General features: G+C 41.6%; 3 protein-coding genes across 5 annotated transcripts in view; 1 reads left to right on the top strand and 2 right to left on the bottom strand.

Annotated features, from left to right (window-relative positions):
- Positions 1-11280, bottom strand: part of LOC311138015 (E3 ubiquitin-protein ligase NRDP1-like) — a 34761-nt gene extending 23481 nt beyond the window's left edge. Inside the window, exons 1-3 of one of the 3 annotated variants that reach the window (XM_084172661.1) lie at positions 11153-11253; positions 8965-9105; positions 8084-8220 (exon numbers count right to left, since the gene is read on the bottom strand). The gene's annotated coding sequence lies outside the window, so the exon portion shown is untranslated. Of the gene's footprint in view, positions 1-8083; positions 8221-8964; positions 9106-11152 lie in introns of all 3 variants that reach the window. The other 2 variants (XM_084172660.1, XM_084172662.1) reach the window with 2 other exon arrangements.
- A 206-nt stretch (positions 11281-11486) lies between these two features.
- Positions 11487-23386, top strand: LOC311138467 (SOSS complex subunit B1-like). Its single transcript, XM_084173153.1, has 7 exons — positions 11487-11603; positions 19388-19523; positions 21126-21264; positions 21522-21593; positions 21739-21823; positions 21999-22062; positions 22480-23386. Exons 2-7 carry the CDS (start codon positions 19427-19429, stop codon positions 22650-22652), a joined length of 630 nt encoding a protein of 209 aa, XP_084029279.1. The 5' UTR covers positions 11487-11603; positions 19388-19426; the 3' UTR covers positions 22653-23386.
- A 20022-nt stretch (positions 23387-43408) lies between these two features.
- LOC311138219 (serine/threonine-protein phosphatase 6 regulatory ankyrin repeat subunit C-like) lies at positions 43409-71665 on the bottom strand. Its single transcript, XM_084172895.1, has 28 exons — positions 71537-71665; positions 69294-69377; positions 63439-63517; positions 62984-63054; positions 62534-62734; positions 60622-60709; positions 59914-60056; positions 59510-59722; positions 57942-58020; positions 57556-57670; positions 51176-51258; positions 50759-50876; positions 50602-50670; positions 50316-50456; positions 50172-50231; positions 48597-48708; positions 48022-48093; positions 47482-47683; positions 47185-47272; positions 46897-47014; positions 46012-46231; positions 45760-45847; positions 45458-45541; positions 45183-45328; positions 44814-44896; positions 44245-44327; positions 43921-44012; positions 43409-43701 (listed from the first exon to the last, which is right to left on the bottom strand). The coding sequence occupies exons 1-28, from the start codon at positions 71561-71563 to the stop codon at positions 43457-43459; spliced, it is 3204 nt and encodes a 1067-aa protein (XP_084029021.1). The 5' UTR covers positions 71564-71665; the 3' UTR covers positions 43409-43456.
- Positions 71666-72089: the final 424 nt, after the last annotated feature.

The following is a 72089-nucleotide window of genomic DNA, read 5'->3' as shown; positions in this document are numbered from 1 at the left end:
TCATTCACAATTTGACAAGCACTTGATAATGCCTCGAATTTCACGGCGGCATTCCCTTTGTGGCCGTAATGCACCCTAAAAAAATCCATGCCTTTTGCGGTAAGTGGCCGTTGTGCCCTTCTCCCATCACGTGATTGGGTCTCTCTCACAGGCTACAAGTGACGACAGACACATCGGGGACGCAACTGCGCATGTCCTTATCCAATTTGAGGTGCATATTGAAGATATTGGAAGAACTGTCCACATTTACTTTGTCAGCCAACAAGATGAGCAGGCCTAACGAACAGCAAAAGCACTAGCCTATGTCAATCAACTATCCCCCATAGTACAAAGGTCAACCTATTCTATTCAATAAATAAATATTCCAAACATAGTCTGGGACAGTTGTGGGATGCAATAGATCCCAAATTAATACAACCACTAGCATCAAAAACAAACTTTTTAACGCAATGTGGCTGATGCAACAGATCAGAACATTTAGGCTATTTCTTCACATTATAAGCGCAGCAATGCACACATGGCAGTAGGCTATAAGCATGAATGTTCCATTAGCTGGAAAACACCATTATCAAAAGTGACAGTAAATGCGATTATGCATGTAATGCTTTTATTATACAGGTGCATTTTCATGGTGAAAATTATCTTCCCCAAACTTGAAACTCACACGCTGCTTATGTATGCCAGTTAGGCTCTAAACCCCTTGTAAAGCGGCTTAAATGTGCTTAATTTTAAGAAGTTATTTGGCCACTTTAGTTGTGATACAACCTTATCAAAACATATAGGCCTATGGGCTAGGCTACATGAGGTGTGCGACTATGATTCAAAAGAGTCACACAAAAAAAAGGCAGTTTCTTATGCTGGGCAACATTCACAAGTGATAATATAAAATTCACAAGTGATAGGCTAATATTGTCACCCATTAGACTATTCTTGATTTAATCTTGTCTTTACATATACTAAATAATACAGTTGAAGTCGGAAGTTTACATACACCTTCGCCAAAAACATTTAAACTCAGTTTTTCACAATTCCTGACATTTAATCCTAGTAAAGATTTCCTGTCTTAGGTCAGTTAGGATCACCACTTTATTTTAAGAATGAAATGTCAAAATAATAGTAGAGAGAATGATTTATTTCAGCTTTTATTTATTTCATCACATTCCCAGTTGGTCAGAAGATTACATACACTCAATTAGAATTTGGTAGCATTGCCTTTAAATTGTTTAACTTGGGTCAAACGCGTCGGGTAGCCTTCCACAAGCTTCCCACAATAAGTTGGGTGAATTTTGGCCCATTCCTCCTGACAGAGCTGGTGTAACTGAGTCAGGTTTGTAGGCCTCCTTGCTCGCACACGCTTTTTCAGTTCTGCCCACAAATTTTCTAAAGGATTGAGGTCAGGGCTTTGTGATGGCCACTCCAATACCTTGACTTTGTTGTCCTTACGCCATTTTGCCACAACTTTGGAAGTATGCTTGGGGTCATTGTCCATTTGGAAGACCCATTTGCGACCAAGCTTTAACTTCCTGACTGATGTCTTGAGATGTTGCTTCAATATATCCACATAATTTTCCTTCCTCGTGATGCCATCTATTTTGTGAAGTGCACCAGTCCCTCCTGCAGCAAAGCACCCCCACAGCATGATGCTGCCACCCCCGTGCTTCACGGTTGGGATGGTGTTCTTCGGCTTGCAAGCGACCCCCTTTTTCCTACAAACATAACGATGGTCATTATATTATATTTTTGTTTCATCAGACCAGAGGACATTTCTCCTAAAAGTACGATCTTTGTCCCCATGTGCAGTTGCAAACCGTAGTCTGGCTTTTCTATGGCGGTTTTGGAGCAGTGACTTCTTCCTTGCTGAGCGGCCTTTCAGGTTATGACGATATAGGACTCGTTTTACTGTGGATATAGATACTTTTGTACCTGTTTCCTCCAGCATCTTCACAAGGTCCTTTGCTGTTGTTCTGGGATTGATTTGCACTTTTCACACCAAGGTACGTTCATCTCTAGGAGACAGAACGCGTCTCCTTCCTGAGTGGTATGATGGCTGTGTGGTCCCATGGTGTTTATACTTGCGTACTATTGTTTGTACAGATGAACGCGGTACCTTCAGGCGTTTGGAAATTGCTCCCAAGGATGAACCAGACTTGTGGAGGTCTACAATTTTGTTTCTGAGGTCTTGGCTGATTTCTTTTGATTTTCCCATGATGTCAAGCAAAGAGGCACTGAGTTTGAAGGTAGGCCTTGAAATACATCCACAGGTACACCTCCAATTGACTCAAATTATGTCAATTAGCCTATCAGAAGCTTCTAAAGCCATGACATTTTCTGGAATTTTCCAAGCTGTTTAAAAGGCACAGTCAACTTAGTATGTGTAAACTTCTGACCCACTGGAATTGTGATACAGTGAATTATAAGTGAAATAATCTGTCTGTAAACAATTGTTGGAAAATGACTTGTGTCATGCACAAAGAAGATGTCCTAACCGACTTGCCAAAACTTTAGTTTGTTAACAAGAAATTTGTGGAGTGGTTGAAAAACAAGTTTTAATGACTCCAACCTAAGTGTATGTAAACTTCCGACTGCAACTGTATATGTGTGAAATTTGTTTTGATTTAGAATGGACCATTATCATGCACCTGTCTCGAAACAGGGGCAGCGGGAAAAAATACGTCATCTATGCACTTAAATAGCGAATGGAGGACACTTTTCCCGTGGTTGATTTTCATGCCAGCCAGGTAGGCTATAATCCAGTTGTAAATATAAACAATGTGCTTAATATTAGGAAAGTTGAGAAATAAATATAGTAGCCCTAGCCTATAGAAAGCCAATGGGATCCTCGTCTTTTTAGTAGAGGCCATCACTCTGTTTTCTCACGCAATTGCATAGCCTATAGAAATGTTACACAACATGAGCTCATGGGCTCTAATGAAGTGTTTGATTAGATTTTCGAACACAATTGCATTGACGTCAGAGTGATTAGAGGGACAATAGAGTGCGGAGTACCAGGCAGTTAGCAATTTTGGTAGGCTACTAATGACCATCAGCAGCATCAGAGCTTGGAGAAGCTTTATTACCGTGACTAAATGACTCATGACTGCCGGTGTGGCGGTAATACGGTCACCGCAACAGCCCTAGTGATGACTTCAATATAAAAATCAGCCCACTTAGATGAGACATCTTTCAGAAATACAAGCAAAGAGCTTGTCATAAATTAACACAATCTACAGCACACCCTCTCTCTGAGGTGATTTCATTTTGAGATAGCCATCTTGTTTATCAAGTGTCAAGACTAGTTATACAAGACACTTACCCACTACAGTGCAAGTGGGTTTTCTTTTTGTCCAAGACTAGTGGTAGTATGAACATTTATGGTGTGGATACTTCTTGGGTATCAGTGCACTTTGAAATAACTACCTGGCTCGGTCAAATGGTACATTGAGTTGGAGGATGGATTGCATTTGCCAGAAGATACAGAAGATGGCCCCGACAGACATGGCAGCTCTGCTTCTAGCTCCTAAGCAACTTTGCAGTATTTTGTTTTTTTGTGTGTTATTTCTTACATTATTAGCTCAGAACGTTTTTTTGTGTTATTACATACAGCCGGAAATAACTTTTGGATATCAGAGCGGTGGTAACTGACAAGCATTACGACCAGGAATACGACTTTCCCGAATTGGATCCTTTGTTCGTACCCCCCAGGACAATTGAGTCTCTGGACAATAAAGTAGACGAGCTCAGGGTGAGGATTTCCTTCCAGAGTGACATCAGGGATGTAACAGTTTCACGGAATCATGGCTCTCTCCGGATATACTATCCACATCCATACAGCCAGCTGGGTTCTCAGTACATAGTGCAGACACGAATAAAGAACTCTACGGGAAGAAGAAAGGCGGTGGTGTATGTTTCATGATTAACTACTCATGGTGTGATTTTGATAACGTACATAAACTCAAGTCCTTTTGTTCATCCGACCTAGAATACCTCAATCAAATGCCGACCGTATTACCTCCCAAGAGAATTCTCTTCGATTATAGTCACTGCCGTGTATATTCCCCCTCAAGCCGATACCACGACGGCCCTCAAGGAACTACACTGGACTTTGTGCAAACTAGAAACCACATATCCTGAGGCCGCATTTATTGTAGCTGGGGATTATAACAAAGCAGATATGAGGAAAACGCCCCCGAAGTTCTAGAAACACATTGACTGTAGTACTCGCGCTGCTAAAATGTTCAACCACTGTTACTCCCCCTTCCGGGATGCCTACAAGGCCATCCCTTCAGCAAATCAGATCAAGACTCCATTTTGCTGCTCCCTTCCTATTGGCAGAAACTCAAAACAGGTAGTACCTGTGCTAAGGTCTATTCAACGCTGGTCTGACCAATCTGAATCCATGCTTCAAGATTGTTTTGATCACGCGGACTGGGATATGTTCCGGGTTGCCTCTGAGAATAACATTGACGTATACACGGACACAGAGTTCATCAGGAAGTATATAGGGGATGTTGTTCCCACTGTGACTATTAAAACCTACTCAAACCAGAAAACATGGATAGATGGCAGAATTCGCACAAAATTGAAAGTGCGAACCACCGCATTTAACCATGGCAAGGTGACTGGGAATATGGTTGAATACAAATATGGAATGCCTTCCCTCCGTAAGGCAATCAAACAGGCAAAACGTCAGTACAGAGACAAAGTGGATTGGCAATTCAACGGCTCAGACACGAGACGTATGTGGCAGGGTCTACAGACAATCACGGATTACAAAGGGAAAACCAGCCACGTCGCGGACACCGATGTCTTGCTCCCGGACAAGGTAAACACCTTCTTCGCCTGCTTTGAGGATAACACAGTGCCACTGAAGCGACCCGCTCCCAAGGACTGTAGGCTCTCCTTCTCCGTGGCCGACGTGAGTAAGACATTATTTATATACTGTATTCTATTCTACTGTATTTTAGTCAATGCCACTCCGACATTGCTCGTCCTAATATTTATATATTTCTTAATTCCATTATTTTACGTGTGTATTGCTGTGAATTGTTAGATACTACTGCACTGTTGGAGCTAGGAACACAAGCATTTCGCTACACCCGCAATAACATCTGCTAAATATGTGTATGTGACCAATACAATTTGATTTGAAGATACTGACCCTAACGTTACGCTCGTTTACACTGAGATGCACTGCGGTCGGAACCCAATCATGGTTACATTAAGACACCGTGGTGCCCACGCGAGACATGGGTCGGAAAATGTACCTCAGTGCAGGGATGGGATATGCCACTGTACTCCAAATGTTACCTTTATCCACACTGCTTCATCGAGAAGATTGAAATACTGCTAGTTTAAGGGAAACTGCCCTTTTTGTCCTCATGCTAGTTAGCAGTGGGCAACGCAGCCATTTTGCAATGGCAGTGTCAGCTAATGGGCCTTGCCATCTGGAATCCTTGGGACGTCCCTACATCATTGAAGTTGAAATTTAAAATGGTCAGGGTAGTGGTTAAGGTTTAGGGTAGGGACGTCCCAAGGATCCCAGATAGCACTAACCATTCCATAATGGCTGAGGTGGCTACTTGCTAGCTAGCATGACGACGAAAAGGGCATTTTTCCGGGAAAACAAGCAGTATTTCAATCTTCTCGATGGAGCAGTGTGGCTAAAGATACAATTTGGAGTACAGTGGCATACAGTGCCTTCAGAAAGAATTCCCACCCCTTGACTTTTCACACATTTTGTTGTGTTACAGCCTGAATTCAAAAAGTATTAAAGTTAGATCTTTTTGTCACTGGTCTACAAACAATACCCCATAATGTCAAAGGTGAATAGTTTTTTCGAATTTTTTACAAATTAATAACATAATGAAACACTGAAATGTATGTATTGAACCCCTTTGATATGGCAAGCTTAACTAAGTTCAGGAGTAAAAATGTGCTTAACAAGTCACATAAGTTGCATGGACTCACTGTGTGGAATAATAGTGTATTTTTGAAGGACTACCTCATCTCATCACACATACAATTATCTGTAAGGTCCCTCAGTCAAGCAGTGAATTTCAAACACAGATTCAACCAAAGACCAGGGAGGTTTTCCAATGCCTCGGAAAGAAGGGCACCTATTTGAAGATGGGTAAAAAATAAAAATAAATAAAGCAGCAGACCTTGAATATCCTTTTGAGCCTGGTGAAGTTATTAATTACACTTTGGATGGTGTATCAATACAGCCAGTCACTACAAAGATACAGTCGTCCTTCCTAACTCAGTTGCCGGAGAGGAAGGAAACAGCTCAGGGATTTCACAATGAGGCCAGTGGTGACTTTAAAGCAGTTACAGAGTTGAATGGCTGTGATACGAAAAAATGGAGGATGGCTCAACAACGTAGTTGCTCCAAAATACTAACCAAATTGACAAAGCGAAATGGAAGCCTATACAGAATAGAAAATATTCCAAGACATGCATCCTGTTTGCAACACTAAAGTAATACTGCAAAAAAAAGTGCACTTCTTGTCCCGAATACAAAGTGTTATGTTTGAGGCAAATCCAACACGTCACATTATTGAGTACCACTCAGAGAATAATATAGACAGTATTTCCAAGCATAGTGGTGGCTGCTTCATGTTATGGGTATGCTTGTAATCGTTAAGGCCTGGGGAGTTTTTCAGGATAATAAAATTAACGGAATGGAGCTAAGCACAGGCAAAATCCTAGAGGAAAACCTGGTTCAGTCTGCTTTTTACCAGACACTGGGAGATGAATTCACCTTTCAGCAGGAAAATAACCTAAAACACAAGGCCAAATCTACACAGTGAATGTTTCTGAGTGGCCGAGTTACAGCTCTGACATAAATCTACTTGAAAATCTATGGCAAGACCTAAAAACGATTGTCTAGCAATGATCAACAACCAATTTGACAGAGCTTAAAATAATTTTGAAAAGAATAAATGGGCAAATGTTGCACAATCCAGGTGTGGGAAGTGCTTAGAGACTCACGCAGAAATACTCACAGCTGTAATCGCTGCCAAAGGTACTCCTACAAAGTATTGACTCAGGGGTGTGAATACTTATGTAAATTAGATATTTCTATATTTCATTTTTAATAAATTTGCAAACATGTTTTCACTTTGTCATTATGGGGTATTGTGTGTGAATGGGTGACAGAAAAAAGTATATTTAATCCATTTTGAATTCGGGCTGTAACAACAAAATGTGGAATAAGTCAAGGGGTATGAATACTTTCTGAAGGCACTGTATCCCATCCTTGCATTCAGGTACGTCGTCTTACCCATACCTTGCGCCGGCTCCACGGTGTCTTAATGTAACCATGGTTGCGTTCCGACCCCAGCGCAGCTGTGTAAACAAGCGTAACGGTAGGGTCGGTATCTTCTGGCAAGGATTGCATAGGCAAGTATAAAGCCCAACATCCTCAATGAATATGGATGTTATACATGAACTGAAACACTGGCTTTCTAGTAATCAATGATATGAAATAGTATCAGATCTGTGTCTCTCCATGTGTGCATGCCTGTCCTCTTGCTACAGTTTATACACCAGATAATGTGATATAACCAAAGATTTTTGGTGTCCATTACTGGATGTTACATAGATTCTTCAACTAACCTGGCATAGGCAGTGCCTCCATAAGGCTAAGGGAACCTAAGCTTTCCCTAAAGTAAATGTAATTAAATTGCAAAACTTATATAGCCTAATTAGCTTACTCCTGTCTATACAGAAATAAATCATATCATTCAAAATAAGCTACTACACCAGAACATATGATTTGGCCACAGAGGATCATTAGCTTCTACTTAAAGTAGTGGATTGTTTTAAACCGCATAGCCTACAGTCGGAAGGGCCCGTAATTTGGGCAGCGAACGCGCAGCAAATAGATGATTGTTGAGTTGCAACTTTCAGTGAAAAGCAGAGAGACCCAGCCAGGCATAATCGCAATATCTAAAAATACAAATCACAGAAAAACAGATTGGAAAGCAAATTGCTATTGCTGTAAAGAGAAGGCAATGAAAAGACTCCAATCTGTCTTTTAGTTATCAAAATTCTCAACTTAATTGAGCGAACAGTAGCCTACCTCATTGGCACCAGTGGAGCTGCATATTCACTGTCTTTATCATTAGGTCAGTATCACTTTTGTTTGTTTTTGGACAATAATTTCCTCCTTCAGGTTAGATGGTCATCATATTGTATTTGTCTCCCCTTTTCGTAGGCCTATTGGATAAGACAACGTTGTTTTTATTGATCTGTTTGTCAGTGTCAGCAGAGTAGGCTACCCTATAATTTTTGTCATATTAAAAAAGATTCTGCTAATGTCTCCAGTCATATAAAGTGTAGTAAAATTGCATGAAATGTGTTTATAAAAGACCAACATTTTCCTGTGCAAAGAAAGGAGAAGAAATGCATCTGATGTAGCCTATAGCCTAAGTCTACTCTACGCCACTACGCGCTGCATTGAACAGTATTTTTTGCAAACAGTGATTGAGTTAATATTATTATTATTTGCTTATAAAATGTAATCATCACACATTACATAAGTCTGCAAATACGAGGATAATTGGAATGCTTTATTATAAAAGGTGTATTTTTATGGTGAAAAATAGCTTACCCAAACTTGAAACCCACATGTTGCCTATGTAACCTGGTATTGGTGATACTCTCTTGAGTCTCGATTCGGGAAAACAGTTATCTTATAAATTTGGAGATTTAATACTTTCCGAGTCGTCTCTGGTGTTTGTAGAACCACCTGCAACTGTACACACACATTTATAAGATAACTGTTTTCCAGAATCAAGAACGAAGAGAGTATCACCAATACCAGGTTAGTTGAAGAATCAATGGCGTAGGCTTGAATAGGGCTTTCCTCTAATGTCCAGTAATGGACCCCAAAAATCTTTGGTTATATAGCCTAACATTATCCGGTGTACAAACAGCAATTTGACCTCAATGTCCACTCACCGGTGTCTTTCCTTCCTTGGGCCAGAATCCTCAGCCCTCCTCTTCATTGAAAATATGGACCACAGACCGCAGGGGCAGAGTTTTGGGAAGGAGAGAGAAGCAACCTGGGGCCAGGGTAATGATGTCCTCGGGAAAATGCATCTGGGGAAAACAGTAACGTTATGCAATGTTGTTACTTTTTCTTTAATTTACTTAGACAGTTTACGATATGATTAGCAATCAGTGGAGGCTCCTCAGAGGAGGAAGGTGAGGACCATCCTCCTCAGTGAATTTCATAAAAATAAAAACAGTAAAACATTAAAAGAGGTATCATTTTTAGATAAAACTATACTAAATATATTCACGTCACCAAATAATTGATTAAAACAATGTTTGCAATGAAGGTCTACAGTAGCCTCAACAGCACTCTGTAGGGTAGCACCATGGTGTAGCCAGAGGACAGCTAGTTTCTTTCCTCCTCTGGGCACATTGACTTCAATACAAAACCTAGGAGGCTCATGGTTCTCACCCCCTTCCAATGACTTACAGTAATTATGACAACTTCCGGAGGACGTCCTACAACCTATCAGAGCTCTTGCAGCATGAACTGACATTTTGTCAAAGGATCAGAGAATGAATCTAGTACTGAAAGCATAAGCTAGCTAGCACTGCAGTGCATAAAATGTGGTGAGCAGTTGACTCAAAGAGATAGAATTACACATTTCTTAAAAAAGGAAGGAGAAGCAAGAGGGAGAGAGCTAGCTATATTTCATAGTATTTTCTTTACTTTCACTTACTTAGCTAGCTAGTTTAGCCTACTCAAACACCCAGCTCAAACTGAGAGGGATGCTATGTTAGCTAGCTGGCTATCCAGCACTGGAACTCTTCAAAGTCAAGGTAAGCTTTTGGTTTTATTAATTTATTGCCACCGGGGCCTGCAGATGTAACTGCTAAACTGCTTGCTGACTGTACACTGTCCTGCATGATTGTAGCGGGTTTACTAATGTGTTAGTTCTAGTAGCTATGTTGACTATGACATCAGATAATATGGTAACAACGATGTAGGCGGTGTGTAGCGGTTGTGATATGAAGGTTTGGCTTGGAAATATTTTTTGCCTGGTCACAGACAGCTGATGTGTTGTGCACTGAAGTCCACAAATGACGGGAAAAGGTGAGAGGAGGAGAACGCGTAGATGCGAGAAGGAATTGCAAAGTGACCATGCTGTTTGTATGTGGCTGCTATGAAAGTGAACTGAGTTTGCCTGTTCTCAGTGGTGTATTCATTCAGCCAATTCTGTTGAAAAACGTTTCTTAAAAACGGAAGCAAACGAACATACCTGAATTTGTCCAATAGAAACTTGTTTGCTACTTTTGGCCTAATTACACCCTAGATCAGCTAGATGCACACAACAGTGTGCAAGGCGGTATTGAATGTGTCACTGTCACCTTGATTACTAAAAATTATCTCGACTTAAGTTGTAAACTTTCATTCATAGGCTAGGGTGTAGCAACCTCATGATTGGTATAGGGAAAATTCGAGTATAATAATAATAATATGCCATTCAGCAGACACTTTTATCCTAAGCGACTTAGTCATGCGTGCATACATTTTTTTTTTTTGTGTATGGGTAGTCCCGGGGATCGAACCCACTACCTTGGCGTTAGAAGCGCCGTGCTCTACCAGCTGAGCTACAGAGGACCACGATCATGTAGTAGCCCAAACCTATCGACGTTACATTGAGCTGGGTGAATGGAATATGAATGGCAGTCATCCAATATGCTGTAATAGATATAAGGCCATGCTCATAAAAACAAGTATCGTCCTCCCTCATCATAAACGGCACCGACCGCCACTGTGTACTGTAGCAATGCTAACGTTAGTTAGCTACGGAAACACGGAAATCATCATTGCCGTTTCAAAATGGAATCCCGGCCGTAGGTATGTGGCTGGCTAGCTAACTATCAAACAGTAGTCAGCTGCAAACAGAGGAAAGATTAATGATGGATACCGATCAAAAAATCTGACAGACAGCTTGCTAATGTACAAGCAAGCTAGCCACAGCTAACTACGCAAGTGACGTGAGCTAACATTCGCCTACAGTAACGTTAGCTAGCTACTATAGCTAGCTGGCACAAGCTGGAATCACACAGGAAAACCAGCAGATAGAGAGCAACGTTAGTGATATGTCGTCGAACTGGGTAACGATACCTGTTGATATGACAATCAATGGTTACATTGTCTTTTAAATTACGTTTGGGTTAGCATGCCAGCACGATATCCATTTTTTCTTCATTCCTGATTCCACGTCCAGCCCTAGCCACTGCCGCTATGCAACCAAATTGTAAAATCGTTGATAGACAGTTGACTCAACCTATCTTCGGTACGAGTAGTGTCACTTCTCAGATAAAGGACCTATCACATGATTCTCTCTAAAGCGCATCCCATATAGTCCATTGTCATTGGACACAATTTTGATTGACACTACATTTGACCAACAGAATGCCCGCCACTACAGGACTGACCCTCACAAAACAAATAAACAGTAGCTAGCTCTTTTACAAACAGGAAAACAATACTTATTTTTTAACTGACTTGTTCCATGGCTTAAAATCTATTATACCGGACAAATCAGCTGTGGACGACAATACACACTGTTGAGGTAATGAAATGTGTACCTAACGACCTTGCACCCAGTTAGCTATAGCTAACATTGTAACGTTACTGCAACTTGCTAAGTTATAGTACAGCAGGGGCATATTCATTGCGCAGATTCTGTTGCAAAACGTTTCTTAAACGAAAGCGAACGGAACAAAATGGTGAGGGACCTACCAATGACTGTATAAATGACCTACCTGAATTTGACCAATAGAAACTCGTTTTAGTTGCAAACCGTTCCGTTTTATAACTGTTTGGACAAATGATTACCAGCAGTTACTTGACTGGTCTTGCTAGCTACTTTATAAGTCATTAGTCAACCTGGGTTGTATACTTGCATTGATCTGATCTTGTATTGCTGTTTACATTATTATGTATCATCAAGGCCATGTATTGCTGTAAGTTTGCTCAGTCTCACACCAAGGTCAAATTACACTGAACAAAAATATAAACACAACATGTAAAGTGTTGGTCCCATGTTTCATGAACTGAAATAAAATATCCCAGAAATGTTCCATACACACAAAAAGCTTATTTCTCGAAATTTTTTTGTACAAATTTGTTTATATCCCTTTTAGTGGGCATTTCTCCTTTGCTAAGATAATCCGAATATCAAGAAGCTGATTAAACAGCATGATCATTATGCAGGTGCACCTTCTGCTGGGGACAATAAAAGGCCACTCTAAAATGTGCAGTTGTGGCACACAACACAATGCCACAGATGTCTCAAGTTTTGAGGGAGTACACATGCTGACAGCAGGAATGTCCACCAGAACTGTTGCCAAATAATTGAATGTTCATTTCTCTACCATAAGCTGCCTCCAACATCGTTTTAGAGAATTTGGCGGTATGTCCAACTGGCCTCACAACTGCAGACTACGTGTAACCACGCCAGCCCAGGACCTCCACATCCGGCTTCTTCACCTGCGGGATCGTCTGAGACCAGCCAACATGACAGCTGGTGAAACTGGGTTTGCACAACCGAAGAATTTCTGCTCAAACTGTCGAAAACCGTCTCAGGGAAGCTAATCTGCGTGGTCGTCGTCCTCACCAAGGTCTTGACCTGACTGCAGTTCAGCGTTGTAACCGACTTCAGTGGGCAAATGCTCACCTTCAATGGCCACTGGCACGCTGGAGAAGTGTGCTCTTCACAGATGAATCCCGGTATCAACTGTACCGGGCAGATGGCAGACAATATGGAAGACAGTATGGCGTCGTGTGGGCGAGAGGTTTGTTGATGTCAACATTGTGAACAGAGTGCCCCATGGTGGCAGTGGGGTTATGGTATGGGCAGGCATAAGCTATGGACAGCGAACACAATTGCATTTTATCGATGGCAATTTTAATGCACAGAGATACCGTGACGAGATCCTGAGGCCCATTGTCGTGCCATTCATCCTCCGCCATCACCTCAAGTTTCAGCATGATAATGCACAGCCCCATGTCGCAAGGATCTGTACACAATTCCTGGAAGCTGAAAATGTCCCAGTTCTTCCATGGCCTGCATATTTACCAGACATGTCACCCATTGAGCATGTTTGGGATGCTCTGGATCGAAGTGTACGACAGCGTGTTCCAGGTCCCGCCAATGTCCAGCAACATCGCACAACCATTGAAGAGGAGTGGGACAACATTCCACAGGCCACAATCAACAGCCTGATCAACTCTATGCGAAGGAGATGTGTCACACCAGATACTCACTGGTTTTCTGATCCACGAAATTGTTGCATGTTTATATTTTTGTTCAGTGTAGTTTTATATTGGATATTCGATGGATATTTTGTTTTCTTTAGTCAATAGCTATTGAACCAAACATGCCACAACTATGATATTTATATATTCTGAATCGGGAGGATGGAGGAAAAATCCATGCCTTTTTTGTGTTTATTTTTTAAATACTTTTTGAGGGGATTTTAATCTTCAATACCTCTTAAACAAAGTGTACAATGACTCTGAAAAGTATATAATCTGAATCAGGGGAGGATGGAGAAAAATCCACGCCATTTTTATTTGATTTTTTTTTATTACATTATTTTGTGTGTGGTGGGGGGGGGGTTTCAAACTTCAATATCTTTGATATATGATACAGTTGAAGTCGGAAGTTTACATACACCTTAGCCAAATACATTTAAACTCAGTTTTTCACAATTCCTGACATTTAATCCTAGTAAAAATTCCCTGTTTTAGGTCAGTTAGGATCACCACTTTATTTTAAGAATGTGAAATGTCAGAATAATAGTAGAGAGAATGATTTATTTCAGTTTTTATTTATTTCATCACATTCCCAGTGGGTCAGAAGTTTACATACACTCAATTAGTATTTGGTAGCATTGCCTTTAAATTGTTTAACTTGGGTCAAACGCTTCGGGTAGCCTTCCACAAGCTTCCCACAATAATTTGGGTGAATTCTGGCCCATTCCTCCTGACAGAGCTGGTGTAACTGAGTCAGGTTTGTAGGCCTCCTTACTCGCACACGCTTTTTCAGTTCTGCCCACACATTTTCTGTAGGATTGAGGTCAGGGCTTTGTGATGGCCACTCCAATACCTTGACTTTATTGTCCTGAAGCCATTTTGCCACAACTTTGGAAGTATGCTTGGGGTCATTGTCTATTTGGAAGACCCATTTGCGACCAAGCTTTAACTTCCTGACTGATATCATGAAATGTTGCTTCAATATATCCACATAATTTTCCTTCCTCATGATGCCATTTATTTTGTGAAGTGCACCAGTCTCTCCTGCAGCAAAGCACCCCCACAGCATGATGCTGCCACCCCCGTGCTTCACGGTTGGGATGGTGTTCTTTTGCTTGCAAGACCCCCCTTTTTCCTCCAATCATAACGATGGTCATTATGACCAAACAGTTCTATTTTTGTTTAATCAGACCAGAGGACATTTCTCCAAAAAGTACGAAATTTGTCCCCATTTGCAGTTGCAAACCATGGTCGGGCTTTTTTATGGCGGTTTTGGAGCAGTGACTTCTTCCTTGCTGAGCGGCCTTTCAGGTTATGTCGATATAGGACTCATTTTACTGTGGATATAGATACTTTTGTACCTGTTTCCTCCAGCATCTTCACAAGGTCCTTTGCTGTTGTTCTGGGATTGATTTGCACTTTTTGCACCAAAGTACATTCATCTCTAGGAGACAGAACACGTCTCCTTCCTGAGCGGTATGACGGCTGCGTGGTCCCATGGTGTTTATACTTGCGTACTATTGTTTGTACAGATGAACGTGGTACCTTCAGGCGTTTGGAAATTGCTCCCAAGGATGAACCAGACTTGTGGAGGTCTACAATTATTTTTCTGGTGGTTGAGAAATGAGTTTTAATGACTCCAACGTAAGTGTATGTAAACTTCCGACTTCAACTGTATATTCAGAATCAGGGGAGGATGGAGAAAAATCCACAGCTTTTTACTTGAAAACATTTTGATATGTTTTTTTTGGGGGGGGATTTCAATCTTCAATATAGCTCTTAAACAAAGCGTGCCATGGCTATGAAAATGATATACAGTGCATTGGGAAAGTATTCAGACCCCTTTACTTTTTCCACATTTTGTTAGTGTTATTCTAAAATTGATTTAAATATTTTTTCCCTCATCAATCTACACACAATACCCCATAATGACAAAGCAAAAACAGGATTGTAGAAATGTTTGCTAATTTATTACAAATAAAAAACGGAAATATGACATTTACATAAGTATTCAGACCCTTTAGTCAGTACTTTGTTGAAGCACCTTCGGCAGCGATTACAGCCTCGATTCTTCTTGGGTATGACGCTACAAGCTTGGCACACCTGTATTTGGGGAGTTTCTCCCATTCTTCTCTGCAGATCCTCTCAAGCTCTGTCAGGTTGGATGGGGAGCGTTGCTGCACAGCTATTTTCAGGTCTCTCCAGAGATGTCCGATCGGGTTGAAGTCCGGGCTCTGGCTGGATCTCTCTGTACTTTGCTCCATTAATCTTTCCCTCGATCCTGACTAGTCTCCCAGTCTCTGCCGCTGAAAAACATCCCCACAGCACGATGCTGCCACCACCATGCTTCACCGTAGGGAGGATGTCAGGTTTCCTCCAGACGTGACGCTTGGCATGCAGGCCAAAGAGTTCAATCTTGGTTTCATCAGATCAGAGAATCTTGTTTCTCATGGTCTGAGAGTCCTTTAGGTGCCTTTTGGCAAACTCCAAGCGGGCTGTCATGTGCCTTTTTACTGAGGAGTGGCTTCCATCTGGCCAGTCTACCATAAAGGCCTGATTGGTGGAGTGCTGCAGTGATGGTTATCCTTCTGGAAGGTTCTCCCATCTCCACAGAGGAACTCTGGACCTCTGTCAGAGTGACCATCGGGTTCTTGGTCACCTCCCTGACCAAGGTTCTTCTCCCCCGAATGCTCAGTTTGGCCGGGCGGCCAGCTCTAGGAACAGTCTTGGTGTTTCCAAACTTCTTCCATTTAAGAATGATGGAGGCCACTGTGTTCTTGGGGACCTTCAATGCTGCAGAAATGTTTTGGTACCCTTCCCCAGATCTGTGCCTCGACACAATCCTGTCTCGGAGCTCTACGGACAATTCCTTCGACCTCATGGCTTGGTTTTTGCTCTGACAAACACTGTCATCTGTGGGACCTTATATAGACAGGTGTGTGCCTTTCCAAATCATGTCCAATCAATTGAATTTACCACAGGTGGACTCCAATCAAGTTGTAGAAACATCTCAAGGATGAGCAATGGAAACAGGAAGCACCTGAGCTCAATTTTGCGTCTCATAACAAAGGGTCTGAATGCTTATATAAATAAGGTATTTCTGTTTTTTATTTTTTATAAATTTGCAAAAATGTCTTAACCTGTTTTCGCTTTGTCATTATGGGGTATTGTGTGTAGGTTGATGAGTGGAAAAAATAATTTAATCCATTTTAGAATAAGGCTGTAACGTAACAAAATGTGGAAAAAGTAAAGTGGTCTGAATACTTTCCTAATGCACTGTATTCTGAATCGGGATGATGGAGAAAAATCCACGCCTTTTTTATTTTATTTTTTAATGTCATTATTTTTGGGGGGGGATTTCAAACTTAAATAGCTTTTAAATAAAGCATGTAGTGAATATGAAAATTATATATTGGAGTCAGGAGAGGATGGAAAAAAATCCACACCTTTTTTTATTTGAAATCTAGATATACAGTGTCCTCTGTAATTATTGGGACATTGACACATTTTTTGTTGTTTTGGCTCTGTACTCCAGCACTTTGGATTTAAAATGAAACAATGACTATGTGTTTAAAGTGCAGACTGTCAGCTTTAATTTTTGTGTATTTTCATCCATATCGGGTGAACCGTATATAAATTACAGCACTTTATGTACATAGTCCCCCCACTTTTGGGGACCAAAAGTATTGGGACAAATTCACTTATATGTGTATTAAAGTACTCAAAAGTTTAGTGTTTGGTCCCAAATTCCTAGCACACAATGATTACCCCAAACGTGTTACTTTACAAACTTGAATGCATTTGCTGTTTGTTTTAGTTGTGTTTCAGATTATTTTGTGCCCAATAGAAATGTATGGTAAATAATGTATTGTGTCATTTTGGAGTCACTTTTATTGTAAATAAGAATAAAATGTTTCTTAACACTTCTACATTAATGTGGATGCTACCATGATTACGGATAGTCCTGAATAAATCGTGAATAATAATGAGTCAGAAAGTTACACACAGAAATTGATTAAATATTTTTTCTTCCAAATGTCAATCTTCAATAGCTCTTAAACAAAGCATGCCATGACTATGGAAATGATATATTCTAAATCAGGGGAGGATGGAGAAAAATCTGCGCCTTAAAAAAAAAAAAAGTAGATATTATTATTTTCTTCCGGATTTCAGTCTTCAGTTGCTCTTGAAAGTATATATTCTGAATCAAGGGAGTAGGGAGAAAAATGTATTATTGTCCATAGTCCCTGGATTCAGAATATATAATTTTCATAGTCATGACACACTTTGTTTAAGAGGTATGAAAGATTGAAATCCGAAATCATACACTGCTCAAAAAAATAAAGGGAACACTTAAACAACACAATGTAACTCCAAGTCAATCACACTTCTGTGAAATCAAAACTGTCCACTTAGGAAGCAACACTGATTGACAATAAATTTCACATGCTGTGGTGCAAATGGAATAGACAACAGGTGGAAATTATAGGCAATTAGCAAGACACCCCCAATAAAGAAGTGGTTCTGCAGGTGGTGACCACAGACCACTTCTCAGTTCCTATGCTTCCTGGCTGATGTTTTGGTCACTTTTGAATGCTGGCGGTGCTTTCACTCTAGTGGTAGCATGAGACGGAGTCTACAACCCACACAAGTGGCTCAGGTAGTGCAGCTCATCCAGGATGGCACATCAATGCGAGCTGTGGCAAGAAGGTTTGCTGTGTCTGTCAGCGTAGTGTCCAGAGCATGGAGGCGCTACCAGGTGACAGGCCAGTACATCAGGAGACGTGGAGGAGGCCGTAGGAGGGCAACAACCCAGCAGCAGGACCACTACCTCCGCCTTTGTGCAAGGAGGAGCAGGAGGAGCACTGCCAGAGCCCTGCAAAATGACCTCCAGCAGGCCACAAATGTGCATGTGTCTGCTCAAACGGTCAGAAACAGACTCCATGAGGGTGGTATGAGGGCCCGACGTCCACAGGTGGGGGTTGTGCTTACAGCCCAACACCGTGCAGGACGTTTGACATTTGCCAGAGAACACCAAGATTGGCAAATTCGCCACTGGCGCCCTGTGCTCTTCACAGATGAAAGCAGGTTCACACTGAGCACATGTGACAGACGTGACAGAGTCTGGAGACGCCGTGGAGAACGTTCTGCTGCCTGCAACATCCTCCAGCATGACCGGTTTGGCGGTGGGTCAGTCATGGTGTGGGGTGGCATTTCTTTGGGGGGCCGCACAGCCCTCCATGTGCTCGCCAGAGGTAGCCTGACTGCCATTTAGGTACCGAGATGAGATCCTCAGACCCCTTGTGAGACCATATGCTGGTGCGGTTGGCCCTGGGTTCCTCCTAATGCAAGACAATGCTAGACCTCATGTGGCTGGAGTGTGTCAGCAGTTCCTGCAAGTGGAAGGCATTGATGCTATGGACTTGCCCGCCCGTTCCCCAGACCTGAATCCAGTTGAGCACATCTGGGACATCATGTCTCGCTCCATCCACCAAAGCCACGTTGCACCACAGACTGTCCAGGAGTTGGCGGATGCTTTAGTCCAGGTCTGGGAGGAGATCCCTCAGGAGACCATCCGCCACCTCATCAGGAGCATGCCCAGGCGTTGTAGGGAGGTCATACAGGCACGTGGAGGCCACACACACTACTGAGCCTCATTTTGACTTGTTTTAAGGACATTACATCAAAGTTGGATCAGCCTGTAGTGTGGTTTTCCACTTTAATTTTGAGGGTGACTCCAAATCCAGACCTCCATGGGTTGATACATTTGATTTCCATTGATAATTTTTGTGTGATTTTGTTGTCAGCACATTCAACTATGTAAAGAAAAAAGTATTTAATAATATTATTTCATTCTTTCAGATCTAGGATGTGTTGTTTAAGTGTTCCCTTTATTTTTTTGAGCAGTGTAGTTAGAAATTATTTATTCTATTATTAAAAAGTTGTGGATTATTCTGAATCAGGGATGGATGGAGAACAATCAATTGTCATAGTCATGGCATGTTTGGTTCAATAGTTATTAACAAGAGAAAACCGAATATCCAATATAAAACAAATTTTACCTCTGTCACGCATACATTCTTGTAAACATTTCAGGGCTGCTTTGGTCCAGAGTTGATTTACAGTTTTGGATGCATGACGAGAATCTGGAAGATGACAACCGAGACCCACGTCAAGGACATCAAGCCAGGACTCAAGAATCTCAACGTTATCTTCATCGTACTCGAAACAGGTGCTAACTCCTTATTAACAGTAATGTTTTAAATCATCAATTAATGATGAACAGAAACAGAATGTATATAATTATATTGTAATGCACTGTGGTGGAACAAAATTAATGTAAACTCTTACACACAATATAATGGCACAACACAGAGGCTTGATAGTCAGAGAAACATCCTTCTTATATGCCACCATGTAAACTAATGATAACAATTCATGTTGGTTTATTTGAATCATGCCAGCTATCAAAAAACGTATCTGTGTTGAACTCTCCATTTTCTCTTTCCCACAAATTGATATTTACTCTCCTCATAATGGATGTTTACTCTCCAACTTTCTCATTATCTCTCTCAGAACGATCTTCTTGACCCTAAACAGTCGGGCTTCAAGACGGGTCACTCAACCGAAACCACTGTGTCACGGAGGCTCTCCGCACTGCCAAAACTCAGTTCTCATCCTCCAAGATCTATCCGCTGCCTTCGACACCGTGAACCATTAGATCCTCCTCTCCACCCTCTCAAGGCTGGGCGTCTCAGGCTCTGCACACTCTTGGATTGCATCCTTCCTGGTAGGCCGCTTCTACCAGGTGGCGTGGAGAGGATATGTGTCTGCACCATGTGCTCTCACTACTGGTGTCCCCCAGGGCTCGGTTCTAGGCCCTGTCCTCTTTTCTCTCTACACTAAGTCACTTTGCTCTGTCATATCCTCACATGGTCTCTCCTATTATTTCTATGCGGATGACACTCAACTACTTTTCTCATTCCCCCCTTCTGACACCCAGGTGGCGACACGCATCTCTGCATGCCTGGCAGACATCTCAGCTTTGATGTTGGCCCACCACTTCAAGTTCAACCTCAACAGGGAAAGGCCTGCCTGCTCCAAGACCTCTCCATCACGGTCGACAACTCCACTGTGTCCCCCTCCCAGAGTGCAAAGAACCTTGGCGTGACCCTGGATAACACCCTATCATTCTCTGCAAACATCAAAGCAGTGACTCGCTCCTACAAATTCATACTCTACAACATCCGTAGAGTACGATCTTTCCTCACACAGGAAGTGGCACAGGTCCTAATCCAGGCACTTGTAATCTCCCGTCTGGACTACTTCAACTCTCTGTTGGCTGGGATCCCGCTTGAGCCATCAAACTCCTGCAACTTATCCAAAAAGCTGCAGCCCGCCTGAAGTTCAACATTCCCAAGTTCTCCCATGTCACCCCGCTCCTCCGCATATTCCACTGGCTTCCAGTCGATGCTCGCATCCACTACAAGACCATGGTGCTTGCCTACCGAGCAGCAAGTGGAACTGCCCCTCCCTAGCTTCAGGCTATGCTCAAACCCTACATCCCAACCCAAGCACTCCATTTGGCCACCTACTAGCACTAACTTTGCTGATAACTTCTTTATTGAGTACAAATGTACTTACTACAACTGTGAGATGTGGTTGTCTCACCTAGCTATCAGAAGATGAATGCACTAATTGTAAGTCATTCTGGATAAGAGTGTCTGCTAAATGACAAAAAATTATGAGATATTTGACACTATCCTTGTACAACTAGCTTGTAAACCAATCAAAGGCCACTCTGATTATTTGTCCCTCTTACCCCCTCACATAGGACGAGTGACAAAGACAAAGGATGGGCATGAGGTGCGGACCTGTAAGGTGGCAGACAAGACAGGCAGCATCAGCATCTCAGTTTGGGATGAGGTGGGCGGACTGATCCAAACCGGTGACATCATCAGACTCACTAAGGGGTGAGTCATTTATTGAGTCACGTCACAGTCAAGTCAACACCTCACTGTATGGACAGAGCTCCAAACCTACAGCTAAGTATAAAATTGATACAGAAATCAAAAAGGACCACCCAGTCATAATTTCTATCTACCAGCATGAACTTACATTCGGATGAATACATACCATACGTTATTAATAGTCTGCAATCTTGGATCACCTTTAAAATCCTGGGGGAAATGTATTTTGTATTGAAATTAATGCCTTTTTTTTTCACCAGATATGCGTCTGTGTTCAAAGGTTGCCTGACTCTGTACACAGGTAGAGGTGGAGAGCTGTCGAAGATTGGAGAGTAAGTTCTGTAGATGCTCTGTGTTTAATAACATTTCATGCTACATATACGAAAAGGAGGAGCAGCAATGTAAATGTTGCTGAGAGATGCATCTAATGTCATAATTTACTGGTCTGAACTAATGCCCACTTAACATTTTGTTCAGGTTCTGCATGGTGTACTCAGAGGTGCCAAACTTCAGTGAGCCTAACCCAGAGTACTCTAACATGGACCAGACGAAAAACAAGACGGTAAGGGGTGTTTTGAACTTAGGGATGTCAGTGTGTAAGCATGTCACTACAGAATGTTTTACGGAAGGAAAGGGGAGAACAAATATTTTAAAGAACGTTCACCTACGAATTTATTTCAATGTTTCAAGTACCTTTTTCTTGTACTGTGTGTGTGAACAGATTATTTATTTCCCAGGTACTCAGTGACCAAGGAAACCTACTGAACAACAACAATAACAGCTCATCTGGAGGCTTAGCTGGTAAGACCACTATCAGAGACCAACAAAGAATTTAGAGTTATGACGTCAAATGGAACCATTTCGTTAATGGCCTTTGTTAGTGTTTATTTTTTATTTTTTTTACCTCTGCTGCTTAAAGGTGATTCATGTAAAAATTCCACCTGGAAGTCTACCTAAATGTCAATGACATGTCTGTAGCAGTAAACTAAAGGAATACAATTCCATGAAATAACTATATAATTTCTGATAGCTGTTTTAAGATGTAAAGTTGCTTCTTTTACCTGTGAGTGGCTGATTCAGCCACCTTCAGTGTATACAAGCAGCAGTGTATTTATTTCCAGCAATTGGTTAATTGTGAACACTATAACACTTCACTTTTCCCTTCTATCACTTTTTTATGAAGATTTATAAATGAAGCATGCCAATTTCTTATTCTAGGAAATGAAGCTACCAGTGGGAACGGTGTAAATTCTCAAGGTTCCAGGAGCTCGACTAATCCTCAACAGGGAGGGCGGGCTGGCAGTGGTGTCGGCAGCAGAGCAGCCAATCCAGGAGCAGGAGAGACAGCTGTCAGCAATGGAAAGGAGACCAGACGTTCAGTGAAAAGATGATTGGAGCAGAAGGAAGCAAATCCATCCCTCTCCAGAAATGTCAAAAGATGAGACTAATGCTGAGTTCGTAACCAAGTGGGAAGTGGGAATTGGGAATTTACCACCATAAAGTTAGATGACGCTAGATGGATAAAACCCATTTTGGCATGAACCTTGCTATTGAGGGCTTCACCATTTCAAAGTAATCAACTGGCTGGGACTTCCTATGGGTAAGGAAGCGGCACATGAAAGATGAGACAAGTTTTTCATTAGTAATTACCAGTTGGAGGGCCGTTCAAATGTATTTTTCCCTGGTTTGTTTACAAGGAACAGAGTTCACTAAAGGTTATGTAACAATCAAAGAAAAAGTATTTGTGAGAAAAGTAATTGTTTTAATGGGAAGCCATAATGTGTTTTTCAAAAGACCGGCAGGGATATTACCTTCCCTTTCTATGTTTACATTTTTTAAACAAATCAATGTGTTTTGTGCACTCACTGTTTTAGATGTTTTTCAATGAGATGTCTAAAATATAAAATGTATCTTTTAACTAATGTGCTTTGTAGGCACTGTGTGCAAAAAGTAGCCCAAAGCTGACAGATGGACATGGAGTTGGATTTCGGCAATCAGAAATCCTTAGTTGCTACATCCATTTTTGGACGTATAAATTAATGATATATACCTATTGATTGCTTACGTACAACTTTTTGATATCTATTATACTTTTGAAACTATTAAAATGTGTCCTTTTTTTGTCCTCCGTCCACTTTCATGGGATGTCCTCAGAATTCTGAAGTTCCAATTGTGACATCATAACTCCCAACATTCTATTCTATTCACTGTAAACAATGTAACTTTTGACACAAATCAGCTACTTTGACCACTTCCCCAACAACATAATTACCTGCTACCAATCAAATGTTACAGCTGTTTAAGTAACCACAACTACATATTCTCTAACTTTTTATAAACTGAAATTTTGACCACTTTCCCAACAAGTTAGACAAAAAGTTGGAGGGTATGACATCTTCGTCTACTTCTCTGCTATTCAAATCTGGGATCAGAAAATTAATGATCTTCTACCAATCAAAAATGACAGCTGTTTTACTAACCGCATCAACTACTTTTCATCTAAACTTTTACAACGGACATTTTGACCACTTACCCAGCACTTTAGACAAAAACTTAAAGGGTATGACATCTTGGTATACTTCTCTGCCATTTAAATCTGGAATAAGAACAGAATTAACAATGAGCTTCCATCTGGCCACTCTACCATAAGGCCTGATTGGTGGACTGCTGCAGAGATTGTTGTCCTTCTGTAAGGTTCTCCCATCTCCACAGAGGAATTCTAGAACTCTGTCAGAGTGACCATCGGGTTCTTGGTCACCTCCCTTACCAAGGCCCTTCTCCCGCGATTGCTCAGTTTGGCCTCCAGCCAGCTCTAGGAAGTGTCTTGGTGGTTCCAAACTTCTTCCATTTAAGAATGATGGAGGCCACTGTGTTCTTGGGGACCTTCAATGCTGCAGAAATGTTTTGGTACCCTTCCCCAGTTCTGTGCCTCGACACAATCCTGTCTCGGAGCTCTACGGACAATTCCTTCGACCTCATGGCTTGGTTTTTGCTCTGACATGCAACTGTGGGACCTTAAACATTTCTAAAAACTTGGTTTCACTTTGTCATTATGGGGTATTGTGTGTAGATTGCTGAGGATTATTTATTTTTTACATCCATTTTAGAATAAGGCTGTAACAAAATGTTTAAAAAGTCAAGGGGTCTGAATACTTTCCGAAGGCACTGTCTTATGTGCTCCCCCATAGTTATAATTTATTTGAAAGTTCTGAAAAGTTATAGCTAAATTAGGTGAAGCAGTTACTAAAACAACTGTACCTCTTGATTGGTAGTAGATAATTCTGTAATGCAAACTGTAATAATTACTCATAAGGGGAGTAATTTGGGGAGCGAATTATGATGGTGCCTCTAGTGGAAGACATTTAGAAATATGTTTGAGCTATAGTAACCTCCCTTCAACCATACAAATATTCCTTAATAAAATGATAAAGCTGTTAAAAGAAAGTTAAGACTGGATGGATAGCTCAATAAATAGGATACATAAATAAATGGATAGACACAAAGTAAGGAGACAGGAGGAAAGACCTAATGGAGGGATGATTGCAAAGATAAAGTACGTTTTGGAATATGGAAGAATGGACATTTTCAGTCGAATGAGAGTTGAACGTGTTGTGTGTCACTGTCTTTACCTCACACAAAGAAAATGTGAAATGAAAACGAAGTCGTCTCCAATCCTACTTCCGTGTTCTAGTCAAGGAATTTTAGACATTTCCTTGGTTCTAGTGGGTGGGGGTTTACTTCTGTGCAAGGCAGCCTATAGACCAGTACTAAAGGTAAACTATAACTACATGTAGACAAAGAGTGGTAGGTTAGTTTAGTGGGATGGAGTGAGCTCTGTGGCATAAGTATTTTGCAATCCCCCAATGTTATAATTTGAAAGTTCTTAAAAGTTCCATGGCAGTAAATTCAATAGATACAGTGAGGGAAAAAAGTATTTGATCCCCTGCTGATTTTGTACGTTTGCCCACTGACAAAGCAATGATCAGTCTATAATTTTAATGTTAGGTTTATTTGAACAGTGAGAGACAGAATAACAACAACAAAAATCCAGAAAAACGCATGTCAAAAATGTTATAAATTGATTTGCATTTTAATGAGGGAAATAAGTATTTGACCCCTCTGCAAAACATGACTTAGGACTTAGGCAAAACCCTTGTTGGAAATCACAGAGGTCAGACGTTTCTTGTAGTTGGCCACCAGGTTTGCACACATCTCAGGAGGGATTTTGTCCCACTCCTCTTTGCAGATCTTCTCCAAGTCATTAAGGTTTCAAGCCTGACGTTTGGCAACTCGAACCTTCAGCTCCCTCCACAGATTTTCTATGGGATTAAGGTCTGGAGACTGGCTAGGCCACTCCAGGACCTTAATGTGCTTCTTCTTGAGCCACTCCTTTGTTGCCTTGGCCGTGTGTTTTGGGTCATTGTCATGCTGGAAGACCCAGCCACGACCCATCTTCAATGCTCTTACTGAGGGAAGGAGGTTGTTGGCCAAGATCTCGCGATACATGGCCCCATCCATCCTCCCCTCAATACGGTGCAGCCGTCCTGTCCCCTTTGCAGAAAAGCATCCCCAAGAATGATGTTTCCACCTCCAAGCTTCACGGTTGAGATGGTGTTCTTGGGGTTGTACTCATCCTTCTTCTTCCTCCAAACACGGCGAGTGGAGTTTAGACCAAAAAGCTATATTTTTGTCTTATCAGACCACATGCCCTTCTCCCATTCCTCCTCTGGATCATCCAGATGGTCATTGGCAAACTTCAGACGGGCCTGGACATGCGCTGGCTTGAGCAGGCGGACCTTGCGTGCGCTGCAGGATTTTAATCCATGACCGCGTAGTGTGTTACTAATGGTTTTCTTTGAGACTGTGGTCCCAGCTCTCTTCAGGTCATTGACCAGGTCCTGCCGTGTAGTTCTGGGCTGATCCCTCACCTTCCTCATGATCATTGATGCCCCACGAGGTGAGATCTTGCATGGAGCCCCAGACCGAGGGTGATTGACCATCATCTTGAACTTCCATTTTCTAATAATTGCGCCAACAGTTGTTGCCTTCTCACCAAGCTGCTTGCCTATTGTCCTGTAGCCCATCCCAGCCTTGTGCAGGTCTACAATTTTATCCCTGATGTCCTTACACAGCTCTCTGGTCTTGGCCATTGTGGAGAGGTTGGAGTCTGTTTGATTGAGTGTGTGGACAGGTGTCTTTTATACAGGTAACGAGTTCAAACAGGTGCAGTTAATACAGGTAATGAGTGGAGAACAGGAGGGCTTCTTAAAGAAAAACTAACAGGTCTGTGAGAGCCGGAATTCTTACTGGTTGGTAGGTGATCAAATACTTATGTCATGCAATAAGATGCAAATTAATTACTTAAAAATCATACAATGTGATTTTCTGGATTTTTGTTTTAGATTCCGTCTCTCACAGTTGAAGTGTACCTATGATAAAAATTACAGACCTCTACATGCTTTGTAAGTAGGAAAACCTGCAAAATCGGCAGTGTATCAAATACTTGTTCTCCCCACTGTATATATATGTATGTATATATATATTTGCGAGAAAAAACAACATATGGGGGATTGGAAGTGATGCAGACAATTACATTGATGGAAGTTACAATCTATCTGCAATATTAAAGCTGATCTACCCCCTAACAAAAATAAAAAAATACAAAAGGTTAATATAGAAGTCTATCAAAGTAACCAGACCAGATATTTATATATTTAACTTTGACTATATTTTGACTATCACTTAAAACGTTTTAAACTTCTTCAACTACCACAAAAATACTTTCAAAGAGCTGAAGCAAGTCACCCATTTCCATGGAATATTACCATCTAGTTTTACTCCAATGTTTGTAAACAACGTAAATGTAAATAAACACTGTATAGCCTCAAAACATGATTCAAACTATACCGAGTGGCGCAGCGGTCTAAGGCACTGCATCGCAATGCTTAAGGCGTCACTACAGACCCGGGTTCAGTCCCAGGTTGTGTCACAACCGGCCGTGACCAGGAGTCCCATAGGGCAGCGCACTATTGGCCCAGCGTCGTCCGGGTTTGGCTGGGGGGGCTTTACTTGGCTCATCGCGCTCTAGCAACTCCTTGTGGCGGGCTGGGCGCCTGCAGGCTTACTTCGGTTGTCAGTTGAACAGTGTTTCGACGCGCGGTTTGGCGGGTCATGTTTCGGAGGATGCATGACTCGACCTTCGCCTCTCCCGAGCCCGTTGGGGAGTTGCAGCGACGAGACAAGATTGAAATTGGGGGTAAAATACAAAATAATTCATATATATATACACATTTTATATCATGGATGGTCACTCAGTTCTTGCATCTATAGATCCGTCTATGAATTTGAGAGTGGCTACACTGCCCCATCCCTTAGCTTTTTATGGAAACAGGAGCGGGGAGTACACCTTGTTATTGTTTCAATTAAGGATTCTAGCTTTAAACTGTAAAAAGATCATATAAAATAAAGAAAACACAAAGTAGATAGATATTAAGCAATAGCACTTTATTTAAACATAACCAATCCTAAGCCACAACACTGAATGACAAGACTCATATGCTGTAGCATACATTGTATAAAATCGATCAGCTTTCAATGCCTTGGTTTGTTAAGTTTCTCCTGTAATGTCAGAAAGGTCAATGCAGATTACGTTGTTTCACTAAAATCATTAATCATGTATTTTATACATTTTTAAAAACATTGTAACAAATAACCATTCAGTAGCACACAATTACATAACAAGGCAAAGTGCTTTCAAGGATTGCATTGTCACAAAATCATGAACAAGTTGGAGATTTGTTCAGGGTTGGAGGGGTATTTGTGTGTGTGTGTCTTTTAGGGAATAGATCTCTACCCCTGTTACTGTATCTCACATTCCTATGCTTCAGTCAAAATGTCAAAGGTCGGTTGGTTGGGAGGGGTGATGGGGGTTGTGGTGGTAGCATGATGACAAATTATTAATCGAAGGTCTAGATTTGTTTTTCTTTTGAAGGCTTAAGGCTGGATACAATAAGATTTCCCTTCACACAAACACCATATATCCATCATTTGACTTCAATAAGAGCTTTAGTTATTTGTTGCTTTTGTAATTAAGTTAGGTACACACACATTCTCCCAATCTCTCATAGTTGTACACACAGTTGCAGCTGTAAACTTGATTTTTAGACGTATGGCTCAACTTACACACTTACAGTAAAAACCCACCGTACTATGAAAAACAGGATGATTACTGGTGAATAAAGGATACTTTCAAGAGGGGGTTTAAAAAGCAATCATAAAGTACCTTGTTGCAACAAGGATCTGAAGGATAGCAAACATGTACCACAGTCGAGGTTCACGTGTATGCAACAACAGTTAGACCTTAGAGATTTAATTCTGATCATAATACAGTTTGGCTTCACATTCCAGTGGTTGTTGTGATATAATTTTTCCTTCCATGTTTCAAGCGCACTTATACACATCAAGCTCACATTAGTTTTTTTTGTCTTTTAGATCAAAAGTGATTAATATGCTTTCACATTTTTCAGACACTACTATACAGTGAGCTACAAAAGTATTGGGACAGTGAAAATTATTTTGTTGTTTTGGCTCTGTACTCCAGCACTTTGGATTTGATACAATGACTATGAGGTTAAAGTGCAGACTGTCAGCTTTAATTTGAGGGTATTTTCATCCATATCGGGTGAACCGTTTAGAAACTACAGCACCTTTTGTACATAGTCCCCCCATTTTAGGTGACCAAAAGTATTGGGACAAATTCACTTACATGTGTATTAAAGTAGTCAAAAGTTTAGTATTTGCTCCAATATTCCTAGCACGCAATGGTACCATTCATTTCTATTGGGCACAAAATAATCTGAAACACAACCAAAACAAACAGCAAATGCATCCAACAAGTTTGTAGAGTCCCACGCTTCATACAATCATTGTATGCTAGGAATATGGGACAAAATACTAAACCTTTGACTACTTTAATAAACATACAGTGGGGAGAACAAGTATTTGATACACTGCCGAAATGGAAGAAGTTCAAGATGACGGTCAATCACCCTCGGTCTGGGGCTCCATGCAAGATCTCACCTCGTGGGGCATCAATGATCATGAGGAAGGTGAGGGATCAGCCCAGAACTACACGGCAGGACCTGGCCAATGACCTGAAGAGAGCTGGGACCACAGTCTCAAAGAAAACCATTAGTAACACACTACGCCGTCATGGATTAAAATCCTGCAGCGCGCGCAAGGTCCCCCTGCTCAAGCCAGCGCATGTCCAGGCCCGTCTGAAGTTTGCCAATGACCATCTGGATGATCCAGAGGAGGAATGGGAGAAGGTCATGTGGTCTGATGAGACAAAAATATAGCTTTTTGGTCTAAACTCCACTCGCCGTGTTTGGAGGAAGAAGAAGGATGAGTACAACCCCAAGAACACCATCCCAACCGTGAAGCATGGAGGTGGAAACATCATTCTTTGGGGATGCTTTTCTGCAAAGGGGACAGGACGACTGCACCGTATTGAGGGGAGGATGGATGGGGCCATGTATCGCGAGATCTTGGCCAACAACCTCCTTCCCTCAGTAAGAGCATTGAAGATGGGTCGTGGCTGGGTCTTCCAGCATGACAACGACCCGAAAAACACTGCCAGGGCAACTACGGAGTGGCTCCGTAAGAAGCATCTCAAGGTCCTGGAGTGGCCTAGCCAGTCTCCAGACCTGAATCCAATAGAACATCTTTGGAGGGAGCTTAAAGTCCGTATTGCCCAGCGACAGCCCCGAAACCTGAAGAATCTGGAGAAGGTCTGTATGGAGGAGTGGGCCAAAATCCCTGCTGCAGTGTGTGCAAACCTGGTCAAGACCTACAGGAAACGTATGATCTCTGTAATTGCAAACAAAGGTTTCTGTACCAAATATTAAGTTCTGCTTTTTGATGTATCAAATACTTATGTCATGCAATAAAATGCAAATTAATTACTTAAAAATCATACAATGTGATTTTCTGGATTTTTTTTTTAGATTCCGTCTCTCACAGTTGAAGTGTACCTATGATAAAAATGACAGACCTCTACATGCTTTGTAAGTAGGAAAACCTGCAAAATCTGCAGTGTATCAAATACTTGTTCTCCCCACTGTGAGTGAGTTTGTCCCAATACTTTTGGTCACCTAAAATGGAGGGACTCTGTACAAAAAGTGCTGTAATTTCTAAACGGTTCACCTGATATGGATGAAAATACCCTCAAATTAAAGCTGACAGTCTTTATAGTCAATATATCATTTCAAATCCAAAGTTCTGTGTACAGAGCCAAAACAACAAAACATTTGTCACTGTCACAATACTTTTGTAGCTCACTGTAGGTGGTTATGAGCTAAGGAGACAAAGATGAGCTGTGCATCAAGGAGGTAGGCAAAACAGAACATCATGATCATATCAATTACATTAGTAGTAAAAGTAATCTTAACTTTCAAAATAGCATGGACATTTTGGAAGTGAGACCATTTGTTTTAATTTAAATACATTAATTGCAACTGATATATTTCTGAGGTAATATGGATTCAATATCACACAATCTACTTCACCACTATCTCATGCTAATAAAACCTACATAAGAAATGTTTACTGAAAGCTCTAGAAAATACTGAATTCAGGCATGCTCAAGCTCTTCACCAGGCAGCAGTACTTCAAAACAGAGCCTAAGGTGCCAAAGAAAAGTGTGAAGACAAAAGGCCTAAAAGAAAGCATTTCCACTTGCTCACTTTGCAACTCCTGAATTTATAGTTTGGCCTAAATGAAGCACATGAACACTTTCATGATCACCTACAGTTCATGCTGAAGTCACATGGGAAGTCAACATCGGCTTGGCATATTTTATCCCTTCTACGGACTACAACCAGATATGCAATTTTAACCACTAATGTTGTCCCTAACATTCAACTTCTTCACCAATTCCTAACTTTAACCCGCAATTTCCAAGACTGTGAAAAAAATTGCAGCAAAACAAGAAGCCAATGAAATTCTAGCAGAGGCAATATGGACAGTCAGAGCACATAATAATTCAAGGTTGTAGCCCGTAGACCGGGCCTGTGTTACATTTCGCTTGGCTGGTCTATTAGAGTAAACAAATCCTAGCATAATACAAAGCAATGTCCAATGACTTTGAACCAAACCAAGATGCCTCTGCCCTCCTGAATAAGACGCGAATGTATCCAGAACCAAAATATAAATGAGGGCTGTTAAGGCAAATGACTGCCAACCACCAACCTCAAGCTTCCAATTACACCAGTGTTTTACATTTCATTCAAAAGGTCCGTTAATGCATATTAGGCTACCCCACATAGCGTGTAGGATACTGTACCAGAAACCAGTAGGCATAACCTTACGTTATAATTTATTTAAAAATATGCTCAAATTAACGATCAAATTTAAGGGCTCAACCAGAAACTATTACAGACCATAGCACCAGAATCTTACAAACATCACTTGTGTTTCAATGGGAATGTATTTCACGTTACTAATTAGAAAAAAACCTATATTCTTTACGGTATTTGTAAACCAGGAAAGTGGGTAAAGAAATACAATAGACAGGAATGAATACACACTTTTTCTTTGCCCTTTTGCTGATAGCGGTTCATATTGCCATCGCACACTCTTGACCTCATACTCACTAATGAAGACATGACAGCTAACTTCCCAAATCGTCACACACAAACACACATGTAAAACACAGAACTCTATGCCTACTCACTGTACTATAAAAGTAATCACAACATCGTTAAGTTCTATGCCATAGCAATCCATGGTCTTCCTTGTCCACAAAATAAAATCTTCTACCACCACCTCAACCGAACCCAGTGCCTTGATGTTACCTTGAAGATTACATATATTTTTCTTAGAACATATCGCAGTACAGAGAACAATCTATATACACACACACACACAGATGCCCAATTAAAGGGGTTGCATACAAACTAGCCTATAAAATGCCTAAGCTACAACTTTTCATTCTTGATTATCTTAAGTTATTTTTGTCTTCAAATACTTGAAGGTTAGGAGTTGTACAGGCACCAACTAAAACTACATCCTGATCAAATCAACATACTGCTAAAATGGTACTACAAATATCACAAATATAAGTCTTGCTCACTCAGCTTTATAATAATTCACCATGTTAATTTCAATATCATTTAGTTGAGTAAGTAAATTAACAAACTCTACACACTACTCTGTCTGAAGTGCATTTTTTGTGATGTTGTGCTTAGAACACCCAACAAAGTGCACTTGCCAATATTGCTTTTATTATGAATTCACACTAAAACTCCAGTATTATCACTACTGTGATTCAACACTATTTCAATGTGGTTTTTCAGGTCCCTTAAGAGAGGCTGTTCCTTGACAAATATGGCAAGCAAGCAAGTCAAAAGGCAAGAATCAAACAAGAGCAAAATAAACTACAGTCAAGTTGTACATCCAGAAGGTATTTGGATTTATGACAACAGCACGAGTGTTTCTTTGGATATTTCTCCAACCAATTAACAATTGCTCTAGGAGTTGAAGCCACAGTGCACGACATGGATGATGAGACTGGGAAGCACTAGCATCATGTTGTGTTTTGAATGAAGAACAATGCCTCACTGGCTTCACCCAGTCTGTAATTGTGAGCAGTTGTGTTCCTAGGTGTGACCTCCACTTGTATCAACAATAAGGCTTTCATTTTGGCATGAACGGAAGACCATTTTGCTGATGTGTAAAATAAAATAAAATAAACGTTTTTTCAAAGACTTTTCTATTTGCTCAATGATTTTCTGACGACACAGTTAAGTATGCCGTTTGTATCGGGAGAAGGTGTCAGTCAGGATTGTATTGGGTGGTAATAGAGGAGCGGAGTTTCGCAGATTACAAGGTAACATTCTTTAACTATAATAACTTTGAGCAGCCATGTGACATACAGTATATATAGAAAGTCTCATAAATAAGGTACTTTATGATGTGGATCTAAAACAACTCTCCTTTGGTTGCCTATCGAGGCATTTCTTTAATGGAAATATCATAATTCACCTATTTGCATTGTCCATCCTATGGATGGCTTTCAAGAAGCAGTCAAGTCATGAAACAACCATCAAATCAAAGAAAAAAAAGTGACAAAAATAGTTTCATGTTGCATAATATGCATCACATTTACTCTCCAATGAGATCCAATATATTAATAAAATGCACTGGCTTGGGTAAAAATCATTGTGAGACATAACATCTTGAGGTAAGCTGTTCGATGTCTGATAACGGCAAATCAAGTAATACATGGAGTCATACAATATAAATTGTGTCAACATTACTCTCCACTAAGGAGACAACACCATTGCATCCCTCTATAGAGCACTCTTATATAGTCTTTTTGGAGGGTCAACTCAGTAACTGCCCTTGAAGAGGAAGAGAAAACAGACTAAATAAAGCAATTGGTCTGTCTACATTTTCTCTGAAGTATTTCAAAGAAGCCAATTACTGTTAGAGATAGGGTGAATAAAGTTAATCCAAACATCAGTTTGTTGATAGGGGGAATAAAGTTAATCCAAACATCAGTTTGTTGATAGGGGGAATAAAGTTAACCCAAACATCAGTTTGCTTTGTTTTGAACAAATGTGTTACTAAGCACAACACTGACAAACGTATTCAACCAGTTTACTCTAGTTAAATCAGGACCAAAACAAACTTCAGACACTACATCATGGGCCACACCTGTGAGGGTCAAATAGCAGAAAAGTGGGACCGACAGTTTGGTTAAATTTTAACAAGAATGTGGATGTTACGATTGAATAAGCATGTAAGTAGTAGTTGTACAACATTGACAAATTAATAATGAAGGCATAAACATAGCCTACTAGCTATAAAAATCAAGAATCTTAACATTATCAGACATGCTATCTTCTCTAAGAAACATTTAGTCTACATTGAGATAGGACAGACATGCAGCAGTTAGAATCATGGAAGACCTTAATAGTGTGCTTCACTCATGAATCTGTACATTTAAGATTACATAATTCCGTCCATTTCAAGAGGTGTTTGTTTTGGTGATCAAATGTAATTTATTGAAAATAACTACAAATAAAGCTCTAATTCTGCAGTTTATATTATGCTTGGAGAAGAGTAAATGTTCATGGTGTTCTCTTGATTTGAAAGAATCCTTTCAAATGGGAATAAAAGACAAAAAAAGGTAACTGCCTAGCTATTGCCTTAATCCAATGAGTTTTCAAGTAATGAAGGACACCGATGTCCTAGAGGTAAGTGGGAGATTTCCCAGAGGATTACGTTATGGACAGCATCACTATGGTGATCACTGGCATAACCAAAAGAAACCAACATGCTCTTTGTTTGAAACTTCTTTCCCTTCCACACCTAATTTAGAGGTTATTGAATCAGCATGACATAAGTGTTCGATGCCATATGAATGCTTTCTCACTAGGACCATAGTGTCTCATCAAGATAAAGGCAGCTACATTAGGCCACTATATCAATAGTGTATGTTCTTCCTATTCTCCAATTTCAACATGACCCCACTTAGTCTCTTTCTTTCCACTCACATATCTGATGGCAACATTTTATCAGTTGCCCAAAATCCATAAGCACCCTGAATCTATACAAATACAAAAAGGACAGAAACGAAGATGTTGAATCTGCTTCCTTCCAAAGTTTTCCACCAACTTCTCCTGTAACTCAGTTTACAGTACTCTGACTCAACTACTTTTGTGCAATTTTACCATCTTCTACCCTACTAGCCATACTGCAATATTGCTTTTTCAAAATATAATTTGGACTTTATCAGTCTTCCACCATGCACATTCACAATTATCTAATGCTATCTATTTCACTCCATCCCTTGGCCAAAGCACCCATGTCCCTCATTCCTACAAACTGAAGCATTTTGAGAAAGTTGTCTATCTTTGCCATTTGAGCCATTGTAAGGTATTATCGTCATTTGTCCTTCAAAAAAATAAAATATATATTCTAGATACATTTCATACCATACTGATAATAACATTTCAGATGTTGCATGTGAGACATCAACCAAAAACTCTGTGTTTAGTTGATACATTACTTAATTCATTAGACGCAATCCAGAATTACAATTATGTCTTCATAAAAAATGATAAATTATAAAGGATGAAGCATAAACTAATCCCCTTAAAAAAAGAAATATGTTCCTCTCTTTGTGCTGAGGACATACAAATACCATCTCCACTGAGAATCAAAGATACTCCCTTTTTTCATAGACAAACAGGGATTTCTACGGCACTTGTGGGTCTAGGTAACAGCATGGGGTGTTATTAAGGTTGACTGTTTTGATACGCGCTACAAACAAAATATAGAGTAACAAAACAACTATACATAATTTCTAAGAGGTATTGTAAGGCAATGTTGTTAGCAGAAATGGTGAGTCCATGGTTAACAGGAGGGATAGCTCAGCTATTAGCGTGAGTGCCCATTGTTGACAAACAAAAACTAGAGAGGAACTAAAAGTATCATTAAGCAAATTATTTATAAGAGTCACAACGATTATATTGGAGTGAGGCTTGTACCGCTAGATGTAAGGCATATATGCTGGATGTACCACGTTGTTAGGCTAACCCATCCGCTGAATGCAATAATACCCTTCAATGGCTCAAATCAGTTAGCCGTCCCTTCATACCGAAAGATGAAACACAATCCTACCACATCTATGCATGAGGAGGCAGAGGTAAAGATGCTTTAGTTCATTTTTCATTATTTTCCCATCATTTCGCAAACTTTTTTACTTAGTTAAACAGTGCAGCAAAAGTCAGTTATTCGAAAACCAAAACCCCTGCTATAATTTAGACCATACATTCACGTTTTTGTCAGCAATTGACTAATATGGCTTAGTTAAGATGTCTGCAAATGTACGTAATATCTCACATTTCTGTAATTAATCAAGTGTTTTTCAGTTTCATCCCCTGCTTTTTGGCAACTCAATGAAAGGCAGTGCAAGTACACTTTTCCATTTGAAATGTATTTTGTGCTGTACACGTGTGCACACCAAGGTGCGACCATCTACTTTTCACTGCTCTCTTATGCTAACCCCAAAGAGAAACATGGGGCACCCCAAAGAGAAACATGGGGCACCCCAAAGAGAAACATGGGGCACCCCAAAGAGAAACATGGGGCACCCCAAAGAGAAACATGGGGCACCCCAAAGAGAAACATGGGGCACCCCAAAGAGAAACATGGGGCACCCCAAAGAGAAACATGGCCCTCCAATTAAACAGTGTCTCTCTCACACAAGCACATCACACATGATTGTGAAGGTCAGTCACCAGTTCATCTACTCTCATCTCTCCACTGAAGGTATTGTTTTCCCTAAATATAAGTTAATATCTACATAGGTAACATACTGTATGTACCGGTATACATAAATACACATATACATATAGAGATATTAAACATACAAAAGTGCTTATTCTTGAAATAAGTGCTTTGGGTCAGGACTGAGTGAAAATTGTTGTTTTGTTGCATCACTGAAAATCTAAAATGCTTTCTGCCATTCTATGGCCCTAAAGATCACAATACTAGGCTAATCTATGTCCACAGTGTAAACAGAATGGTTAAATAGGGAGAGGGAGGAAATAAACACTTTTTTAAAAGGGGAAGGAAGGAAAGGGGCTTGGGTGTAGATCATGAATTTAGTCCATTTTAGGCCTTTAACTCTCTTTCCTTTTATGTCTTTTGGCATCCAATTGATCAGTAAGGGATTCAGTTCCACATTAAACTTATTCCAAAATGGAGATTTTGGTTTTCAATGTCATATCTAACCAGCCTAACGACAACAAAACCGTAGGCTACACCAAATCCACGGTCAATGAAATGTCACACCATTACACAATATAGGAGAAAAAATGTATGGGATCTAGTTGTAGGAATTGGGAAGTTCCTATTCTCATTTAAACCAACTCAACAATTATAATTAACATAGCAATTCACCCTAGAACATTATTAAATGGCTTACTATTTGATGTGATCTCACATCATTGAACTAGGCCTAAACCTTTTCTGACATCATATAAAAAGGCTTATGTTAAATGCCACAAAAAGTTCAGGTAGCTTAATACAATCATTTTTTCAGCATATTAGTATAAATACAGTGGGGGGAAAAAGTATATAGTCAGCCACCAATTGTGCAAGTTCTCCCACTTAAAAAGATGAGAGAGGCCTGTAATTTTCATCATAGGTACACGTCAACTATGACAGACAAAATTAGGAAAAGAAGTCCAGAAAATCACATTGTAGGATTTTTAATGAATTTATTTGCAAATGATGGTGGAAAATAAGTATTTGGTCAATAACAAAAAAGTTTCTCAATACTTTGTTGTATACCCTTTGTTGGCAATGACACAGGTCAAACGTTTTCTGTAAGTCTTCACAAGGTTTTCACACACTGTTGCTGGTATTTTGGCCCATTCCTCCATGCAGATCTCCTCTAGAGCAGTGATGTTTTGGGGCTGTCGCTGGGCAACACGGACTTTCAACTCCCTCCAAAGATTTTCTATGGGGTTGAGATCTGGAGACTGGCTAGGCCACTCCAGGACCTTGAAATGCTTCTTACGAAGCCACTCCTTCGTTGCCCGGGCGGTGTGTTTGGGATCATTGTCATGCTGAAAGACCCAGCCACGTTTCATCTTCAATGCCCTTGCTGATGGAAGGAGGTTTTCACTCAAAATCTCACGATACATGGCCCCATTCATTCTTTCCTTTACACGGATCAGTCGTCCCGGTCCCTTTGCAGAAAAACAGCCCCAAAGCATGATGTTTCCACCCCCATGCTTCACAGTAGGTATGGTGCAACTCAGCATTCTTTGTCCTCCAAACACGACGAGTTGAGTTTTTACCAAAAAGTTATATTTTGGTTTCATCTGACCATATGACATTCTCCCAATCCTCTTCTGGATCATCCAAATGCACTCTAGCAAACTTCAGACGGGCCTGGACATGTACTGGCTTAAGCAGGGGGACACGTCTGGCACTACAGGGTTTGAGTTCCTGGCGGCGTAGTGTGTTACTGATGGTAGGCTTTGTTACTTTGGTCCCAGCTCTCTGCAGGTCATTCACTAGGTCCCCCCGTGTGGTTCTGGGATTTTTGCTCACCGTTCTTGTGATCATTTTGACCCCACGGGGTGAGATCTTGCGTGGAGCCCCAGATCGAGGGAGATTATCAGTGGTCTTGTATGTCTTCCATTTCCTAACAATTGCTCCCACTGTTGATTTCTTCAAACCAAGCTGCTTACCTATTGCAGATTCAGTCTTCCCTGCCTGGTGCAGGTCTACAATTTTGTTTCTGGTGTCCTTTGACAGCTCTTTGGTCTTGGCCATAGTGGAGTTTGGAGTGTGACTGTTTGAGGTTGTGGACAGGTGTCTTTTATACTGATAACAAGTTCAAACAGGTGCCATTAATACAGGTAACGAGTGTAGGACAGAGGAGCCTCTTAAAGAAGAAGTTACAGGTCTGTGAGAGCCAGAAATCTTGCTTGTTTGTAGGTGACCAAATACTTATTTTCCACCATAATTTGCAAATAAATTCATAAAAAATCCTATAATGTGATTTTCAGGATTTGTTTTTCTCAATTTGTCTGTCATAGTTGACGTGTACCTATGATGAAAATTACAGGCCTCTCTCATCTTTTTAAGTGGGAGAACTTGCACAATTGGTGGCTGACTAAATACTTTTTTTCCCCACTGTATGAGGAATAAAAATGACACTGGTTTTGGATTTGCTATTCCTACATCATGTAAAGGATATTGGCTTTGTCATCTTATTTTTCTTAAAGGCTTTGACATTAAAAATCTTGTGGAATACCATTACTGGCCACTGAATAGGTGCAAGATAAGCTTTTACTTTTAAACGTTTTTCTATTTTTTTCCTTTTTTATAACACAGTTCCTTCCCAGCCCTATGATTGAATGCACCAGGAGCTAACAATGAATCTCAGGTTGCAATATGATTCATAAATTGATGCATCAACGTTTTTTCCTTAATATAATGAATAGTATGTACATCTAAGGAGATGTGCTAAATGATTTTGATATTCCATTCAAAAGAGAACAATTCTAGGTTACACAGGTTGTCATTGTATAACACAATAGAGGTATTGGTACCAGACATGTCAACATGGTGTTCTTGTTGTCGCAAAAGAGAAATGGGAGCACACATACTTCAAAACGGGTGTAAAGAAATCCTCAATTACTTTTACGATTCTTTGACATTCAAATAAATAAAATACTGAAAGACACAACTTAAAACAACTTCCGAAAAGCATTTACTTATAAATAAAAAGCCCTTGTGATGCTGATCATCTAAAAAAATAAAAAGTAAAAAAAAGTAGCTGTCCATACATAACCATAGCAACATAATATAGATATTTTTGTTTTCGTGTCAGCCATACTTTATGTCAAATGTTGTACTGTTAAGAGAAAAGATATGCATCGGTACATTAACACTACTTGTGCAATTTTGCCATCTAACTACATTTATGTAATATCAAAAATACAGATCCAAAGTAGGTTAACGCATAATATTACAGTACACCACAGATTTAAAAATAGTTTTTCCTGTTTAAATATTCAAATTAGTTTATGAATGTTTGACTAGGGTCAAATACTGATAAAGATTGATTTTGTAATACATTTTTGGGGGGGAAATCTCTACAACCACAAGAAAACAATTACAACAGAGTGAACATCATTTGAATTATGTTCAGATTAACATAACTAACAATCTTCATAAATAGCGTAATCAACTGACACACTTAAAACTAAATTGATTCAACTAATGTGCAAAAGAAGGCAGAGAAGCTTTCAACAAAAATGAATGGATCTATAGTGTGGCCCAAACAGAGGTCAATGAGTTGCGTTGTTAAAAGCTTTGAGGTAAGTACAAGACGTGCCTAATTAAAATGTAAAAGGAATGCATTTGTGTTTTTGGCTGTACTTTTGACAACTCCCAATGCTATGCCTATCAACGTGACAAGTAAACTGAATTGACAGTGAGGGTTAAAGCGCATGCCGTTTGATTGGGATTAGAGTATTTTTTCAACATCAAGTATGGCTGTTTGGCAAGAATAGAAAAACAACAACAACAAAACCACATTCTACCTATTCCCTTAGAATGAAACAAGATTATCAAAATATAACCTGATACATTTTTGAATAAATGAATGCATTCCATTTGAAACAGAATACTTTAAACTTTGGAGGTAGTGCAAATTATTTTCTTGAGGTAAAAACAACATGAACCTTTCCACCACAGCAAACTGCATGAAAAGAAAACTGCTAAAAGAATTTGAAGGCTGTGTGTGAATATTGCTTCCCAATAACGTAACAAATTATTTAAATACTAAATGTAGACCCGCATTGACAGAAACCGTGAATAGAATCCATGGAAAAGAAAGGCAGCAATATTTTAGCAGCTACAGTGCCTTGCAAAAGTATTCATCCCCCTTGGCGTTTTTCCTATTTTGTTGCATTACAACCTGTAATTTAAATGGATTTTTATTTGGATTTCATGTAACGGACATACACAAAATAGTCCAAATTGGTGAAGTGAAATGAAAAAAATAACTTGTTTCAAAAAATTATAAAAAATAAATAACGGAAAAGTGATGCGTGCATATGTATTCACCCCCTTTGCTATGAAGCCCCTAAATAAGATCTGGTGCAACCAATTACCTTCAGAAGTCACATAATTAGTTAAATAAAGTCCACCTGTGTGCAATTTAAGTGTCACATGATCTGTCACATGATCTCAGTATATATACACCTGTTCTGAAAGGCCCCAGAGTCTGCAACACCACTAAGCAAGGGGCACCACCAAGCAAGCGGCACCATGAAGACCAAGAAGCTCTCCAAACAGGTCAGGGACAAAGTTGTGGAGAAGTACATATCAGGGTTGGGTTATAAAAAAAATATCTGAAACTTTGAACATCCCAAGGAGCACCATTAAATCCATTATTAAAAAATTTTAATAATATGGCACCACAACAAACCTGCCAAGAGAGGGCCGCCCACCAAAACTCACGGACCAGGCAAGGAGGGCATTAATCAGAGAGACAACAAAGAGACCAAAGATAACCCTGAAGGAGCTGCAAAGCTCCACAGCGGAGATTGGAGTATCTGTCCATAGGACCACTCTAAGCCATACACTCCACAGAGCTGGGCTTTACGGAAGAGTGGCCAGAAAAAAGCCATTGCTTAAAGAAAAAAATAAGCAAACACGTTTGGTGTTTGCCAAAAGGCATGTGGGAGACTCCCCAAACATATGGAAGAAGGTACTCTGGTCAGATGAGACTAAAATTGAGCTTTTGACCATCAAGGAAAACTATGTCTGGCGCAAACCCAAAACTTCTCATCATCCCAAGAACACCATCCCCACAGTGAAGCATGGTGGTGGCAGCATCATGCTGTGGGGATGTCTTTCAACGGCAAGGACTGGGAAGCTGGTCAGAATTGAAGGAATGATGGATGGCGCTAAATACAGGGAAATTCTTGAGGGAAACCTGTTTCAGTCTTCCAGAGATTTGAGACTGGGACGGAGGTTCACCTTCCAGCAGGACAATGACCCTAAGCATACTGCTAAAGCAACACTTGAGTGGTTTAAGGGGAAACATTTAAATGTCTTGGAATGGCCTAGTCAAAGCCCAGACCTCAATCCAATTGAGAATCTGTGGTAAATAGTTATGCACGCTCTAGTTCAGTTTTTTTGTCTTATTACTTGTTTGTTTCACCGCAAAAATTATTTTGCATCTTCAAAGTGGTAGGCATGTTGTGTAAATCAAATGATACAAACCCCCCAAAAATCCATTTTAATTCCAGGTTGTAAGGCAACAAAATAGGAAAAATGCCAAGCCACTGTTCGCTCTTTATTTTCCTACTGGAGGCATGGCCCTGTTGTGCAAACATATTTGACTGTCGATTCACAAGTAAATCCGACGACTGTTTACATTATGTAAACAAGTGTTTATACGACAGCAAAAAAAAAAAGCTTATGCCGCGTTCAGTATGTGTGCTAAACCCATTTCTCTTCAAATCTCAATTTCATCCTTTAAATGTCCCACTAGCATTGTTCTCTTTTTAAATCTCAAATAATCAGGGATAAGGTGGGGGATCAGAAGGCATAAACTAGGTGAGGTTGAGGGGTTGGGGTCGTCTCTCAGTATTCCATAGGCACAACATTGTTAAATATCCATAAACGTCTTAGAAACCCCTTATTTAAGGTGCCAAAGTATTCTACGACAGTGACAAGCAGGAGTGGGGTTCAGGCAAGACCCACAACTACTCCCTTTGAGTATGGACTCAGTGAGAGGGGGCTAATGCAGAAAAACCCATTGACTGGACCTGGTGAATGTTGATAATGTCACTCAGATGGCCTTAGCCAGTGGGAAGCGCTTGTTGTCAGACTTCTAGGTGTGTCAACACCAGCTTGTCACCGCTTGTTTTCAAATCCATGGGCTTCTCTGCAGAGCTCTCAACTCACCCAGACCCTTAACTGTATAGTCAAACCCAGCCACTGTCTATCACTCTCTCCCTCTTTCTCTCGCTCTACTACTTCAGTTTTATTCTAGTCTTCGGAGAGAGGCACAGCACTGGAAATACCCACACATGCTGCATATTGCACCAGTTTAAGTCAGAGTAGAAGTTGTCGAGGCACCGTTCTCCTACTAGGTCATCGCTTTCACTGGGATTTGCGAGGTAAATTGAAGTGCAATTAAAAAAATTCACAATAATTTAAATTGCATTCAGAATTAATTTAGACTATCTGTAGCTTGTCACACATGCTTGTGAATCTGTTAATTCAACAAAACCGTGATAACTTCATGATGATACAGTATCTCTGCCGGTACGATTCAGAGGGACTCAGTGACGTGCTCTGTCCTGGACACTGGACAGATGGTGTCTGACCTAAGGCCAGGCTAGTGACGACAGACAGACACACAGACAGACGATATGCCACAGAGGAGAGAGGCAAATAATTGCATATAGGTTTGACTGCACCCATAAGGGATTTAGTTTTTGTTTAAACAAACACATAGACAGACGCACGCACGCACGCACACATATACAGACACGCATCCAAACACACACGCACTTACACACACACACTATTCCTGCTCTTGTTGTGTGTGTTAGGGGGGGGGGAGCAGGTTGGGGAGTTCGTTTCACTCGGTGAAGCAGCCGTCCAGGCCGATGGTGCCGTGGCGGTCCTTGGCGTAGGCGTGGTGCAGGGTGCCGTTGGGAAGGGGCCCGCAGGCGACGGCGATGCCACAGTGCTTCAGCAGGTTGAGGCCAAAGGAGTTGGCAGCGCTGGCGTCTTTGGGAGGGAAAGGCTTCATGGTGGAGAGGATAAGGGCCAGGCAGTCCGCCACGTCCTTGTTAGGGGCACAGGCCAGGGCCGGGGTGTGGCCTGAAGATAGGATAGGAGATAGAAACACACACATTGATTAAAAAATATATATTTCACGTTTAGGAAGAACAAATTATATTCTATAGTTCTCAATAACAACCTGCATAGTCAAGAGGTGAACATGCATATCAGACACGCACACACTCCGAAGCGACATAAGAAAAATGGCCACCTCACCACCCTGGTCTTTTTTCACTAACCGACACTGTGGTGACTCACCCTCCTCATCTATAGCCATCACAGCTGCCCCCCGGCTGAGGAGCACCTGCACCACTGTAGCCAGACCGTTCCTCGCTGCGATATGAAGGGGCCTGGGGAGGAGTGAAAAGGGATACAGTCAACAGACCACCTAGGTAAACAAAACTCTAGGTCTTTTGGGTTTTGTATAGATCCCCTGCTTCAGCTCTCACTCATCTTAACTCCTGGAGTTAGGAGTCACACAGATCGAGAGTTTAAAAGGGCTGAGTGAGAGATGAAGCTGGGGTTTTATACAGTGTTGAACAGTGTCTTTAATGAAAGGCTGAGTCGCTGATGATGGCTCACATTTGCAGTGCACTGTTTGTTGCATTGATGAGTGAGGGGTCGCTGATCTCTCCCAGGATTAACAGGGCACACATCTCATGAGCCTGCGGGAGAAAACACATTAAGTAAGTAAATAAGCCTTGTCCGAGCCAGAACAGCCAATAGGGCAAGATCTCCTGTTTCTGTAGCGCAAGGCAGCTTGATGTACAAATATAGCCCCTATTGCAGGGAAACACATAAAGGTCAGGTTTAGTATACTGGGATTGGAACATTAGTACTCTGACGGAGAAACACACATGCCATTTCCCTGCCACCTAATAATGCTTTGGTATCAACAGTAATATACATTAGCAATCTGAAGGTGTAAAGCAGTTTTCCAATGATATGTGGATCTGTCATGCTTGTTTCCTGTATAGTTGATATAGAATTTTTAAATAACTTAGGTTGTGTATTTGGCTACAGCGAGTCAGAATTCAAAATAACAGTGGACCGTGTGTCAGCTAGGCGTATGACGGAGTGTCTTGCCTTGCTGCAGGACTGTGTGTGTGTGTGTGTATGAGTGCCTGTGTGTGTGAGTGAATGTGTCTCACCTTGCTGCAGGCCAGGTGAAGGGCGGTGTTGTCGTTGACATCCAGCAGGGTCAGGTCTGCCTTGGCCTGGTGCAGCAGGATCTCTGTTGGGTTCACACATCTCTCACAATTACACATCATCATCATCATCATCATCATCATCATCCGGCTGCAGAACAGTCGACAACAAGCTTCCTCCAGTTGCTACGGTCACTAGCAAGGTTTTCTATTTGATGTGGTGTCCACAATTACACAGTTCATAAATACATTTAATAAATACATATAAAATAAAACATAAATTATGTATACCAAACTAATAAGCCCACTAAACGTTCAGTTCTCATATTTACTGGATGCAATAATCACATTTCCTAATTTCTGGCCACTCACCGACGGCTGCGGTCCGTCCGTTGTCGGCGGCAACCATCAGGGCAGAGCGTCCTGTGGTGTCCACGGCATTGACCTCTGCCCCCTGGACCAGGGCCAGCTGCAGCCCGCCCACACTCTCTGAATAGGCAGCTGCATGCAACGGGGTCCTTCAGGCACAGCCCAGGACAGCCACAACCAGACAGACAGACAGACAGGTAAGCTGCAATACACTAGACTTGACAGAGCTCCGTACACAAAGGCATATGCAGAAACTCAGACAGACACACGACACGCACCTTCCTTTGGCGTCTCTGATGTTTACCATCTGAGTTCCGAAGGTCTCTACCAGTAGTTCAGCAGCACCATCATGGCCATTAATTCTGGAAAGGAACAAGACAAACTGTGAGAAAACATCCTCCATCTCTCTGTTATAAAAAAGGACAGCAGTTGCCAGGTCAACCTTCTGATGGATTCAACACCAGGTCTCATCATCAGACAGAATTAGGTTTTTCCAAATATATTTTCTAAATAGAAGCTCTGATAATCATAGCGGAATCCAGAACCCTAAAGAGCAGGGGGAACCAGCGGTGGTACTCACAGAGCACAGTGCAATGGGGTGAAGGGGTTTCCTTCCTGGATACTAAATGATTTGTGTTCAAGTAAAACGTCCAAACAGTCCTCGTGCCCTGAAAGAGACGAGAGATGGTGTCAGACAATGGTTCACAGTTTAGGAGCAACTGAAGTTCTCTCACGGCTATTTAGCCCAACCCCACACTTTGTGAGTTATTCACTGAGGTTATTTGTAGCCTCTCCGGGAAGGTTGTGTGTGTGTGTGTAATGTGTGTCTCACCGTGGTAGGCGGCCCAGTGGGCGGGGGTGTATCCGCTATAGTCCAGCATGGAGTCGAGGGGGTCGGTGTGTGTGGCGCCCTGCAGCAGGCTGCGCAGGAGCTCCATGTGGCCGCAGGAGGCGGCCAGGTGCAGGGGGGTGCGCCCCCGGAAATCCCTGCACAGAGCCGAAGCACCATGCTCCAGCAGGGCCGACACACAGTCCTCACAGCCCATCACCGCCTGGAGGAAGAGACAGAGAAAGAGTTAGAGAGACAGAACTCATCACTGACAAGAGAAAGAGAGGACAGAGATAAAGAGAGAGGGAGTTAGAGAAGAACAGTTGAAAGGGATAACTTTTTTGGTAGTGAGTGTTGCAACCGAGGACCGGCGATTTTTACACGCTTTAAGCTTGTGTGGCCTACCCCTTCGCGGCTGAGTCGTTGTTGCGCCTAGACGTTTTCACTTCACAATAACAGCACTTACAGTTGACCGAGGAAGCTCTAGCAGGCCAGAAATTTGAGGAACTGACTTGTTGGAAAGGTGGCATCCTATGACAGCGCCATGTTGAAAGTCACGGAGCTCTTCAGTAAGGCCATTCTACTGCCAATGGTTGTCTATGGAGATTGCATGGCTATGTGCTTGATTTTATACATCTGTCAGCAACGGGTGTGGCTGAAACAGCCGAATCCACTAATTTGAAGGGGTGTCCACATACTGTTGTATATATAGTGTAGTTCATCAGCAGTATCAAATATAATTATTTGTTACACCTTTCTCTAAGTGTCCAATCTACCCAGATTCGATGAATGTGACTGCAGGGGACCCCCAATGGCAATATATTTTGAGATTGGGCAGATAGAACATTAGGGTTAGAGCAAGCACATACACATGGTGGGGACACTCACAGCTCTGTGTAGGGCAGTGCGGCCTCGCTTGTCGGCGGCGTTGGCCCCGGCTCCCTTCTCCAGCAGGATGTGGACACAGTCAGTGTGACTGCCAAGAGCTGCCAGCATCAGAGCCGTCCTGCACACACACATAATCCCAGTGGTTTACACACAAATAACCAGTAGGTAAAAAAGGGAGCCCTCTACGTTAGAATAGTGTAAAAAAAAGAAAAGCAAAAATAATCAGTCCTATTCTAGTGGGTGCCATATTCAACAAACATTTTCAGGAAATGAATGACAGTCACTCACTGTCCCTGTACGTCGGCAATGTCGATGATGTCAGCCTTCTCCCCTCGGTTGACCAGCATGAGCAGACAGTCTGTTTGGCCGTTGGAAGCTGGAGGAGGTGGTGACATAGACAGTCAAATATTGAGACAAGCTCACACACACACACACACACACACACACACACACACACACACAATGACGAGCTGGTAACAGAGAAGAGTGAAAATGTTGACATAAGCTCATACACACATACAACTACCATGTGGATTAGAATCGAACAATCACAAAAACCATGTAAAGTGGTACATGCACACACACCTGCGACGTGGAGTGGGGTCCACTTCTGGTGGCGCTCCTTGAGGTGGCAGGAGGCCCCGTGGGACAGCAGTACCTCCACGCACTGAGCGTGTCCCTTCTGGGCCGCCAAGTAGAGGGCGGTGCGCCCCCCCGCATCCCGAACGTCCAGACTCACCAGCGTCTCAGACAGCACCCCCAACGCCTCAAAGTGACCGTTATACGCCTGGGTGGAGGGAGAAATCCAGGAGTGTGAGAATGGAGGTGGGTCACTGTGTTCAAGGGACAATTCACTCCAACTTCAGAACTAGAACCACACAACAGTCAAACTGAAGAGTGTGAGAATGGGGGGTAAATGTGTCAATTAATTGGGTGAATGTGTTCAATGGATAGTTAGTTCACTCCAACTTTGAATTAGCACTGTAGAACTAAGAGGGGCCGTAATAAAACTAATGTAATGTGTTAATTTGAAGTTAAAACAATCTATAGAAAGCCAATGGACAGTACAGTCAATTGGACCTTCGGGCCAGAGGAAACGAGGCTAAGCAGGTGTACTGTACTCACGGCTAAGTGCAAAGGGCTAACTGGAACACTGCTCTCCACGTCTCCCAGACAGTTGAACGACATCTCCAAGAGCTGGGGGAAAGAAGGGGACAAAGAGAGGAGTTTGCAACCTGTACATACTGTACCACTTGCTGAGATTACTGCACTTCCCAAAGGAAGCGGTACATGGCTCAGTCATCTGACTTTAGCCCTATGAAGAGGAAGCGACAGTAAATTATTTACCAATCTCAGCTCTTAAAGATGGGGCTGAAAATACCACTTTATTACAAAGGCCATTACCAGTTTCAAACCAAGTGCAACTTTTGATGCATCTCGATACTCTAAAGTGATTTCCTTTCCTCGTCTTTATCTGCACTGATCTGAAAACAACGGACTAGTGAAAGCAATATGGTTGGATGTCTCCTAGGACTTTACCGTCACTTGTCCTGTTCTTTCATAGTGCAGATGAAGACGAGGAGGGTAAGCCACTGTTGAAATGCACCCATGATACGACTCGTCTTTGCTTGTCTGTCTGCAGCATGCACATGTGCATACACATACACACAGGCCTGCAGTCCCTCCTCCCACATACTCACCAGCTCCAGGTTCTGCTTGTTTCCGTGGGCTGCTGCATAGTGGACTGCGCTGTAACCCTTGGTGTTCCTCAGAGCCGGGTCAGCCCCGTTATCCAGCAGATACTCTAAACAGCTACACATACAGAGGAGAAGACAGTCATGTTACGTCAATCAACAAACTTCTAGATACACAACTACATCAACACAGAGAGAGAAAAATTGTGATCAAACAACAAGCCATTAAATACACTGAACAAAAATATAAACGCAACATGTAAAGTGTTGGTTTCATGAGCTGAAATAAAAGACCCCAGAAACGTTCCATATGCACAAAAAGCTTATGTCTCTCACATCTTGTGCACAAATTTGTTTACAGCCCTGTTAGTGACCATTTCTCCTCTGCCAAGATAATCCATCCACCTGACAGGTGTGGCATCTCAAGAAGCTGATTAAACAGCAAGATCATTATACAGGTGCACCTTGTGCTGGGGACAATGAAAGGCCACTCTAAAATGTGCAGTTTTGTCACACAACACAATGTCACAGATGTCTCAAGTTTTGAGGGAGCGTGCAATTTGCATGCTGACTGCAGGAATGTCCATCAGAGCTGTTGCCAGAGAATTTAATGTTCCTTTCTCTACCATAAGCCACCTTCAACATCGTTTTAGAGAATTTGGCAGTACGTCCAACCGTCCTCACAACCGCAGACCACGTGTATGGCGTTGTGTGGGCGAGCAATTTGCTGATGTCAACGTTGTGAACAGAGTGCCCCATGGTGGCGGTGGGGTTATGGTATGGGCAGGCATAAGCTACGGACAACGAACACAATTGCATTTTATTTATGTCAATTTGAATGCACAGAGATACCGTGAAGAGATCCTGAGGCCCATTGTCGTGCCATTCATCCGCCACCTTCACCTCATGTTTCAGCATTATAATGCACAGCCCCATGTCGCAAGGATCTGTACACAATTCCTGGAAGCTGAAAATGTCCCAGTTCTTCCATGGCCTGCATACTCACCAGACATGTCACCCATTGGGTATGTTTGGGATGCTCTGGATCAACACGTACGACAGCGTGTTCCAGTTCCCGCCAACATCCAGCAACCTCACACAGCCATTGTAGAGGAGTGGGACAACATTCCACAGGCCACAATCAACAGCCTAATCAACTCTATGCAAAGGAGATGTGTTGTGCTGCATGAGGCAAATGGTGGTCACACAAGATACTGACTGGTTTTCTGATCCACGCCACTACCTTTTTTTTAAAGGTATCTGTGACCAACAGATGCATATCTGTATTCCTAGAAAATGTGAAATCCATAGATTAGGGCCTAATGAATTGATTTCAATTGACTGATTTCCTTATATGAACTGTAACTCAGTAAAATCTTTGAAATTGTTGCATGTTGCGTTTATATGTTTGTTCAGTATACATGGGCAGGTTAACCTTAACTGCAAACCATTGCAGAAAATTGTAAATTTCTAAACAGTTCCCATCTTCTGAGAAACCAAAATGTTTGAGCTTGGTCAGTCGGTAGGTTTGTATGTTTTATGTTTGATAAAACTGAGACGACATCATGGTAAGGGACTTACAAAAAGGACTCCTTGGCCCTCTCCTCACTCTGGTGTCCGACTGAGTAATGTCTGTCCACTCTGAAACAAAAACAAAATGTCAATCCATTTTGGGATTCTGGTATTGTTTAGCCCCTCTATGTGTGTGTTATCTGTGTGTCTCACCGGCGGAAGGTCTGCGATGCGGCGCCGTAGTGCAGGGGGCTGCAGCCTTTCTGGTCCAGCTCATTCACCTCGGCACCAGCACTCACCAGGGCAACCGTGCACTGGTAGCTCCCATTCGCAGCAGCGTAGTGCAAAGGAGCTCTGCCATGAGAGGGATGGGTGAGGAGATGAGTCACATTCACAGGAGAAGAGAATATAATAACATAGGATAGAATAGAATTCACTCAATGACAAAAACATTATGGAGAAAAACAAGTTTGTTGAATTCCAGAATGAGACCACTCACCTTCCCAGTTTGTCCTTTTTACTCAAGTCGGCACCACTGCTCAACAGCAAGTTAAGACATTCAACGTTTCTGCCGTCAAAGAGAGAACAGAAATACAAATGAGATGATTATACAACCACTAACAAAGCTCTCTCTTCATAAAAAAAGGTGTGCTCACCCTCCAGAGGCGGCAGCATGCAGGCAGGTCCTACCCAGGCTGTCTGGGGTGTTTATGTCAAAACCGGCTGACAGCACATGCTCGTTGCTTAGAGATGATACGATGCTGTACAGCTGACCTGCAGGAAGCACAACAGCACAAAACAGGAAGTGTTGTCATACGGGTGACCACATCAGGAGGTCTGGATGGAACAATGGCCTTTGTGGGTACTGAGGAGAACATATATTCAAATTTCTGTTTCTGAACATGACACTGAATGAGGAAAAGCAAGTATTTAAAGAATGTGTTGTATGTATATCCTGTCTCACAATCTATCTGATACAGAACTACTTAGGTCAATTTGAATGTACACATCCATGAAACTTTATCAGTTTCAATTATACAAACAACCATTTCTATGGCAGTCTAAAGGCTTACCTGAGGAGAGTAACTTGCGACAACAGTCTGAAAACCCGTAGAGCACAGCCAAATGCAACGAAAACATCCCATGAATCCCTTGCCTACAGAGAGAGAGAGACAATGACACACATGGATAGGGCCCCGTGTAGCTCAGTTGGTAGAGCATGGCGCTTGCAACGCCAGGGTTGTGGGTTCGTTTCCCACGGGGGGCCAGTATGAAAAAATGTATGCACTCACTAACTGTAAGTCGCTCTGGATAAGAGCATCTGCTAAATGACTAAAATGTAAATGTAAAATATAAGACGGGCAAGGAGATCAGACATCGTCTCAAATATGTAACACACAATGATAACTAGAAGAGAAATGTGAGCTTTGCTGCTAGTTCTGTTGAGAGGACCATTATGTTCCATAAGCAATGGAAGAGCTGATCTTCTGACAACATTCTCTCAGGAGAGATGTCCTTGTTCTGCCATAAATAATGTTTTTCTACACCTGACTTGTGTCTTTTCTGTAACCTGATTGTGAATGTGTGTGTCGGTTCTTCTATCCTTGTGGGGACCTAAAATCCCCAAAAGTCCCCACAAGGATAGCAAAACAAGGAAAATTATCCCTTGTGGGGACATTTCCCACGTCCCCATGACGACAAACGCTATTTTAAGCTTAGGGGTTAGGTTTAGGGTTAGGGTAAGGGGTTAGGAGTTGGGTTTAAGTTTAGGGGTTGGGTTAGGGAAAATAGGATTTTGAATGGAAATAGATTTTAGGTCCCCACAAGGATAGAATAACAAAATGTGTATGTGCAGTGTTTTCCATAAGTATATGGAGTAGCGAGCCAAATATAAAAAGTAGCCAGCCCCCCCCCCCCCCCCAATTAGTTTTTTGCAGATCGAGCTCTATTTTGGTGGCCTCTGGTACATTCTAATGCCTTACTTCCATCCGAAACACACAGTTAAATTATTGAATACTTTAATGACTTTAGGCTTGGGCAGAATACCGTATATACCATATACCAGGGCATTTGTAAATGGCCACGGGAGGCTTTTTCAATACCGTCAAACCTATTTCTTTGAAGTTTTTCAATAGATTTGAAAATGTGAAGCTACTTTTTTAAAAGTAAATACCTGCAATCAACTTGTGCAATACGTTAGGAGATAAAGCAGATTGCGTTCTTGTCACCTTATTTTACATTATGAAGCTTACCATAGTTCCACAACTGGAGAAAGTAAAAGCTGGTGAGTCCAGCTGTGTATTTGGTTTAACTTGCTAGTTAGCTAAGTGGCTTAATTAATAAGGAGACAGGGCATCATATAGTGTGAGCTTTCTGCCGTTTTTGAGAAGTCAAAGCGCTTTGGATGAGTTATCTTGATTTCCTTGCATTTCTTTCTCCTCTCTGTTCTCGGCCCCTCAGTCTGCTAGTCCCCCCTGTTCTCTGAGCAGAGCAGGCAGGCCCATTGCCCTAGCAACTACACACAGACAAAGCGTGTCCACATGCATCTCCAGAGCCAGTGCTCTTCATCCTGCAGACAAGCATGTGTCAAAACTTTGTTCATTTGACAATGTCTCTCTTTCACATTCAATTGTAAATGTCCAAACTCTCCAGAAATGACATTCGGTAGCTACTATCTATACTTGTGAGCTGGATTGCCTATCTTTGCAATTAGTTTCATTTTTGTTTGTGCTCGTTAGCATTCTCGTTAACATATTTAGCTAGCAGCCTCTATGGAAATGTGCTATTGTGTTAATTTTGCTAGCATTCTGGTAATAGACACCAAATGGGTTTTATTAAACGTTTTAGCGCCCCCTTGTGTACTAAAACGGTAATATCGTAAATCCCGGGATGAGAGAAGGACGGTATGACGATATGAAAATCTGGATTTCACCCAACCCTAGACTTTACCTCCCAGATTGGTAAAATTAGTCATATTTTTGAGTAGAAAGACATTACTTTACAATTAAAATTGCTGAAAATGTATGAATAGCTGTTTTTGTTATCGGCTAGGCCTAGATGATCAGGACAATTTTTTAAGTAAGAGAACCATTTTTAACATTAAACCGGTCATCTCTTCATATTTACAGTACCGCAAAATATGAATTGCCACAATGATGTTTGTTCTTCAAATTATGTATTTTTTTGGCTCTGCTGCTGTGGACACTTAGGGCTCTATTTTAGGCTGGCTATAAGTGTCAAACGCACACTAGTGTCAAACGCAACTTCGTTGGCAATTTTGACCTATTAAAGCCAGCACGCTATTTTCAAATTGTTGTGCAAGAATTGGTAATTTACCTGTCTTATATCAGCTCGCTTGCGCTCAGATGGGAGGGGTGTAAATATTTGAGGTGAGTCCTTAAAAACGTGATCCAAAGTGCGAAATTCAGGCAGCGCTGGTAGGGATATTTAAGACCAACCAAAAGCTGGTTTAAGCGGTAACGCGGTAGGTTATGGCATACATTTTGACAGCGGAAATGCAGTCTATCTAGCCGTGACGCACACTGCGCATATGCGCATGGAACAAGAGTAATGTGATTTTTATTTTTATTTGTTTTATTTGATTAAAAACCAAGCATAGCCTCCCCTCTCAATGAAGGCAGTTTTTTTTATTTTACCTGCCCAAAGCAATCGCCAAGTAGACAAGACTATCAATAAAGGGTTTGGCTCGTGAGACCGCTTGGAAATAAATCTTAATCACCAAAGCTTTATTAAAATCATAGTTTATATCAAGTTTGAGAGGACCAAAACAGAGAGCCGACATTCCCTTTTTATCTATGTATTGTAGGTAGGCCTAAATGATTCCCATTGTGGACGTGTGTAAAGCCCCCTCCATGACGTAGGCTACGTGTCCATGCCCATCATGAAACGAGAGATTAGAACCTCGGTGAATCTCATATTTAGAAGTTATTTTCATGTAACAATTGCTTGTTGGCCTCCAGAGTGGCACAGCGGTCTAAGGCACTGCATCGCAGTGCAAGCTGCGTTACTACAGATCCTGGTTTGATACCGGGCTGTGTCGCAGCCGGCCGCGACCGGGAGACCCATGAGGCAACGCACAATTGGCCCAGCGTCGTCCGGGTTAGGGGAGGGTTTGGCTGGCCGGGATGTCCTTGTCCCATCGCGCTGTAGCGACTCCTGTGGGAGCATGCACGCTGACACCGTTCCTCCGACACATTGGTGCGGCTGGCTTCCGGGTTAAGCGTGCATTGTGACATGAAGCAGTGCGCTTAGCGGGGTTGTGTTTTGGCGGATGCACGGCTCTCGACCTTTGCCTCTCCCGAGTCCATACAGGAGTTGCAGCGATGGGACAAGACTGTTGGATATGACGAAATTGGGGAGTAAAGTTTTTTTTTTATATATACAAAAATCATAAAGATATTTTTTTATTGTATTCCGTTTCATATGTTCAAAACCCAAGCCCTCCGTAGACTACCCTTACAATAGGCCTACTATAACAAAGGCTGGTTCAACAGCAATGCATTGTCTTTTTTATTTATGATATCATTACATTTTACATGTATTTATTGTTGAAAGAAACCCACATTGGTTTTAATAAAATGTAACATAAAACAAGCAAACTTATTAGGTTTTATGGTGAGAACGTTCTGGAGAAGTGTGAATGTGATCTGTAAATCGTTCCAATATGTTTCTAAAATATTATTTGGGAGCAGTATAACGGTGAGTGGACATTCCCCCTTTCTCTTTATATTGGATCTTTATCAAGCTCCTGTAAAAAGTTTGGATGTGCGTAAAACCCGCCATAGTCTAAGCTGCCTTGTCTGTATTATACGCCCACAGGAAGCAATTATGGTTCCTGTAACTGTATTTAGACATAGCCTATTTTAAAACAAGTTGTTGTTTTGTTTTTATTTATCAGTAGCCTAGTGAATTTAATCTTGCTTATTGACTAAGTTTGGCATGTCCACATACTGCAATTTACAGTAGGCCTAGACCCTATTTCAGTGTGAATTCTATAGCCTATGTTTAACAATGTATTTCTATATCGAAGCAATGCAATTAGAACAATGTGGACTGCAAACATGTTGAACATATTTTGCAAATATGGGGCAGGCTATTTAATGAACTAGGCTATAATGGACTAACATTCATATTGGAGTTGATGACTTAAAATGGATTAAATTGAGATTTTTTTGTCACTGGCCTACCAAATAATGTCCAAATTGAATTTTTTTCCGAGACTTTTTCAAATTAATAAATAGCTAAAATGTCAATAAATATTCAACCCCTTTGTTATGGCAAGCCTAAATGAGTTCAGGAGTAAAACTCTGCTTAAGAAGTCACATAATAAGTTGCAGTAGTGTTTAACATGATTTTTGAATGACTACCTCATCTCTGTACCCACACATGCAAATATCAGTAATGCCCCTTAGTCGAGCAGTGAATTTCAAACACAGATTCAACCACAAAGACCAGGGAAGGGCACCTATTGGTAGATGGGTAAAAAAAAAAAAAGCAGACATTGAATATCCCTTTGAGCATGGTGAAGTTATTCTTGGATGGTGTATTAATATACCAAGTCACTACAAAGATACAGGTGTCCTTCCTAACTCAGTTGCCGGAGAGGAAGGAAACCGCTCAGGGATTTCAGCATGAGCCCAATGGTGACTTTCAAACAGTTATTGAGTTTAATGGCTGTGATAGAAGAAAACTGAGGATGGATCAACAACATTGTAGTTACTCCACAATACTAACCTAATTGACAGAATGAAAAGAAGGAAGCCTGTACAGAATAAAAATATTCCATAACATGCATCCTGTTTGCAACAAGGCACTAAAGTAATACTGCTAATAAATGTGGCAAAGCAATTAACTTCTTGTCTTGAATACAAAGTGTTCTGTTTGGGGCAAATCCAATACAACACATTACTGCGTACAACTCTCCATATTTTCAAGCATAGTGGAGGCTGCATCATGTTATGGGTATGCTTGTAATTGTTAAGGACTGGGGAGCTAAGCACAGGCAAAATCCTAGAGGAAAACCTGGTTCAGTCTGCTTTCCACCAGACACTGGGAGATTAATTCACTTTTCAGCAGGACAATAACCTAAAACAAGGTTTCCCAAAGTCGGTCCTGGGACCCCCCCTGGGTGCACATTTACGTTTTTTCCCTAGCACTACACAGCTGATTCAAATAATCAAAGCTTGATGATGAGTTGGTTATTTTAAATCAGCTGTGTGGTGCTAGGGCAAAAATAAAAACGTGCACCCAGGGGGGGTCCCAGGTCCAAGTTTGGGAAACCCTGACCTAAAACACAAGGCCAAATCTACACTGGAGTTGCTTACCAAGAAGACAGTGAATGTTCCTGAGTGGCCGAGTTACAGTTTTGACTTAAAATGTGTTTTTATACTTTTTTTGTAAATGTATAAAAAATACAAAACTGAAATACCACATTTACATAAGTATTCACACCCTTTACTCAGTATTTTGTTGAAGCACCTTTGACAGTGATTACAGCCTCGAGTCTTATTGGGTATGAAGCAACAAGCTTCGCACACCTGTATTTGGGGAGTTTCTCCCGTTCTTTTCTGCAGATCCTCTCAAGCTCTGTCAGTTTGGATGCATGGATATTTTCAGGTCTCTCCAGAGATGTATGATCGGGTTCAAGTCCGGGCTCTGGCTGGGCCACTCAAGAACATTCAGAGACTTGTCCCGAAGCCACTCCTGCATTGTCTTGGCTGTGTGCTTAGGGTCGTTGTCCTATTGGAAGGTGAACCTTTGCCCCAGTCTGAGGTCCTGAGTGCTCTGGAGCAGGTTTTCATCAAGGATCTCTCTGTACTTTGCTCCGTTCACCTTTCCCTCAATCCTGACTAGTTTCCCAGTCCCTGCCACTGAAATATATCCCCACAGCATGATGCTGCCACCACCATGCTTCACCGTAGGGATGGTGCCAGGTTTCCTCCAGATATGACACTTGGCATTCAGGCCTAAGAGTTCAATTTGTTTTCATCAGCGGGTTAAGTTGGATGTAAAAAAAAAAAACGGGTAAAAGGCTCTAAATACTTTTTTGTTTGTGATTTAAAAATTCGGACAAATGAGCAGTGTAAAATACAAACGTTTAGGAAAAGTCAGGGAAAGAACAGAACATAGCTTTTTTGGGGGGCTGATTTTTTAAATTTACAAAATCAAGTCAGTGGCCGTTGGCCTATGGCGGTTCTAGTGTTAAGATGCTTTTGGGAAACTGGGCCCTGCAGTGTTTCCCTGTCATTGCTTGCTTTATGACTGACAGGCGCCTGTCCTATTAGTAGATCACTAGAAGATGCATACCGTTCATTCTAGCAGGAGAAGGCTATATGGACTTTTCTGACTAGCAAATTGAAACTTTTAGATGACAAGAAGACTAGTTAATTTATGAAGTGGAAAGTAGCCGCGCTTATGGAAAACACTCTCTCACCTGGCTGTGTCAGCACCGTTAGTCATCAGGGTGCTGATCAGCAGCTCGTGGCCGTGCTTAGCAGCAACGTGAAGAGGAGTATTGCCATATTTATCTACACAGTCGATATCCCCACCTGCACACAGGAGAGAGAGAGAGGGGATGTGGTTAGGGACAGAGGAGATTTGCACCATATTGTTTTTCACAAAGTTGTGAGATGACATCCGGCTGTTGGAGTTGTTGTGGTTGCTATGGGCTGGAGGATATGAGTGTTGGGTATGTTTGGCTGGTGCGCTTCAACTGAAGTTTGTTCCCTGAAATACTGCAAGCACTTTTCACAAACACGCTATTCTTGTATTTGTAGTGTAGTGTGTGATAATATTGTGTTTTATAATGTGTGTGGTTACCGTTTTGGATAAGGATCTGGGAGCGGGTGAAGCGCCCGTGAATAGCGGCCATATGCAAAGGGCTCTTCCCTTCTTTACTCTGTGAGAGAAAGAGAGAACAAACAAAAACATTTCTTGTTATGAAAATAATTGATTTACCTCAAACATGTCAAAAATGTTATACATTTATTTGCATTTTAATGAGGGAAATAATTATTTGACCCCCTCTCAATCAGAAAGATTTCTGGCTCCCAGGTGACTTTTATACAGGTAACGAGCTGAGATTAGGAGCACACTCTTAAAGGGAGTGCTCCTAATATCAGCTTGTTACCTGTATAAAAGACACCTGTCCACAGAAGCAATCAATCAGATTCCAAACTCTCCACCATGGCCAAAACCAAAGAGCTCTCCAAGGATGTCAGGGACAAGATTGTAGACCTACACAAGGCTGGAATGGGCTACAAGACCATCGCCAAGCAGCTTGGTGAGAAGGTGACAACAGTTGGTGCGATTATTCGCAAATGGAAGAAACACAAAATAACTGTCAATCTCCCTTTGCCTGGGGCTCCATGCAAGATCTCACCTCGTGGAGTTGCAATGATCATGAGAACGGTGAGGAATCAGCCCAGAACTACACGGGAGGATCTTGTCAATGATCCCAAAATCGAGCTCTCTGGCATCAACTCAACTCGCTGTGTTTGGAGGAGGAGGAATGCTGCCTATGACCCCAAGAACACCATCCCCACCGTCAAACATGGAGGTGGAAACATTATGCTTTGGGGGTGTTTTTCTGCTAAGGGGACAGGACAACTTCACCACATCAAAGGGACGATGGACAGGGCCATGTACCGTCAAATCTTGGGTGAGAACCTCCTTCCCACAGCCAGGGCATTGAAAATGGGTCGTGGATGGGTATTCCAGCATGACAATGACCCAAAACACACGGCCAAGGCAACAAAGGAGTGGCTCAAGAAGAAGCACATTAAGGTCCTGGAGTGGCCTAGCCAGTCTCCAGACCTTAATCCCATAGAAAATCTGTGGAGGGAGCTGAATGTTCGAGTTGCCAAACGTCAGCCTCCAAACCTTAAAGACTTGGAGAAGATCTGCAAAGAGGAGTGGGACAAAATCCCTCCTGAGATGTGTGCAAACCTGGTGGCCAACTACAAGAAACGTCTGACCTCTGTGATTACCAACAAGGGTTTTGCCACCAAGTACTAAGTCATGTTTTGCAGAGGGGTCAAATACTTATTTCCCTCATTAAAATGCAAATCAATTTATAACATTTTTGACATGAGTTTTTCTGGATTTCTTTTGTTGTTATTCTGTCTCTCACTGTTCAAATAAACCTACCATTAAATTTATAGACTGATCATGCTCCTGTAAGTCGCTCTGGATAAGAGCGTCTGCTAAATGACTCAAATGTAAATGTAAATCATGTCTTTGTCAGTGGGCAAACGTACAAAATCAGCAGGGGATCAAATACTTTTTTGGTTCTGGTCAAAATTAGTGCACTATATAAAGAATAGGGTGCCATTTGGGGTTGAAACCAATCCCTTATTCCCTCATTTCCCTGGTCTCCTCTGACTGACCTGCATGTTGACATCAGCACCGTTGTTGACTAGCAGCTCGAGGCAGAGCGCCCCGTTGGTGGAGACAGCGGCCAGGTGCAGCGGCGTGCCGCCGTGGTGGTTGGGCTGGTTGACGTTGGCGCCGCGGTTCACCAGCTCGTTGGCCACCGCCTCCTGGCCCGTGTAGCACGCCATGTGGAGCGCTGTGTTCCCAAAGGCATTAGGCTCATCAATCTGACGTGGAGACAAAGAGAAGGCAGAAATTTGACTAGAGATGGTGGTGGGAGTTGGGAAGGTTATAGGGCCTGGAGATTTTCCTGATAGGCCCTAACCTAAATTATACTAGGAATGCACTTTTGTAAAAAACAAAAAAACACACAAGCAAAGAATTCAATAATAGGAAGCCCCACACCCTGGCCCCTCACCTCTGACCCCAGCCGCAGCAAGTACTTGACCACCTCAATCTGGCCGCTGGCAGCGGCGGCGTGGAGTGGGGTATAACCGCGCTTGTCCCTGCACATGGCGTCCGCACTCCGCGACACCAGTAGCTTCACGATCTGCAGATGCCCTGAGGGAAGAGGAGACAACCATACATTCATGGAACATACAGACACTACAGACACAGACAGGTTAACGAAAGCCGTGGCAATTTTCTGCTTGTGCGTGAGGATATGCAATTTTTCACAGATTTGCTTTTCTTTGTATACAAGTATCCCTTGTAGGGTTGTCACGCTACCAGTATCACAATACTCTGAATTATCGTGGCAAGGAAACAAAAATTGAAGTGGATTTAATTTCTTGAGGAAAACCGACCTAACGTTAGAACCGAACAGCATTAATTTGTCACCTAGAGTCACATGTTTATTTTGCAAGCTATAGCACCCACAATTGTACATAAAGTAGCTTTTTATAGGACAATAGAGTTTAATCCAATTTGTGTTTTCTTTTTTGCCATGGAAAATATGGTATCAGGATACTGGTATCATGACAACCCTAATCCCTTGATGGGAAGTTTGCAAGTTGATTTGTAGATCAGTGAATCTGCTCAGTGCCTTTGTTCAGGCCAACCCTCTTGAACAAGGAGGAAAGTGTGTCAATGTCAGGAAAAGTGTCCGTTCTAAGGTCCCACCCACCGAGGTATGCGGCCCAGTGGATTGGCTGCCTCTCCTTCTTATCACTGGCACTCAGGTTGGCCCCTTTGTTGAGGAGCAAATTCACCATCTGGAAACAGACAGGAGATACTGAGTTAAAACGAGCACAGTAAGCCACCTTTCTGAGTAGAGGAAGACCAATTCAGCACCTAGGCTGCGTCTGAAATGGCACCTATTCCTTATATAGTGGACACTATGCGGGCCCTGGTCAAGAATAGTGCACTATACAGTGAGGGAAAAAAGTATTTTATCCCCTGCTGATTTTGTACGTTTGCCCACTGACAAAGACATGATCAGTCTATAATTTTAATGGTAGGTTTATTTGAACAGCGAGAGACAGAATAACAACAACAAAATCCAGAAAAACACATGTCAAAAATGTTATAAATTGATTTGCATTTTAATGAGGGAAATAAGTATTTGACCCCTCTGCAAAACATGACTTAGTACTTTGTGGCAAAACCCTTGTTGGCAATCACAGAGGTCAGACGTTTCTTGTAGTTGGCCACCAGGTTTGCACACATCTCAGGAGGGATTTTGTTCCACTCCTCTTTGCAGATCTTCTCTGGGTCATTAAGGTTTCGAGGCTGACGTTTGGTAACTCGAACATTCAGCTCCTTCCACAGATTTTCTATGGGATTAAGGTCTGGAGACTGGCTAGGCCACTCCAGGACCTTAATGTGCTTCTTCTTGAGCCACTCCTTTGTTGCCTTGGCCGTGTGTTTTGGGTCATTGTCATGCTGGAATACCCATCCATGACCCATTTTCAATGCCCTGGCTGAGGGAAGGAGGTTCTCACCCAAGATTTGACGGTACATGGCCCCGTCCATCGTCCCTTTGATGCGGTGATGTTGTCCTGTCCCCTTAGCAGAAAAACAGCCCCAAAGTATAATGTTTCCACCTCCATGTTTGACGGTGTGGATGGTGTTCTTGGGGTCATAGGCAGCATTCCTCCTCCTCCAAACCTGGCGAGTTGAGTTGATGCCAAAGAGCTTGATTTTGGTCTCATCTGACCACAACACTTTCACCCAGTTCTCCTCTGAATCATTCAGATGTTCATTGGCAAACTTCAGACGGGCCTGTATATGTGCTTTCTTGAGCAGGGGGACCTTGCGGGCGCTGCAGGATTTCAGTCCTTCACGGCGTAGTGTGTTACCAATTGTTTTCTTGGTGACTATGGTCTCAGCTGCCTTGAGATCATTGACAAGATCCTCCCGTGTAGTTCTGGGCTGATTCCTCACCGTTCTCATGATCATTGCAACTCCACGAGGTGAGATCTTGCATGGAGCCCCAGGCAAAGGGAGATTGACAGTTATTTTGTGTTTCTTCCATTTGCGAATAATCGCACCAACTGTTGTCACCTTCTCACCAAGCTGCTTGGCGATGGTCTTGTAGCCCATTCCAGCCTTGTGTAGGTCTACAATCTTGTCCCTGACATCCTTGGAGAGCTCTTTGGTCTTGGCCATGGTGGAGAGTTTGGAATCTGATTGATTGATTGCTTCTGTGGACAGGTGTCTTTTATACAGGTAACAAACTGAGATTAGGAGCACTCCCTTTAAGAGTGTACTCCTAATCTCAGCTCGTTACCTGTATAAAAGACACCTGGGAGCCAGAAATCTATCTGATTGAGAGGGGGTCAAATACTTATTTCCCTCATTAAAATGCAAATAAATTATAACATTTTGATTATTTTGTTGTTATTCTGTCTCTCACTGTTCAAATAAACCTACCATTAAAATTATAGACTGATAATTTCTTTGTCAGTGGGCAAACGTACCAAATCAGCAGGGGATCAAATACTTTTTTCCCTCACTGTATATGGGATTGGGTGCCATTTCAGTATTACTCAAAACCCTCCACCCTATGACCATAAAACCCAGCTGTGACCCCTGACCTCCACGTGGCCGCTGTGTGCAGCGTGGTGCAGGGCCGTCCTGCCGGAGCGGTCCGCCACATTCAGGCTGCTCAGCTTGGGGATGAGGGCCTCAGCGCAGCGTGTGGCCCGGTTGGCCGCAGCCACGTGCAACGGCGTCTGCCAGAATTTATCCCGGGCATTGACCTCCGCATCCTGTCTCAGCAGCAGCCCCACGGCCTTCTGGGAAAGGCGGTAGGAGAATAAATAACAAGTATGAGGAGTGTGACTTTATCAACGACATTCATATAGCTACTCATTCAAGGAAGGAGAGGTGATAGGTAATCAGTATGGCAGATTAATTTAAGAAAATGAGCACTGAGAATTGCTATTAAGACTGATGAGGAATTCCAGTGAAATGACTGTAGCAGGTTTTACATATTGTATTTGACCTGCCCTTCACATGGCACTGTCATGCAAAGATGGTCTTACTTCGTTCTGTGAGGCAGCTGCCCGATGCAGGGGAGTCAGCCAGCCTTGGTCCTTAGCGTTAATACTAGCACCTGAGAGAGAGAGAGGAGCGAGTAAGCGAGAGAGAGAGAAAGCGAGAGATAGAGGGCAAACTCAGTCAACTATTCTGTAGCTCAGATCAACCAATAGAAAAAACATATGCAGATAAGTGTTGAAAATCTGAGCCAATTCAGCCAATCACAATGGGCCTCAGATGGTCAGTAACATTTGCACACTTATCTGGTTTCATTATCAGTATCTGCCTTTAGGATAGGGCTTCTCAACCTCATTGACTAGAGTGAAGGCTTTCAATGCTGGTTGTATATTCTAACAGATAATATGATTAACTGTCCTTTATTCAACAATAGGATAGGGATAATTGAGTGAATAATGCAAATTACTCTGAAAACTGTCTGTCTCATGCTTGAGAACGTTACCTGAATTAATGAGGAGGTCCATAATGTGAACATCGCCCAAACACGCAGCAGCATGTAAGGGGGTTCGGCGTTCTTGGTCCTGAGGAGAGACAGCAGACAGAGACACAACAGTCAGCAAGACCCCAGATTTAAGCCCACTGTTGGTTCTGATAACATCATCCCAAGGCAGTGTATTAAAAACAAAACAGTGAGTTGAATGATACACCCCAAAGCGAAAGAATATAAAATGTGACATGCTACAATATGACAGGTTTGAACTTGATACCAACTACGTAAAATAGCTTTAAATTACAGGATATTGAAAATACAGAAATAGATTGCCATCAACCTGCAAAAAATTCAAGTAAAAAGGTCTGTCATACATGTTGGCCTGTAGCCTAGGTCCTCAGAATATTCAGTATGAATGCACAGTGGAACTTTTATCTCACACAAAATGATCAGTCGGGGTTAGGTCTGCTGTATCTAATAATTTTGCAGGGAGCTAGACCTGATTTTATTTTTTTCTTCTGCAAACTGAATGATGTTCCCTGACGACTTAAACTGAATTCTTCCACTGCTCTATATGTTTGCTACATACTTCAGTCTGAGACTGCCATCGTTGAAGACGTTTGTGGGGACGTCTAAATGAGGGGCATCGTACATAAATTCTCAGCGATTGGATAATCTCTAACAGAGTCCCACATTTTCAAAACGCAGCATACCCACGTGTGTTTTGGCGCTGGCCTAACCAATTGGTTTTTGGAACCAATCAGAATGGTTATAATGTGATTCCATTCTAGAAAACATAGGGAAGTACTCAGATCCAGACTCATTGCGGAGAAGAAACTAACGTTAGCCTTTGGCCGGAGCAAGGAGTCTGGGTAGCCAGGCAACGAAAGAAGGGCCTGAAATCCACCTCAGTGAGTAACATTTCTCAGGCATCTCTAGCCTGTTAGCTGACCCTGTGCTCCCTACTGGAATGTGTGCAGTCAGTGTAAACCCACCAGTGAATGACTCATGGCTCAGGCCTCACTCATTGCAGCTCTAGTAAGGAAATCACTGTCTTATTCTCCATACACATCATTCAATCACTGACTGACTGAAGGAGGCCGTGTGAGAATTTTAGGCCTCCAGGAGGAGAGGCTGTTTATGGACAAGGGTCCCTGTGGGTTTTGGTCGTACAAGTCAAATATTGAATCTGTCTTGCACTGCAAGAATTAATGTTTGGATGCATTAAGGCAACCAAACTATGTTAACCATGTGAAAGTGAAGTACAAGAAGCTCAACTGCATATTAATTCAAACCTGTTTTTTTGCGGTGCTAGAACATAATTTCTTCTTTGACTTTTAGGTAGTGATTGAATACAGCCCCAGGTCTAGTGGCCACAACTGAGTATTTACAGTGGTATAATATTTGACTCCATTGCAAATGCAAAGTATATTAATATATAATAGAAACTGATTTACTGGTTTAAGTTTTGTTGTGACATTTGACAAATTGCAGCTACAAGCCATAGCTGGCACCAAGCCATATTTGAACCAGTGCTGATTTAAAGCATCCGCTCAGCAATTTGAGAACCCTTCCTCTCCACTGTAGAAGCTTCTTTCCTTTTTACACACCCTTATTCACATTAGGCGCCCCAGCCTCGCCCTGTTTCAACTCCTGTGAAACTGAAAGTGAAGGCTGCCTGTGTGTGTGTGTGTGTAAGTAAAGTGGACCTAGAGCATGGTGTCAGGGCTCTTTAAAACGCCCACACCAGTAGAAATCCACTTTTTCGAGCTGAAAGACGATGGTATTATACAGTGGCACATTTTGTTGTTTTGGCTCTGTACTACAGAACTTTGGATTTTAAATAATACAATGACTATGATGAATGAGAAAGTTACAGATGCACAAATATCATACCCCCAAGACATGCTAACCTCTCACCATTACAATAACAGAGGATGTTAGCATTGTTTTACTTTATGATACCTATGCCTCTGTAAATCTGTAACTCATCATTATTCACGATTCATTCAGGACTATCCTTAATCATGGAAACATCCACATTAATGTAAAGGTGTTTAGAAACATATTCAATTCATATTTACAATAAAAGGTGACTCCAAAATGACACAACACATTATTTACCATTCATTTCTAATACGCACAAAATAATTTGAAACAACCAAAACAAACATCAAATGCATCCAATAAATGTGTAGTCACAAGCTTGATGTAGTAATTGCGTGCTATGAATATAGGACCAAAACACTTAAATGTATTAAAGTAGTAGAAAGTTAAGTTAATTTTTCCCAATACTTTTGGTCCCCTAAAATGGGGGGGGACTATGTGCAAAAAGTGCTGTAATTTCTAAACGGTTGGATGAAAATACCCTCAAATAAAAGCTGGCAGTCTGCACTTTAACCTTGTATAATTTCAAATCCAAAGTGCTGGAGTACAGAGACAAAACAACAAAACATTTGTCACTGTCCCAATACTTTTGGAGCTCAATGTATATTTGGCCTTGAAGTGACAAATCCAAAATGCCCACTTCGTGCAAATCCGTGTGAATGCAGTTTATTTTCCTATGATATGACATACAAATTATTTTCAACCTACATTTCTTTTTAGGGCTGGGATTAATTTTGATGTTACCACCGACCAGCATGGCATTTGTTTATTAATCAGAAACAGCTGCAAAGTTATTCCTCTTCATGACTGAGATGAGCCAAACAGCCTTGTGTCCACTTGGCCACCTGAGCCATGGAGCAAATTAAAATAGGGGGTGCAAAGTGGTGTTTTTGCACCTCCGCTTTGTTTTTAAGTTTTTACCAGAACATTTTCAATTTTCACTTATTTTTTAGCTAGTCTGTATAGTAAAATACAAATAATTATATATACAGTAGCAGTCAAAAGTTTGGACACACCTACTCATTCCAGGATTTGTCTTTATTTTTTATACTTTTATACATTGTAGAATAATAGTGAAGACATCAAAACTATGAAATAACACATATGGAATCATGTAGTAACCAAAAAAGTGTTAAACAAATCAAAATATATTTTAGATTCTTCAAATTAGCATTATCTCAACCAGCTTCATGAGGTAGTCACCTGGAATGTATTTCAATTAACAGGTGTGTGTTATTAAAAGTTAATTTGTGGAATTTCTTTCCTTCTTAATGTGTTTGAGTCAATCAGTTGTGTTGTGACAAGGTAGGAGTTATTACAGAAGATAGCCCTATTTGGTAAAAGACCAAGTCCATATTATGGCAGTCCATCATTACTTTAAGCCATGAAGGTTAGTCAATCCGGAAAATTTCAAGAACTTTGAAAGTTTCTTCAAGTGCAGTCGCAAAATCCACCAAGCGCTATGATGAAACTGGCTATCATGAGGACCGCCACAGGAAAGGAAGACCCAGAGTTACCTCTGCTGCAGAGGATAAATTCATTAGAGTTAACTGCATCTCAGATTGCAGCCCAAATAAATGCTTCACAGAGTTCAAGTAACAGACACATCTCAACATCAACTTTTCAGAGGAGACTGCGTGAACCAGGCCTTCATGGTCGAATGCTTCAGGCCTTCATGGTCAAAACCACTACTAAAGGACACCAATAAGAAGAAGAGACTTGCTTGAGCCAAGAAACACAAGCAATGGATTTTAGACCGGTGGAAATCTGTCCTTTGGTCTGATGAGTCCAAATTTGAGATTTTTGGTCACAACCGCCATGTCTTTGTGAGACGCAGAGTAGGTGAACGGAGGATCTCCGCATGTGTGGTTCCCACCATGAAGCATGGAGGAGGAGGCGTTATGGTGTGGGGGTGCTTTGCTGGTGACACTGTCAGTGATTTATTTAGAATTCAAGGCACACTTAACCAGCATGGCTACCACAGCATTCTGCAGCGATACGTCATCCCATCTGGTTTGTGCTTAGTGGGACTATCATTTGTTTTTCAACAGGACAATGACCCAAAACACACCTCCAGGCTGTGTAAGGGCTATTTGACCAAGAAGGAGAGTGATGGAGTGCTGCATCAGATGACCTGGCCTCCACAATCACCTGACCTCAACCCAATTGAGATGGTTTGGGATGAGTTGGACCCCAGAGTGAAAGAAAAGCAGCCAACAAGTGCTCAGCATGTGGGAAGTCAAGACTGTTGGAAAACCATTCCTCATGAAGCTGGTTGAGAGAATGCCAAGAGTGTGCAAAGCTGTCATCAAGGCAAAGGGTGGCTACTTTGAAGAATCTCAAATATAAAATATATTTTGATTTGTTTAACACTTTTTGGTTACTACATGATTCCATGTGTTATTTCATAGTTTTGATGTCTTCACTATTATTCTACAATGTAGAAAATTGTAAAAATAATGAAAAACCCTTGAATGAGTAGGTGTGTCCAAACTTTTGACTGGTTCTGTATCTATATCTGACCATTTTATAAATGGTATAAATTGTGTGATATGATAGGATTTTGCAAACCTGCTCCCTGTTGCCCAAGGTCGATGGTTTTGACCACTAAAGTTTTGCTTCACTACACGCTCCACTGCTTTTATTGGTGTAACATTAGCTAGAAACCACAAGTGTCTATCCAGATAATGAAAAGGCACCCATGAAATAAAATTCAAGGAACTTAGTTACATGTAATTTGTGGCGTGCATGATCAAGAGCAAAGTCATTGTAGCCTATAATTTCACTTCCACTGTGAGAACCATGAGCACGGGCTGACTTGGCTTTGCTGTACTGCAGCCGAAGCGTGCCAGCATCCTACCTACCAAAGGTTGCACCGTGTCCGTTACAATATAGAAAAACGCATATCAACTATCTTTCAATAGTTATCCATATTACCGGAGCTTCATCTTATTCTTTCTAACTATTTCAATGGCGGATTTGTGGTTGCAATTTATGAAAGATGACAAAACTTTGGAGATAATAATAGATGGCGACGTCAAAGATAGGCCAGTGGTTTCCATCTGTGGCGATGTTTTCCCTAAAGCATTGATGATGACAAATCCAGCCCCAGAACCTGCTATAGCACCAGCTGGCTAATCTTTTGAATATGGTGTAGTCAACAACAACAAAACAGCAACAACCGATAACATTAGCTATCTAGATAAGGTTAGCAAGATAGCTATCTAGATAAGGTTATCATGCTAGCTACACCGACAGCTGTCATTGCCCTATTTGTTGATGTTTATTAACTCCACGTGGAAATTCCCACACCCAATTTGTGAATATGTATAAGTAGCCTTCGTCATTATTTGGAGGTGGAACCTAAACGTGCATCTCCTCTTTAGGACAGGAAATTACATTGAAATAGTTGCTGCACCTTCCTCTGGGGGGGGGGGTCCTTTAATCTGACAGCCAGCTGGTCAGATTACCAGAGGGGGTGGAACGAATGAGTGAGGAACCTTAACTGACCAGCTACACAATTGGATGGAAGATGCCCAAAATCCCTCACTGCTAAGCTTTTCCTCCCATCAATCCCTTAACCATAAACTAATCTTCTCCTTGTCCTCAAATACATAGGCCACGTGTACTTGCGTTCAGTGCACACACACACACACACACAAAATACAACTTACACTCACAAGATGGCTCTTGAAGAAAACAACATGTATAGCTACTGTTGGAAGCTGTAACCAAGAATGTGAAGTGTGAAATATTGTGGGTATAACATTACTGCTCCAAATTGCATGATTGATTGACTCTGTGTGATGTTAACTATATCTGATTCAAAGTTGACAGGAAGGTCAAAGTGTGTAGAGGATTTGATAGGTAATCCCTTCCTGCTTAACTGGCTGGCCCGTTCAGAAAGTGTGGGTACCGTGCAAGATGTGGAGGAAGTTGATTCACACTGGGTCATGTTCATGTGTAGCGAGCCATCTTACCAGTGCATTGACTTCTTCATTCTTGTGCAACAAAAACTTCACTTCTTCGGCATTTCGGCTAAATATAGCCTGGACCAGTGGAGTCTGGAGGAGAATATAGACACATGAAATATTCTGAGTTAAAATAAATACCATGTTTTTAAGATGCAAAAACAGAAACGTTACGAGGGGGGGCGGGGCGTTTTGCCCCTCTATCGGGGAAAAACATTGGGGCAAAACGCCCCGCCCCCCCCATGGGGCAAAATGCTCCCTGAAGATTGTGTTCAAATTTATTTTATAAATTTTATTTTGGCATTTGAGTAATTGACTCTTAAAAACTGAAGTCAAATTATCTTATTTTAATTAAATTAATCTAATATCGGAACAAAATGACATTGCACATCTCACTATTAATATCCTCACTATGATAAAAAAAAAAAAAAAGTTTAACTTTTATTTAGACTGGGGGTTGAGGTTTTGATGTACAGCCCCCTCTTTTTATTTTCGCCCTTCCTGTCCAAATCATCCTTAAGTATCTCAAAATTGATTGTGTGACTCAAAGTTACTTATAGATGATTATAAACTGGGTGTTTTGAGCCCTGAATGCTGATTGGCTGAAATGTGTGGTATATCAGACTATATACCACGGTTATGACAAAAAAATGACATTAGTAACCAGTTTATAATAGCAATAAGGCACCTCGGGGGTTTGTGACATAAGGCCAATTTACCACAGCTAATGGCTGTATACAGGCACTCCGCATTGCCTCCTGCTAAGAACAGCCCTTAGCAGTGGTATATTGGCCATATACCACACCTCCTCTGGCCGTATTGCTTAATTTGGACATGATTTGGGAAATGCTAATATAGGTACCACTGACTTGCATTCATTGTCCTGGGGGACAAAATGCGATGTGGTTCGAGAACACAGATTTTTGCCAAGGCAGAGATGAGTGGAGACGCGCGCGGACAGCAGTGGATGCATACATTCTGGCCTAATGATGTTTATCCCCAAGCCACCCTAATGACATACTGATCCTCCTGTGAATACAAAAAAAATTGGCCTATATGGTCCAATTTCTTAAATTGTTTGAAAGGTGCTCCTGAAGCACATAAAACTATGACGTCATAGTCGGACTACATGTGAGCATGATATAGGTGTGGTGCTTCCCTGATAATACAGGGTGGATGAACGTCATTAACTAGCTATTTAAACTTGATTGGGAATTACAAGCAGACAGACACTAGTAGTCAGATTTGCTCACAAGCTAGCTGCATGCACCCAACACAACGCACTTGGAAAACGCCTCATCACGCAGTGTGATTCAATAGTAACAGCTGATTGAAGTGAAGCTAGCTTATTATAGTTCCTTTATAGTTGTTTAACGTAGAGTCTCGTTAGCTAGCTAAATACATAGTCAATCATTCTGCGCAGCTAGCTAGAGACCTTACCAACAACACTGTTAGTGAAAGCCCTGTCCCTAGATAGCTGATGCTGATTGCAGCGACCTACAGTAGCTAAATTAGTTTCCTAGCTGGCAGCTAGCTAGCTAAGCATTTAATACATTGGTTGGTTGTTGATGTCTGAACAAGTTGTTCATGCTGAAAATCATAAAATCCCAAATGCTTAGACAGTTAGCTGGCTACAATCTGAATAGGACTCGTCGCCAATTCTAGCTAACTAGCTACCGCATGGAATGGAAGCCTGGCTAGCCGATTAACCTCAACTCCACGATTTATGATGGAGTTGAGCGGCAACTAGTGTGGGATGACTGGAGCTCCGACATCACATAAAATTACGTTTCTATCAAAACCTACTGATTTCAGCACCCAACGAATAGCGCGCAATTACACACGACATTGTTCTATGTAATTATTTGGGTGCTGAAATCAGTGGTTTTTGATAAAAACGTAATTTTATGTGACCGCTCAACTCCATCATAAATCGTACAGTTTAGTAGACTATAGACTGGTTAGGCAAGCTGGTCTAACGTTCGCGTGTAAAATCCTATTGCCAAATGTAGCTAGTTAGCATTAGCAAGCGAACAAGTCAGTGGTGACATAATTTTTGCAAACAGTCCCTTGTTAGAATACTTTATTGGAGCATCTAGAATGTGACCAGACTGCATCGTTTAAGGCCAAGCACCGCAGTTAGCGTGAGTTAGCTATCAAACCCGCCCTTATAAGGAAGTGGTGATAAAGAAAGCAACGGTTTAAAAAATGAATGTTTTAGCTAGCTAACGACGTTAATTCGCATTACCCACCTGGTCTGTTATGTTTTGTATTCCCATCTCCTAGTCAGTCAGGTCGAAGCTCCTTCATTAGGATCGGGTGGAGATTTAACTGCGATATTTTTAGTTTTATTGTGGTAATTATTCGGGGAAGGGTTCGTTCTGTTTCCGTGTTTGCTCGCTGATGTTATTGCTCTGATAGACACAAGTGTGCGTTTCTGAACGGCTGCAGTTGGTAGAAGCTAGCTAGTGCACTGCCACTGTGCAGCAGCGACATACAGTGGTCACTTTGAATAGTGTACCAACATCTATCCATAAAATCCATAAATGTATCAATTATTCACCAGATTATTCCTTTAGTTTAGTAATGTAGTAACTATGTCAGAAACAAAATATGTCTGCAATGAATGTTATACCCTTCTATATCAGTCTTTTCCAAGAAAACTAGCTGGAGTAGTTTTGTGTTGGTATATTTTTCAGCTTTATTTTGTTGTTGAGAAAATTCATTTTTTGGACAATCATTGGACAATATTTTGTAGAAAGGTTGACAGAAGCTAGGTTTCCATCCAATTGGCGAGAGATTTTC

Source organism: Coregonus lavaretus (assembly GCF_964263955.1).
Source record: "Coregonus lavaretus genome assembly, chromosome: 12".
In the NCBI taxonomy this organism is placed as follows: Eukaryota; Metazoa; Chordata; class Actinopteri; order Salmoniformes; family Salmonidae; genus Coregonus; species Coregonus lavaretus.
This window is presented reverse-complemented; position numbering and strand designations above follow the sequence as displayed.

Bases quoted from the DNA above. Each gene is read 5' to 3' on its own strand.
- LOC311138467 (XM_084173153.1), top strand. From the start codon at position 19,427: ATGACGAGAATCTGGAAGATGACAACCGAGACCCACGTCAAGGACATC. The intron at 21,265-21,521 runs GTGAGTCATTTA...TTTTTTCACCAG, and splicing joins ATCATCAGACTCACTAAGGG to ATATGCGTCTGTGTTCAAAG. The intron at 21,824-21,998 runs GTAAGGGGTGTT...TTTATTTCCCAG, and splicing joins ACCAGACGAAAAACAAGACG to GTACTCAGTGACCAAGGAAA.
- LOC311138219 (XM_084172895.1), bottom strand. From the start codon at position 71,563: ATGGGAATACAAAACATAACAGACCAG. The intron at 60,710-62,533 runs GTCAGGGGTCAC...GTCTGTTTCCAG, and splicing joins CACACAGCGGCCACGTGGAG to ATGGTGAATTTGCTCCTCAA. The intron at 50,671-50,758 runs GTGAGCACACCT...CTTTGACGGCAG, and splicing joins CATGCTGCCGCCTCTGGAGG to AAACGTTGAATGTCTTAACT.